Here is a 72,089-nt window from a genome sequence, read left to right as displayed (position 1 = left end):
CATATACATCTCTCCTAATTAATAACCATGATGGCATCAATAATCATGATTCAATAATTGATTGCCAAGTTGCACACCTACACTGATGTATGTACATACTTTCCTTTTTGACTTTTGCAATTTAGAAACTCCTCTAATATAAGAAAGTATATCTAAAATATGATTACGAATAAGTAATTTACTTTGCGAGTTTTCTAAAATTTCTTCATGTAACTAAAGATTAAAGAAACTTTATTAGACTTGTAATAAAGTTATGGTGAAAATAAAAAAGAAAAAAAAGTTAAAGTATTTTGATCTCTAGAACTAAAGAGGAAAGATGAAAAGTGAGAATTTGTTAAAGAATAATGATATTTTAACCCACTTTTTTGACATACTTTTAACCCACTACTCTTATCACCTTTAGATTATCTATTTTAACTTTTTGTAGTAATGTGATGTGATGATCTAAGGGTGATGAAAGTAATGGGTTAAAAGTGAGTCAAAAAAAGTGGGTTAAAATATCATTATCCTTTGTTAAAATAAGTATAAAGTTACACTTTAAATCATATTTACTGTTTTCTTTTATTTTTGTTTTCCTTTTTTCATAATTTTTTTTCATTCACCAGTTTTACATTATACTACTTTTTTTTATATAGATGCAGTTTACTCTAGAAGGGGCACTGATTATAAAACTCTAAACCTATTAATCGATAATTATGTGCTTGATAAATAGGAAAATACATCAATAACAAATCAATCGATCATCAAAACGCTTAATTGATTAAATCATAATTAAAACTTTTTTTAAAGAACATTCAACTTTTCCAGAAAATAGGCTATGCATTAAATTAAATTATATGTACTTGTGAATTATTTTCTCTAAGAATCACACACACATGTGAAGAAAGTTTTAATGATCAATAAATATCCAGGACCATTTTCATTAACATCATCATTAAAACTAGTTTCACTTGCTTTTTTAGAAAGCTTGACTTGATTCCATCCTTCAAGTCCAATACTATTTTGGTCCTTTCTTATTAGACCTAATTTGTTGTCTTTGTGTTTACATCTAATACTAGAGTGTCCCAATTCTGCACTATGGTGACAATTAGGTTTAATATATTTCTTTATCTTATTCTTATTCTTTAAGTCATATTCTAGGCCAAACTTATTTGGAGTGTATCTAGAATTAGAAGAGATAACGTTTAGAGTCTGAAAGCTCTAAAAAAGCATGTTTTTTGTCTAACCCATAGTTAGATGTTGAATTTGATTCTTCTTGTGTATGTGCAGCCTTATGACTCTTCTTCCTAAACTTGGTATTTCCCATAAGTTTAGGACATTCTATCACACATGCAAAGGCTTTTCCTTTTTACAATAGCATATTACCTCTGGTCCTTCTTCTTCTTTCTCCTTCATTCAAAATCCATCCTTCTGATTGTGAGGAAACCTTTTGTTTCCTTGCCCATTATGTTTAAGGATTTGCTTAAACTTCTTGGACATAAGGAAGATAGGTGGAAGCATCTTCGAGGAAATGGAACACCTAGAAACAAAATCAAACTTTTTCTTGCTTAAGCCATTAGTAACTCGTGAAGAAATATTTATTTAAGTTAGAAGTAACTTGTAAAGAGTATTTGTTTAAGTCAAAAGTGACCTATGAAAAGAATACTTAAATGAGATTAGTTATGAGTGGCTTGGAGTTGAATACAAACTTAGGCTGAGCTAGGAGTTGCTTGTCAAAATAATACTCAAGTTGAGTCAGGAATGACTTGTTGAAAGAATACTTAGTTAAGCCAAAAATAACTTGTCAAAAGAATAATTGATGAAGTTAGCCAGAAGTGGCTGTGAGCCAAAAGAATAATTATTTGTACTTCACAATGTTAGTCTGCTTAGTATAACGCAGAAAGAATAAATTAATTAAGAGCTAAATATAGTTTGTGTGGTCAGACAAATTAGTATAAAAATATAGTGTTTGTTTTCTCCTTCTCTTTATTTTTGTACAAACTTAGAAAGATAGTTAGTGTTAGTGTGTGTATAACCAAAGTGTTTTAAATAAGTAAATCAGTTAAGTTATACAATTGTATGTTGTTTTACATTAGACGTAACTACCATCGACTGATTACTTAGTATATAGAACTATTATATGAACATTACTCATTAACCGATATGTGCAAAAATTCGCTAAAGAATAATTAAAAATACAATTCAAATCTTCCTTCATATGTTTTCTATGTTTTCACAAATACAAATCATGTCTGACTACTCAGTATCAACCCTCTATTTAATGTGTTTCTTTTATTTTTTACATCAATGTTTGAAAATCTTTGTTAGTTCTTCTAACTAGTATAAACATATAATTTGATTGCACTTAAGATGATACTTGTCAATGATGTTTTTTTTTCAAAGGAGTTTATTAGGGAGAGATTATATATATGTCACTTTAGTCCAATCTATATAAGGAATTGCACCACTTTTAACTCAAAATCTCGAGACATTGGGTATTTTTTCTTATATGATTTTTCACTTTGTCTATTTTCACATATTCAAATCAATATGACCACTCAATATTGATGATAATTTGGGAAAAACTTTTAAAAAGATTTTGAAACACAATTCAACCCTGCATTCTTGTGTTTCTTCTATTATTTAGATCAATTTTTGAAAATCTTTGTCAATTCTTCTAACTAGTATAAACATATCATTTGACAATACATATTAAGACAATACTTGCCAATGATGGATTTTTTTTTCTAGGGAGTTTATTAGGGAGAGATTATATATATGTGACTCCAGTATAACCCACATAAAGAATTAACATTACTTTTAAAGTAAAACCTCGAGGCATTTGGTCTATATGTTTTCTTTCTTTTGTGGTGTTTCACTTTGTCATTTCTATCATATATGGAACTTAGACTCATACTTAGATTATTTTCAACAATCTCTTTCTAAAGAGTAAGTTCATTTCGTATAGTATATTTCGCCTCAAGTATATAATGGCATATACTTATATAGACGAACTAATGACTTTGATATCACTGATAGATCTTTTTTTTTTCTTTTTCTTTTTGAGTCGGCTTCATTAGGAAGATACTATATATATGTGACTTGTACTCGACCCACATAAGGAATTGATCACTACAAAAAAATCGTATTTTACCGACGTCCACATCCGTCGGTAAAAACCCATTTCTGTCGGTAATTGATAATTTTCGACGGAATCTCGACAGCAAATCATCCGTTGGTAACAGGCTTGTCTGTAATGTTTACCGACGAATAAGTCGTCCGTGGGTAATTACCGATGGATTAGTCCGTCAGTAATGACTTCTTATACCAACGGATAATTCCGTCGGTAATTCCCGACGGACGGAGGATCCGTCAGAAAGAGTTGTACGAGTTTCAGCTACAGATACATCCGTCGGTAATGCCGTCGGTAAATATTCATCAGACTGCAGAGTCTGTTCTGCATGTTTGCCAAAACCACACATAATTAACCGAACCTGCAAATCAGAAACATTCAGAAACAGACCTGCCAATTATAATATTCGATCCATTCTAAACAAATAGTAGATATCTACTTCAACTCCAATATTAAACATAAACATATATGTCTACATTATTTAAACATAAACATAGTAAAAGTATCAAATGTTTATACTCAATCAAAGTAAAAACTAGTCCTCAACGATACTACTACAAATAGTCATTCGTATCACATAAGTGAAAGCATCAAGTGTTTATTATTAATCAAACTGAAAAACTCAATCAAACTAAAAACTATAGTCCTGAGTAACTCTGACATCTGGTCCTAATAGTCTAAGTAGTCATCCGAATCAGAGTCCTCAGGATTTGTTGCGGGCTGGACTGGTGCAGGTTGGGCTGGTGTGGGCTGGACTGGTGCGGGCTGGACTAGTGCGGGCTACACTACTGTAGGCTGGACTGTGTTGGGTTGGACTGCTTCGGGCTGCTGCTGAGACGGTGTTATGTTGGATTGAGGTTGTTGAAGGGCACGATGGTTAGGAGGCAGCAATGTTAAGACCAGATTGTGTAAGTTTTGAAATTGGCCTTTTAATTCCTCATAAGCCTGATCACGGGCTTCTAGTCTTTGTCTGAGGTACGTAACGTCCTCAACACTGGAAGAGGAAGAAGATGGTTGGCGCCTGAGGCTACCGCTTGCACCTGAGTTTGCAACAAGTTGGCCTGCCCCATATACTCTTCCTTTATTCTTTCCACCAATAACCTCAACCCAACACCGAGTCCTAATTGTGCCTTATGTTGTAGGATCAACATTAGGATCTGATGGACCAAAACAAGAGCCTTGCTCAGATCTTACCTGTGAAAGTCTATTTTCAAATTCTTCCTATCAAGTAAATAAAAAGGTATTAGTGAAATAGGGTCAACAATATACTTTTATGGAAAAGTAATGAACGTGTTGCTTACATGGGTCCTCCGAGATCTTTCATCAACATACTCGCTGGATCCTTTACGGATATGGGTTTGTTGAAAAACCTCATCAATGTGCACATATCGACCAAGCTCTTATGCCTGTAAAACAAAATATGGTGTTAATTTTTAAGCATAAATTATTAAAATTCTAAGTGTGATGAATTACTTAAGAGAGAAGTTTATTACCATACGAATGACATGCTCATGAGTAGTAATGGAACCGCCTGTGTGTAGACTCCCACCCTTGGGGGAAGCTCTGTTCCTTTGGGCTGTAATACATTTATTGCGATAGGCTGGAGAATTCCAATGTGTCAGCAATTGATTCCACACATCATCCCCAAGCTAATAAGGTCGTTGTCCTGCAATTATGGCCTCTCTAAACATCTCTGAGAGCCTATGTGAAGCTCTAGAGTTAAAATTTGTGTGAATTTGAGCTTCATGCTCAGGTCTCCACTGAACCTTCCTCTGCGACAACGAATAAAGTACAAATCATCAATTGCATTTCATTATTAACATACACAGTTACTAAATATTTAAAAAGACTGATGATATGTTTACCTTAAAGCGTTGCCAAAATACATCTTTATTTGCTGGAGGTATTGCTCCCCATGTCGGTCAAGCAGTCAAATATTGTTGTTTAATAGACCTTGTGATGGCCTGGGAAGCAACTCTAGAAGAATAAAGCCTGCACATGATTTAAGAAAATTAATTCACAAAAGGGCAAGGTAAAATAAGTCATGTAAAAGAAAATAGTTTTTAAGATGGGAGAAGTTATTCTTACCCTTTCCCAAAAGGTTCAATCGTGGGTCGTTCATTGGGAGGAGGGTCAACAAAAGCAGCATCTGCATCAATGGGACCAGAAGAGGCAGAATCACTAAGTGAAGGGACTGATGATGGAGAAGGTATGGTAGCAGCAGCAGCAGATGGTGAGGAAGAAAGTTGTGATAGCACAACAGGGGGTGGCATTGACACCATCACAGGAGGCGGTGTGGGTACCACAGGAGGGCGTGGTGTAGGTACCAAAGGAGGGCGTGGTGTGGGTACCATAAGAGGAGGTGTTGTGGGTACCATAACAACAGGTGGTGTGGGTACCATTATAGGAGGTGGTGTGGGTACCATAATAGGAGGTGGTGTGGGTTCAACTACAGGAACGGATGAGGAAGGTAATGGTATGGGTGCAAGACCTATAGAGGTTGACTGTAAGGCTGCACTATGTGTGTCAGCAAGAGTGGATGGACTGGATGTGGATGGTCTTGCAGGAGAAACTTTTATCAGGTAGCGTGGCCTTTTTGGTGCCCTTTTTGGTTTTGCTACCTCTTTCTCCTTGCCAGGATTAGGTGGACCCCCGGATGACATTGTGCACTATTTTCAACAAATACTATTAGAATAAATAAACGATGAATATTAATGTCAAATTATACGTACAAATATTGAAAAAGTAAAAGGTCATGTTACAACTACACAACAACAATGGCACACAATACAAATTATAAATATTAAAAATTAATCATCATCACTGTAATCGTTCATGACTTCATAATTTTCATCATCATCATCATCGTTGTCTTCTTTTTCTTCCTCTTCTTCTTCTTCTTCATGTTCTTCTTCTTCTTCTTCTTCTACTTCATCTTCTTCCAATTCTTCACCATCCCTACCAAGGTCATGCAATGTAAAGATACCTTCAACTTCAATTATTTGATGGGCATGTGACATTTCATCAACTTGATAGGGAATATCCTCTTCCATCTCATTTGACTCAACACGACCCCTAGGCTTACTTTGTATTGCAACACACCAACCACGTTTGTTGATGTTCCGAAATGCTGGATACGGGACATAATAAACTTGTTTAACATTATTTGCTAGAATGAATGGATCAAATGGTGGGTATCTTAAATTGATTTGAAGTTCGACAGTATTATACATAGGATGTACTCTTGTACCATTTCTAGAAGGATCAAACCATTCACAATAAAAAGAACAACTTTCTTTGGATAAGTAGAGGTGTTGTACTCTAGCTCATATATTTTATGAATTATTCCATAAAAATCATCATAACCACCCTCTGTGAGGCCCTACACGTACACACCACAATTAATTGTCTTCTTCCCGTTCGACCATGCATTAGTGTGGAATTTGTATCCATTGACAAAGTATGCATGCCACTCCTTCACGCATCTCATGGGTTGGTTTGCCAAATCCCTTAACTCTTGATTTCTAACACATAATGGCTCGTTGTAAACCTAAAAATTGTGTGAAAATTAAAAGTTTAGTCAACTTTAGCAACAAAGGTTCTTGAACTAAGAAGACTGCACTTACTTGGTTTCTAAACCAGTGAGGAAAATTTGAGTATATGTTGGTAGAAGACGTTCCTTGAGGTATTTGCTCAGCTACAAGGAATGAGCTGTCAAAGGAAGATTAACAATACAGTGAATACAAATAGCTTAAAAGGAATTTACCGTTTAGGTTGTAGACAATGGGATTAGAACTTACTCAAGGTACGATTTAACTTCAGTGCAATTAATTAACACATGCACATGAGCAAAGTTGAATTCAGCATCAGTTAACCAATAAGTGCACTCCTTGCCTGCGTGACGACCGACTTGTTTAAACATCGATAATGTTGACTCAGATGTTTGACTTTGCCATTGTGTTTCATTCCTACGATTTTTCGGGCACAACGTAAAGTTTTGAAAATAGTGAGAGCAAAAGTATGTGGTCTCACGATGTAAGTAAGTTGCACAAATGGATCCTTCTACTCTGACTTTGTTTTTTACAGAATGCTTTGATTCCCCCATAAATCTTTACAAATAAGAAATGTGCACATTAGAATTGAACACGAGAATAAGAGTTCAAAGTTCAAACAATTAAGTAATCATATCACCTTTCAAATTGATACATCCACCTATATTGTACTGGTCTGCCAAGCCATGCTTCATATGGAAGATGAATAGGGAGATGCTCCATTGAATCAAAGAATCCTGGAGGAAATATTCTTTCCAATTTGCAAATAATAAGAGGAATATTTTCCTCCAGTTTTTGTAATGAATCCTCCTTCAGTGTCGTTGAGCACAAGTCTTTGAAGAACTGACTAATTTCTATTAAAGGATTTAACACATGTATCGGCAACGAGCTGAACGCAATAGGGAGTAATGTCTCTATGAATACATGACAATCATGACTCTTCATGCCATGAATACTACCCTTTTCAATATCAGCACATCTTGCCAAGTTTGAAGAATAACCATTTGGCATTCTAAGCTCCTTGATCCAACGACAAACTATTTTAGCTTCATTTTTTGTCATCGTATAATTTGCTTTTGGCTTGAGCCACTTCCCATCGCCTTGTGACTTCAACTGCAAGTCTTTGCATCGACAATATAAACCAATATCTCTTCTTGCTTTGTCATTATCTTTTGTCTTACCACTAACATTCATCACTATGTTGAAGATGATGTCAAAGAAATTCTTTTCTATATGCATGACATCAAGATTATGTCTTAGCAAGTTATCTTTCCAATATGGAAGATCCCAAAAGATACTTTTTTAAGTCTAATTATGCCACTCTCTATACCCATCAATCCTTGTGAGACCACTTTCAGTCACTTTTGAAAAATGTTTGACTCTTCTCCAAAGTTGTGATGGAGTCAACCTCGAAGGTGGCCCATCCGTTTCAACTTTCCCTTTGCGAAATGCCCTAGTGTTTCTCCTAAATGGATGGTCACTTGGCAAGAATCGACGATGACAATCAAACCAACAACTTTTCCGACCATAATTCAATGTGAACGACTTAGTATGCTCCATACAATGCGGACAAGCTAGGAATGTCAACTGGGCGGGTAGGGTACGGGTAGTAGCTCCCCTGTACCCTACCCACTAGATAAATATTCGCCCCGTACCCGTATCCATATCCGTTGGGTATCCGTTATGCGGGTACCCGTCTATTTTTTTCATATCCGCGGGTATCCACGGGTACCCGCGGGTATTTACAAAAATATTTTAAAAAATAAATATTTAACCATAATTAGTGTTTGGATCAACAAGTCCCCTTTCTCCGATTGATTATTGAAAACAAACAAATAAAAAATCACTACCAATTTATATTATAGTTTATTTTTGAATAAAATATTAAAGAAATTACTAACTTCGTCAATGTCCACCTCTTGCAATATTGTATAAAGTTTCATGTTGTCCATAACCAGTCTTAGAGACACATCAATGTCTCCATAGTATATGGAAGTAATTTACTCATTTGTGGGGTAAGAATCTGACCACCATTATTGAATGAAGACTCATAATGTTTTTTACTAATATATATATATATATATATATATATATATATATATATATATATATATATATATATATATATATATATATGTGTGTGTGTGGGGGGGGGGGTATTTTTCTGAATTAAAGTTTAGCGAGTACGGGTATCCACGGGTACGGATACTATGATACCCGTACCCGTCCCGTTAACATGCGGGTATCAAAAATACCCATACCCACGAGTAGTGGGTATCCATTTTTAATATTCATTTCCTACCCGTTGCGGGTTTTATCCGCGGATACCCGCGGGTACGATTTTTGACATCCCTAGGACAAGCTAATCTACCATGTGTGCTCCAACCGGATAACATCCCATATGCAGGGAAGTCATTAATAGTCCACATCAAAGCTGCCCTCATTAGGAAATTTTGCTTCCTTGAAACATCATACGCCCAAATACCACTCCACATCTTATTCAAATCATCAATCAAAGGCTCTAGATAAACATCTATCGATGCCTTTGGATTAGATGGACCTGGTATTATACACATCAAAAACATATAAGGCTTAGTCATACACATCTCAGGTGCAAGATTGTAAGGAGTAACAATCACAGGTCAATAAGAATAGGGTGATGACGATGCCTAGATGTACGGATTAAATCCATCTGAACAGAGACCAAGTCGAACGTTACGGGGATCACTGGCGAAGGAAGGATGCTTTCGATCAAAGTGCTTCCAAGCTTGTCTATCGGATGGATGACGTAGCATGCCTTCTATTTTGTTCTCATCATGCCATGTCATATGTTGTGTTGTTTGCATTGAAACAAACATTCTTTGTAGTCTTGGAATTATAGGCAAGTAGAATATGGACTTCAATGGAATTGTTTTTTTTTTGCCTCTGGCCTCCATGGAGTGTACGATATCGAGGGTGTCCACAAAATTTGCATTTGGAGCAAAGATGCATCATTTTTCCATTATCATTGTCATAGAAAAGCATACAGCCGTTCATACAACAATCAATCTTTTTAGACTCCAATCCCAACTTTGAAACTAATCTCTTTGCTTCATAGTAATTCTTGGGCAAAGAATTATTTGGTGGTGTTAGATCTAAAATGAGTTTTGCAATGTTGTCCAATGCTTGGTTGGGAATGTTCCAGTTGGATTTGAGGGACAAAAGTCTGATGCATACTGACAATTTAGACTTTGTAACCCCTTCAAATACAAGTTCATTGGCATCTGCTAATAAATTGTAAAATCTCTGAGTGAAGTCATTTGGAGACTCTTCTAAATGACTCTTGTCTGCTTCTTCAAATGAATCATGTTGGCCAAGAGCATTACTCAACATCTCTTGCATATACATAATTTGATTCATCTCAGAGGTATGATCCACCATGCTTGAACTAGGTAAATGTGTGTCATGTTCACCCGAATAAACAAAGGGCACTTCTTCACCGTGAAATGTCCAAATCCAGTAATTTGGCATGAACCAATAGTAGAACATCATCCTTAACCCGAAATACAACGTGACTAAGGCACTAAGTTTCTTTGTATTTAATTTTATGTCTTTTTACATGTAAAGATCATCAACTCATCACATTTATAACTCAAAAATCAGCCATGCATGCTCTGCTAAAAATTATAATGCATGAATATAGGAAATGTAAAAATTAAGGGCAAATGGAAAGAAATACCTCACAAAAATACAACCCTTTTAGCGGAATCCTTCGCAACTCTTGTCAATTTAGGTCCACAACCTCCCTGACCCTTACCCTTTCCTCCCCTATCATAATCAAGATAAAATGATAAAGTTTTCAAATTTCCATTACAACATGAATCAAAGGCAAAGGCAGAAATTGAAATGAAATACAAACAACATATACAAACTTCAATAGAACAAAAGTTCATAACTACTTAATTAGCTTGTCACTATATTAATTTCTGCATTAGGGCTTATATAAGAAGCCACTAGAATGAGTATTAGTCTTAGTGTAGGAATAGGTTGCTATTAACCAAAGCCTAAACGTGAAAGGTAGGAAGAAGAAATATAATTCAAATGCTGGAGTTAATTATAATTAGTTTTAGAAACTAAGGTACAAAAATCAAACACTGGAGTTAATTAGAATTAACATAACAATCACTCAAAGTAATAAGAGGCTAAAGCAACCGTGTTAAAGGATTTGGCAAGAGAATTAGGAATGCAATGAGGCTTAAGAAATAATAGATTGAAACTGAATTAGAACCTCACTTAAATAGATTTCACTGCACCATGATAAGGAATGCAAGTAGCATGCTCAAATGCACTCTATAAAGCTTACACAAATACAATCTTGGCCTTTAAAATTACTACAAAACTGGGAGTTATCACACCCCCAAACTTAGGCCTTTGCACTACTGGATAAATAACAAAGAAAAGGAAACAAAAACTAAGCCCAAGACTCAATAACAAATTTCACAAGCTATAAATGTTGCCATAGAAATTATTGGTTCAATGTCCCGAGTTAAATCCCAATTTGCCTTAAGAACCACTCTTGAACAAACCAAGCCCATTTTATAAACTAGAATCGTGCAATTGGAATTGTGCAAATTCCCATTCAGACCCAAACAAAGGAAAGCACAATAGCATTTAATCACATCATTGGCCAAATCGCAACTAAACAAATGAAAGCACAACACTAATTCATGACAACATCAAATAATCACAGGTGTTATATATAATTGCAAATGCTCAAGGACAAATTGACAGAAAAGCAGATGCATCATAACAACACAGGATAAACTAAACATATAGTTGCCAACACTTCCTCCACAGTTAACATTATCAGTTCCACTAACCTCCGTCGATGGTGCAATCATCAATTTAGCAGCCTTTATCGCGCCCAGAGCTATCCCAAAAACTGTGGCACTATGAAACAACGATCATCCCTCGCAGCCTCAATGTTCATCACACAAGCAAAAACACGAAATTAATAATAGAGGGATGAGATGACGAAAAGAAGAGAATCAAACCTTACTCACCAGAATTTTCTCTGCCAATGTCGCGACAACAGAACAATGGCAGCGGCGACACCGTGACGGTCTCGTCGAACGGGACACCCTCAATAGCGGTTGCACGGGGACACCGTCCTTCCTCTCAAATCTCTGGTAGCAAACCCTCGTCGCGGTGCCAGACCGTCGTCGTAGTGCCTGACCGTCGTCGCGATGGCAATTGATGACAGTGAAAGGTGTTCGATGGATGAGGGTTCAGAGTGAGTGATGCGGGTAAAATGAAGTGGGGAAAATGAAATCTGGAATGTTTAAGTCATTTTGTCGAGGCCCTTACCGAAGGATTTATCGACGGCACAATTCGTCGATAAGGGTTTAACACTTTTACCGACAGAATAGTTTTCTCATACCATTTATTAACGGATCACCGACGGATATGTCCGTCCGTAAATTCGACGACGATATTCGTCGATAAATCCGTCGATAATAACTATTTGCAGGGGAAATGGATCCTTCGGTAATATTTCGCCGGAAATAAGTAGAATTCTTGTAGTGGATATTACTTTTAACTTAAAATCCTAAAACATTGAATTTATGAGTTTTTCTTATATAATGTTTAATTTTGTCTTTTTTATTTAATATGATGTAACATCCTATTTAATAGTATAAAATACTAAACTAAACATTCAATATTTGAGAAAAAAAATAGATAGTGGAAGACGAATATAAAATCACTACTAAAAAAACTCATATTTCTTGCCAATTTTGTTTTGAAATTTTTTTGTAAGAAATACTTATAATTTTTGTTATGAAAAAAGATTGTAGGAAATTGCTACCAATTTTTTTTGCAAAATATTTTGTGTAAAACACTTTTCACAACAAATTTTGTAGAAAATACTTACGAATTTTATAATTTTGTAGGAAATAATTAGCCATGAAGGAATTACCTACCAATTAAGATTCTTAGAAAAAATAGCAGGAAAAAGTCTTTTACTGCAAATTTTTTTAACAAATTTGCAAGAAAATTTCCATTTAATATGAGAATTTTTAGTAGTGAATATTAATATAGTTTTCCATTAATAACCATAATAATATAAACGTATACAAAGCTAAGCAAATGATTCTAAGGGTTTTCAAAACTAAGTAGACATGACTGTCTCACAACTAACAGACCCTACTTTGTTGTGTCACTGCTATCCATCAGAGATGTATCCTCACTTGCATCCTCCTCTGCTCACACAATTAAGTGATTATTGCAAAAGAGATAACCAAACACAAGCACTCAAACACACAATGGGATAAGTTAATGTTAATAAGGAGCATTCATATAAATCAAAATCAGGTTACAATCCTTGGGCCACAAGATAACACACAAGTACATCTATACACACATAAACAATTGACACTAAAATCAATTATTCAGATACATGAACTTGACATCAAACTCATTAGTGGTGTGCATTTGTGGTGGTTCTCAAACTTTACAAAGTTTGACTTCGAAAAATTATCATTCAATCACTCACAAGATAAGTCTCATTTGTGTCTAGGACTTGATCAAGTCTGGTGTGTAGGACCTTCTTCTTTTTTTCACCATATAACCTATTATACTTTACTCTAGTGGTGATAAACTTTATAGAGAAAGAAAAATAATTCATAAAAAAATGTTTTTAGAAAGATAATTTTTTTCTAAACAACGACATCCATTTATGAAAATTTTAAAACATATTCGTTGATACTCATGTTACTGATTTGTATGTGTAGTGAGTTGGATCTTGGTTCATCTTAATTTGGTCACACTAAGTCACTGGACAGTTACAAAGTACTATGTTTCCTTGAATTTCTGTGTAAGAATTCATAAAAGGAAATATTAACCTTTCAACAGAATAAAGTTAATTTATATAAATTAATTTTAAAAAGCTATTTGAAGATTTTTTTACATTAATCTATATAAAAATAAATTTTTATTTTTATTAGATTAATTTTAATTTTTTATAAGAACTACTTTTAATTTTTATAAAAATTAATTGGAATTTTCCTTTACATTTTGATTTTCTAGAAATGTTGATTCCAAAATGTCCTTACATATGTCACGTCTTCGTTAATTGTTGATGGGATGTGTGTGATCAGAAATTTCCGTAGCCTTTATATATTAGGAAAATGATATTTTAACTCACTTTTTTTGACTCACTTTTAACCCATTGCTTTAATCACCATTAGATCATCTTTTTTATTCTTTTTAGTGATGTGATGTGATGATCTAATGATGATTGAAGTGGTGGGTTAAAAGTGGGTCAAAAAAAGTAAGTTAAAGTATCATTGTCCTATATATTATATCGTAACCGGTAAAAAGCACATACTTCCAAAGCAGTTTAGAGACTTTCCGTTTTGGCACACAACGTCCAGTAATTTTACTAAATTTTTGATAAAATAGTAATAATGACCATGTTTTCAATAAAAATGATTCCACAAATTTAAACAAAATAATTACTGCTGAATAAAATAATTTACTCATACAGTAGATTTTGAAATCTTTCAGAAATTTGAATTGCAAACGCTAGCTTCCATGAACATAAATCGGTTTAATATTATTTTGAGCCGCAGTGTTCACTGCAATTATTTAATGTATTATTTAATTTTATTTATTTATTGAAATTCTTATATTTATTAAAAGCGTCAATTTAATTCATTTAGTTAAATTGGTACCATTGTATTTTATATAATTTTATACATATTATTAATTATATATATGTATTGCACATATTGAATTTCTGTTGAATTAGATTATTCGATTAATGATTTTTATGGATGAACTTAAATATTTAATAACTTGTCGAAAGGTTCTTAATTGATATTTCATTAATCAGTTCTTAAAAAAAAAATTAGATACATGTTTTTCTATGTTTTTTTCTTTTTAACTCTCAATATTTTGGCATATCTTATAGAAAGAGAATAATATTCTCGCAGACAATATTACTATTCCATTTACTATATACATTATTTCTAGTTATTCATCATTATCGGTAATTGTTCTAAATATATCATATCGATGATAATTTATTATATATTAGGGGTTTTATAGGGTTTAATGCTCTTAAAAATTGTTTGTTCGACCATAATTTAACAGGTACTTGGTACCAATGATAAGTGTTGTAGGGGACCATTGCTCCCCAAATTTTTTTATTTTTTTAAAATATAATATATTGTTATATTTTAAGTAGATAAATTTTTATTTTCTTTATAAAACATATTTAATATAAATAAATAATAAAATATAAAATTAAATATAATAAAAAATATAAAATTTATTGAGATATTTTCTTTGTTCTCTATTATTATTTTTTAGATTTTTCACTGCATCTTTCACTTCCACGTTTGTATATTTTTTTTTGTTTTTGAAAAAAATACTAATAGAAAGTTAGTTACAAATTCATTTTTTCTACTCTCATTTCTCATCAGTTATCTTCTATTTTTTTAAAAAAAAATTAATACTTTTTTATCTCTTGATAATGAAATATTAGTTTAATATTTAGTACTTTTTTTATCTCATGAGTTTTTTTGTTTATTTTTTTTATAAATATAGAAAAAACAATTATGTACTATATGTTTTCCATAACTATTTTTTCTACTCTCATTTCTCATCAGTTGTCTTCTATTTTTTAAGAAAAAAAAATTAACACTCGTTTATCTCTTGATAGTGAAATATTAGTTTAAAATTTAGTATTTTTTTCATTTAATGATTTTTTTGGTATGTTTTTTATGAATATAAAAGAAAAAACTATGTACTATATGTTTTTTCATAACTATTTTTTAATTGTGATTACTTGATTATCGTAAACCTTTCTTTTAGTAATTACTTTCTCAATTCTCGGTTAGATTTTGATAAATTATTTTGATTTACATCTCCAAATATTTTCACAATATCCAATTGTTGAATTAGAGGAATCCTTTCTTAAGATTAGAAGAATTACAAATAAAAAGTTTCATATTAATTCTTTGGAACTTATTTCAAGAAAACATTTTCAAATATGTGAATATCTAATAAGTGAAAGATTTGAAATTAGAAAAATTTACTTAAAATGGATTTCATATTAAATACAATTTCAAAACTATTATTATTCTAATAATATAAGGATAAATATAAAGAAAATTTCATTTCTAAATTATATCTATTAGTGATAATGATTAAATATATAAATATTAAATATATTATTTTGACTCATTCAACAAATTTGATCAAAAGATCCACAGCTAAACATCGTAACCAGAATAACAAAATCGTAATATAAGTTATATGTGATAGTACAAAACTTGGTTAATTATTCAACAAGACACCAATTTCTCATTGTTCAGTATTATCATATTATCATATTATTTATAAAATAACAACATGTCATTGTCCCACATAACTAAATTATATAACATGACAATTAAAAAATCACATTAAATAATTTCAACAAAATATTACAACTATAAGTACTATGAAACCAAATAATGTATTTATTTTATTTTATTTTTAAAATATATTTTGGTTACCATGACCACAGTTTGGTATATAGTACACAAAAACTGTCGAGCAGTACATGGGCCTCCCACAAACCGAAGGAATGTATCAAAACTTTCCTCCATTGAACAAAAAATTCCCACATGAATCAGACCTGTTCAAATAATGTATCAATATTTCTACAATAGTAACATTAACAATGGAAGGAGAAGGTGACACTTGTGTGACAAAAAAGTGCTTGTTTTTTTCTTTTTTCTTAAATGTTAAACACTTTGTTAAGAGCACTAATGAAGAATTAAAAAAAAAAAAAGTTTTGATTGAGCATACGAAATTATAGGATGTTCTTACACGAGCCCTTACGAAAAAAAAAATGAATATATATACTGATTTAGATTGAATTAAGAAAAAAAGAAGCTAGAAATACGGCACGGTGCTGTGGAAGCGAGTGTCATGAGCCTATGAAAGAGGTCTGAAAATTAAGTGCATGACTCCAAAAACGAAGGCATACCCTACACAACAGAGGGTGGGTCCCCATGACCCACGTAAAAACAGAACCTAAAATTTCAACCATGTTACCAATTCTGTACTGTGACGTGGCAGGGAAAATTAAAGAGGTGTGTCTGCAATTTTGTTACCAGCTCAGAAAGAGAGACACACTTTCAATAAATGCATTCGAGATGACTTGGATCGAGAGGGAGAGAGACGCTTAAACGGAGGCATGACGTCATTAAATATTTATTAATTATTATAGAATTTAATATGTATCGAAATTAAAAATTATTATTTAAATTTTGATATATTTTAATTTTTTAAATTGATTGGATAAATAAAGTTACTTTAGTTTATGTGTTAATATTTGAGTTAAAATGTATCTGTTTTAATATTTTTAATGTCAATTTAGAAGATAATTTGTTATACAGATAGAATTTAATATGCGATGTAAAAATTATATCTATTTAATTGTAAAATTATTTATAAATTTAAAAATTAAAACTAAAATTTTAAAATATTTTATTTTTTAAAATTTAAATATATTAAAAATTTCATATCGACTAGAGATAAAGTCAATTATATATATATATATATATATATATATATATATATAAAAGTTGGTGCAATCCTTACTTTACCTATTATCAGACTGCTAGCAGATCATTAACTAATTTCTAGTCCCACGTACGAGATGAATATAAATGTGAGGGGTATATTAGGCTTAAAGCCCACTTGAGTTAAAACATGTTAAGTGTAACATCCTGGTAAGATATTACGTAAATAAATAATAAAACAACAATTTACAAAAAAAGTACCTCATTTATTGTCCAACCATTTCCCTAAAACGCCAAAAATTAAAAAAAAAACTTTAAACATTAATAGTCCAATTATTCTAAAATTTGCCTTTACAATATTAAAAATCCAAAGCCATGAAAACTATAATTAAATTACAGAATTTAAAAATAAACTCTTTATAAGTAAATCCTCTGTACTCTACTCCCACACTCCGCCTCTAAGCATCTCCTGTCTCACCTGCAACATCATCTGCTCCCGGATAATAAATTATCCGATCATCGCCACACACAAACATATAGGGTGAGCTATGCACATAAACATAATTAAATATGAAATAAATCCCAACCGGTAAATAATTATTTATTTATTTCCAAAAACACCCAATTTCCCACACTCATAAACAATATGAGTTCATGCATGTACTATAAATCTGGGATTTCATGTGCTTCCACGACCCTCCTTGCTCGTGGTCCAACCTATAAGTCTATCCCGCTTGTTTTCCTGCTTCACGGACTCTCACGTCCGTTCATCCGAACTCCTCGCTCGGACCTGGACACGCATACCCACCTTTCCTACTATGAACTCCCTCACTTATAGCATTCTCAAGTTGAGCATAAGATGAACTTCCTCGCTCACTTATCCCAACGAGAGTACCTCCGGTGAACTAATTTGTTCACATTCCGCATGCGGTCCACCCATCACGAACTCCTCGCTCGCGACTCAAACCAAGAACATCCCAAATCCCTTGGACTTAGTCCTTCAAGTCCAAACACCACAAACACATGCATATAACTTCCTATAGTCTAGAAAATACCAAGCAACCATTCCAAACAGTGCGTACAACTTGGCTTCTCGCCATTCTCGCTTAAGCCATGTGCCTTCGCCCAAGCGAGCGCCTTAGTCTCGCCTAAGTTGAATCACCTCGCCTGAGCGAGCGTGAAACAGTGGCTTCCCCACATCATCTCACTTAGGCGAGCTCAACTCGCCTGAGCGAGACTTCGTTCGCTCAAATACACACAACTCCTCGCCTGGACGAGGATTCGAGCTCAACACACACAGGTCTCATCGCGACCTCGCTTAGGCGAGCCACTCTCGCCTGAGCGAGTGAACGTGTCGCTTAACCCCAATCTTGGTCGCCTGAGCGAAAAGCTCGAACCAAACTCCTAAAGGAACTCCTGCAACTCTCGCCTAGGCGAGAGGGACTCGCTTGGGTGAAACTTGCAAAGTTTCGCCATTGCTTATGCACACAATTCACCAAAACCCATGCCAATTTACAATGTAATCATTCTCATTCAATCAGTTTCTTCAATCAAACCATAAGAACATACTTTAAACATGTTTGAATCTCCAAAACGAAAGGTTGGTCATAAACAACAATAGTACCAAAACCCTCATCCAATTCATATAGAACACCCAAGATCTTTATACATAACATCCAATCCACCAATTCTCAATCATAATGCGCATAATGCGAAATTCATACAACACATAATTCAATTGAGAATACAATGACACAGAACCATACACAAATCATGTAATTTACGCACACAAGGGACAGCTCCCCTAACCTGGACTTCTTGCAAAAATTGTAATGCTATAGTTCTTCTTCTTGCCCCAAACGAATTTCCCCTCAGTGCTCCCACAATTTGCTTTGCACAAACTCTTAATTCTCTTAATCTCTTTAAATTTCGCTCTCCTCTCTATAGGTAAGATAACCAGACTGCAAAAACCCTATTTTCACCTAAATTTTGCCTTTTATAAGTGTCTTAATAGGGGGTTTAAGTGCCAAAACGAAAATACCCTTAATGAGGTGTTAATTGCTATTTAAGAGCCATCACATTCAAGCCACAACTAATCATTAGCAAAAAGAAAGTTAGATTTGGGTTTACTAAGGTTCAAACCCATACCATGCTTATCATCAAATCAATGCACAACCACTCAAGCAAATTCGTGTTTCATTATAATTCACATCAGTATAGGGTTACATTACCACTCTCATGCTCATGCATATTATTGAAAATTAATAATAAAACAATAACACATAGGACTTGAACCCAAGTCCTCTCATACAACCAAGTACTCTTAACTACTTGAACTAGTACTTTTCCACACCATTTCAAACAATATTTACTGTCATAAAGGCTCCTACCACAAATATTTATTAATTAATTATTTAATTAATTAATTAATTTTCACGGATTTTATGGTACTAACAATTGTTGGTTTAAGAAATAGTTTATCATGAAAAAAAATAACATGAGTTAAGAAAATTATATTTATTTATTTTTAAAATTTTAAAATCAAAATTTTGAGACATGAACTACTTTTAATTTCAATTTTAATTTTGTATAGTTTAAGAAAATAAAACATATTTAATATATTATTTTAATATAATAAATATTCACATATTCCATTTATTTTAATATATTGAAAAGTTATAATCTTACAAAAAAATAATTTTATTTGAATGTTATCAATAATTAAAATAATTTGACAAATATTTGTCTTTTTAATAATTATCGTATGTGTTTATTAAATAAAAGTTAACAATAATAAATGATTATTTTTAGAATTAAAAAAATCAATAAAATTTCAATAAATTAATAAATTAAGTTTTTATGTTAAAGTTAAGTAAAATATTATTATACCAATTTTTTCATGTATTGATTTCTTAAGATTTATTTTGGAGGAATTTATATTAAGGATTTTAAAATAATATATTTCTCACTTTTATTACTTTATGTAATTTGTATAATGAAGTTAGCAAACTTACCATGAGTACTTAAAAAAATTTGAGTTGGTGCTTTTGGAAATTTTTTTGTCTTTTACTTCATTTTCTTTATAGTGACATAGAAACCCTTAATCATTTTTTTTAATATTTTCTATAGTTTTATAGAGAGATAGGAATTATATGATAATAATTATTTTGTTTAAACTTAATATTTTTTGGACAAATGATTTTTAATTAATGATTTATTTTTAGAAGAAAATAAAATTTGTTTTGGTAAAATAAAAAGAAAATTGTTTATATTTCAAATAAGCAGAATAGACAAAGATATGAAAAAATAATATTTATTTATTTTATCTAATAAGCACTTATTTAAAGAAAAATTACAAACAAACTAGTCCAATAATATGATTACCGGAGAATTCGTAATATCTATTATTTCTAATGACTTCCCTTTTAAATAACTTTTTTTTAGTGTCAAACTACTCTTGATAGTGAGAAAGACAATTTTATTTTAAAATAATAAAAATAATCTCCCATAGTTACAGTATAAACATAATTCCTTTGAAGTATTTTTATAACTACACGACACATTATTATGTTAAATAATCTGACTATTTTTTGGAAATTATTATGAAATAGAAATAAAAATAAAACAAGTATAGATAGTACAAAATTTAACTATATTTAATATTGTATTACAAATGTGATTAAGATAATAACTATGGTAATAATGATAGTTGTTAAAAGAGTTGCATTTATATAATTAATTATGTTTTATATTTAAGCACCCTAATGTCATCTTTATATAAATACATATATAATTCATTATTAAAAAAATGGTAATAATGATAATACCTACAATCACAAAAACAATTAATGTTGTGCTTTATTATGAACTAGGCTTTGGGATTAACAAATTTGAATGTAAAAAAATTAAATTTTGAATTTGTCAATTTCAAGACTGAAAAGAAAATCAAATTGTTTAATTTAATCCAAATACTGAAAAATATTAGTTTTTCTTTTTTGATTATGTAATATGAAGAAATATTTTTTTTTTTTATATTTCTCACATAAATATGCATAAAAAGATAATGATAGTGCACGTAAAAATTGTCCATTTTGGATACTTTTTTGGTAAGGGAACTTTATTTTTTGATATATGGGCTATAAAGCCTAATTAAAGGAGAGAAAAACATACGACGCAAGCTAAAAAAGTCCATTTTCTCTTCCTGTACTCCCTTTATTATAAACTGCACCTCTGTATTAAGAGTAAAAAAATATTATATATGTTACAGAAAGCATCATTTAGAATGCATTTCATAGGTTCTGAAAAATTTGTTCGGAAAGATATGCAGAACATATAATCTGGAAGTCACTTTTACAAATATTAAAATGATTATTTTTAAAACTATGGGTGTGCAGTTAGAAATTTTAGGGATTCATAATTATTTTTATTAGGTTCAACATATAAAAGGGCCACGAGTTAAGAAAAGAAAAGGTCTTTCTTCCTACACCTCCAAACATTTCTTTTGCACTTCCAAAATTTCTTTAAATTCCCAAAACACTCTTTGACTATTTAAGGAAACCTACAGAAATACATCTCCAGAATTATTTCCGGAAGTCAAAATATATGACTTCCGGAAGCCAAAATATATCACTGGAAGTCGATTTCCGAAAGTCAAAATATATCACCGAAAGTTAATTTCTAAAAGTCAATATATATATCACCGAAAGTTAACTTTCGAAAATCACATGTTACTAAGATTGTCGTAGCGTTTATGTCCCTAGTGAAGTGGTTCAGAATTCAAATTTTAATAATATTACTTTGGATATAAAATAAATTATATTGAAAAAGATATCGATGTTGTGCATATTTAAGATTCCTATTATATTAGTTATTACTTTCGAGATGGTTAATTTATATAAATACTGTAAGAAAAATAAATAAATAAATAAATAAATAAATGCAAATTTGAGAAAATGGACAGTCATTAAAAAAAACGTCAAGATCAATGAAGAGTATATCTTCCTTGTTTGCTAAAAGTTGAAAAAAAGACAAAAGTAGGGAGGCACATCTCAATCATAGCTCATTCGAATAATTTCCGCTTCAAGAATAAAAGCACTTCTGAACATTGTTAAGCTTATTTGCATTATACATTTAAAATTCAAATGCAAAAGAAAAAAAAAAGGTTAAATTCAAAACTCACATAAACTAAATTATGGTAATCAATTAAATTCATGTATGGAGTGAGTGATAAGGTGATCTAGTAGCTAGAAGAAAAGAAAGAATGAGAAAAGTCATAGATCGATCCCTCTTATTAATAATTTAGAAAAATAAGGTCGATTTATGTTAATAAAAACGTTAAATCCACGACGTATCTTTCACACCTTTTTAACTTTTATTACTAATTTAAACTTGATTAATCAATCGGATGAAATGAAATCAGAAAAGAAATGGGGCATATTAGGGTTGGGTTACTGTGGCAAATCAGAAGTTTTGAGTCCATAATCTTATTGATGGCGATGGATCGAATTGTGGTGGTAGTGTAGTGATTTAGTGTGGTAGTAGTGGAAGAAAAATCACAATGGTTGGTATTAATTTTGGAGGATTACGGACAATTCACAAATGTGGACATCTAAAGTTGTAGCATCAAGGATTTGTCATATTTGTTTTGGAAGTTTTTGAACAATCATCACAATGAAAGAGATTTTATTCATCACGTATCTATTCCTAATATAATTTTCATATATTATAAATTAAACTATTTAGATATTTATATCCTATATAACCTAAATTTTTGTATTTAACTAGGTGATAGACATGGAAGACGCCCAAAACTTTAGGAGATCTAAAATAAATTTGAGAATGAGATATTTTTATTTATTAATAAAATAATATATGTTAAAATGTAATATAATCTTATTTAAAATTTATTTTTTAAGTTTTTGTGTTGCAAAATTATCTATTAAATTGTCATAATTAATTTTATTTAACATTTGTTTTTATAAAAAGATTAATTCATTTAATTTTTGTTGAGACATTGTTAATCTTAAATAAATTTTTATTATTTTTAGTTTTGAAAAACTCTTTATGACATAAATAATTGATATTGAGATTGTTAATATTGTTAATATGCATTTGAATAAGAATTTACTCTTTTTATATAGTTAAAGATGTCAATTGGTTTATAATTTTCAAAACTTATAATTTCCTCCAACATATTTAATTCTGAAAATAAATTCAATTCATCAAGATCCAACAAATTATCATCTTTTAAAGATTTTTCAAGATTTAAGCTTTTTCTTTAAAAAATATACAATCACTTTAATTTTTTAACACTAAATAAAAAATAAAAAATATCTTCAAATATTTTATATTGTTCAAATCTACTTTAAAACAAGAGTTAGTCATGTCACAAAGTACTAACTTTAAACTATAACAACCACACGAAATATAAAATGATCTAAGGTTTAGGTCAAGAACTTTTTTTTGCACACCTTGATGTTTTCCTTTCATATTAGATTCATTATCATATCCTTATCCTCTAAGGTCACTAATATCAAGTCCAACATTTTTTAATTCTTTTACATCAAAAAGACATTGTCCACTTGTACCATCTACTTGTAAAAAATCTAAAAAAATACTTATTAACTTGTATTGGAGTTGATGAAATATCCACACATCGTAGTATAAAAGACACATGCTCTTGATGACTTATATCTGCAGTACAATCAAGTATGATTTTGCATCCCTAATTTTTTTATAATTTTTGTTTTGATTTTCCCAATAAGCTCATGCTAGGGATCAGTACCACAAATGAAAAATTTATTAAAGAAAAGGAAAGAAAACCATGGAGGGACCACACCAAACCCATGATAAAATTACAGCGTACACATAATAGGAAAAAACCTATTATGAAAAAAAACCATGATTTCCTTCATGAAAATCATTTCATACTTTGAACTCCAAATACTAGAAAAAAAAGACAAAATTCTCAATATATTAAAACATTTATCATTAGTCAATCCTCTCACATTCCAAAAAAGACATTAACTTCAAGAAGTTTTTGCATGGGAGGATTTAGTATTAACTTTCTTTAACCTATCCCTACCAGGTTTTATTGTAATTTGAATCGGTCCATCATACTCTTTAATATTATAATTTTCCCTCTCATCAAGCATATTAGTCCATTTAGAAGTTATTTTCAATTTCTCAACAAAATGAGCCTTTTTAAACGTCAAAGGAGTATGAATTGTCACTAAGCTATTATGAGTTGAATCTAATTGTTGTAAATCCTGCAAACTATTGACAACAGGAGTAATATCCTCCAAAGAAAGCATATTAGCCAAAGAATCAAATTCCACTGGCACACTACCATCAATATTCTTAATAAAAGAAGATTCATTGACAACACAAATATTATAATGATTAACCACCACTGGCTCCACAACAAATTCAACCACAACCACTTGAGCTAAAGAGTCCCTATCAACTCATTTTGTATATTATGCCCAAGGTAATAGTTCTAAATTTCATTCTCTTTGATTCAAAGAATATGTTCTTGCTTAATTGGATCAAATTCTGCAATCGTTTCAATTAGACTTAGAAAAATTGCATTAACTTCTTGATGGCTCTTTTCATTGTTGCTAAGGAAGGCTAAGTTATTTTTACCAAGAGTTTTAACAACTGCAATAATTTTTAACAACACATTTCTCCATTATTCTCTATCTCTATTTATTTATTCTTGAACATATTTGTCTATTGTTTTTCTTTTTTGCCAATCTCATATACTTATCTATATATTTTTATATGAAATAAAAGAATTATAATATTAAAATACTACTAAAGATAAGTATATAAAAAAGAATGAGTTAAAACAGTAAAACCTAATTCTAACTGTCAAGAAAATAACTCGCCTGTAGACTCATAGTATATTGAAGTCTCAAGTCACTTTCTCTACTTTAGTAAGTGATTAAATTTAATTTCCAAATTTAATTTTTTTCATAAACTTGCACAATTTATTTTTAGATTAATCATTAATAAAATAATTAAAAAAATTATTTTGAAGATCAATCACGTAGTTGATAAGCATTTGGGGTAGAAGCTTAATAATATATAAAACTTATTTATACAATAAAAAAATCACAATATTAGATTTAAGATTACTAAAATAACACTTTTTTAATAGAAAACACAATTATAATGTGATAAAGAACATTTAATCAGGGTCGACTTAAGGCTCAAACAAGTAAATTAAGTGAATAACCGTGCAACAAGTTTTAGTTTTTGACTTTTAACCTTTAATATGATATGAAATAGTGTCATGCTAAAAGGAGAGAAATGTCAACCAATTCCTTTTGCCGCTTGAAATAAAGACATTGAGACACATGCACAAGACACATAAGAGATGAAAATAAATTAATGAATATTTATTAATGTGTCACAAACTGAACTACTAAAATAATATTAATATAGGAAACAAGGAGGAAAAACTATAATAAAATGAGAGAAAAGAAAAAAATAAAAATAAAAATTATTAGTAAGAAAATAGAACTATAGCCGAGAAATCTCTTTTTCCTAAACAAAAATATAATTTATTGAAAAAAAGATGTTAGTTCATTAATATTTTAATAGTCACTCATTATTTTTTAATTAAATTTTATTATCAAAATAACGTGACAATTAATTTAATAAAGATATATTAATATTATTCTTTTAGCATTTTTATAAAAATATAAAGCAATGACTTTACTTGCTTAAACCGCTCTAATATCCATAATATCATTTATAAATAGATTATTATTAATTAGTTGCAATCTTTAAAAGTTAAGACTTAACAATTTAATTATACTTTTATGATACTATAAGTTATAAGTATAAGACTTAATAAGATTGTTTTATCTAAAGAGATAAGATTACCAAAATCTATAAAATAATGACTTATCATAAGAAGACTTTCTTCAATTTATGCGTTTTCACATTATTTAAATTACACTCATTTTATTACTTATTGGCTTGAATGTTGAAGCACCATCAACAAATCACAACAAGAAAATATGAAATTATACATTTATTGAAAATATGAATTATCATTAATAAATAAAAAGTAGAGATACAATTTTATATTATCATCGAGTATGGTTATCGGTAATATGTTTATATAGTAAACAATACATTAATCATTGATTCCATCGGTAGATGTAATATTAACATTTTAAAAATAATTATTTTTAGCTGGAATTATATTTGGCGTTTCTGGGGTTTTAACCCCACTAATGGTTTTACCAGGGATTTGAAATTCTCTTGGAAAAGCAAACGTGACAAATGGATTACCGAAAGTTTTTAGCAATCCTTGGAAATAGTGCAACTTACCGGGGTTCCGAAAATCCTGGGTATTAATGGGGGTTCTGATAACCTCTGTTAATACATGGGATTCTGAAAACTCCTGTTAATGTATGAGGTTTTGGAAAACCCCCATTAATGCCTGGGGTTTTGAAAACCCCCGTTAATGCCAGGGGTTCCAAAAACCCCTCGTTACTGCATGGAGTTTTGAAAACCCCCGTTAATGTATGAGTTTCCAAAGACACCCATTAATTCCTCAAAAATCCCTATTAATACAAAAAAGTTAGTGCTTATATTGTTATGGCATTGCTATAATGCTAAAGTTGTACTTTCCCGATAATTGATTTGTTTAGTTAATTCTTTGAGTACGAAAAGAACTTTATTCTATGGAATTTTCTATTTATTGCTTAACATTTTGATTTTCATTATTATTTTAAAGGATGATTACATTTGACAATACAACCAAAACAAAAAACAATCATTTTCATAACACATCTCATTAACTAAAAAGCAAAAACTCCAAGGCCACTTCAAATTGAGCAATCAATACAAATATTCATTCAAACGGTACCAATGCAAATATTCATTCAAATGGTACTAGTAGTGGACTAGCAGTCATAATGCTCTTAATATAATAAGTGTTGGAGATGTAGCATTTGAAAGTATCTACCTATAATAAACCAAATATTAAAGGAAATTAGAGTTGTTCCCCATTAGCAAAATTAACCAAAAGTTTCCTAGAAGCATATTTGTTGACAAATTCCAAAAGTAAACAAAAAATATCGTCTAATGCGGTGTTGGATGTTGATAATTTGTTTCTTCGTTAGGAACACTTCCTTGATCAGATACCTAACATATAAAAAATAATGATAATTAATAACTTTCAAATAATAATATCAAACATATATTAATTTAATCAAGATTTAAATATTACCGTTGGTGCATGATGCATAGTAAAATCACGAGGCAACTCTCCTTGATAATTTTGTATCAAAAAATTAACCATTGCCTTCATTTCATTGAGTTGGGCTGTTAATGTAGAAACCTATTTTAAAACACAAAATTAATTAAAATAATCAAAATAGAGAAAGTAACTCTTATTTTCTACTTTTGAAGAAAAAAATGGAGCTCTTTTGACAATCTTGGTTTACATAACATATTACTTTAAACATATTCAAACGTCAAATTTGATAAAAGTAATGCATCATGATCAAAACTAAAAAATTAACCTGATTTTGTAACTGAGCATTAGAAGGATAACTTGAAGATGTTCCATTATATGAATGACCCTTGGAGCCAAACACTTTAGATGGGAAAGGACCCAAACCCAAACCCCTAACACGTCCACAATGTAAGCTTCCGAAAGCAAAAGCTAAGGAATCAGTACTTGATATTTCTTTTGATACAAATGATGATGATGTTGATTCATATACTTGAATTTTTTTCCTACAAAGAACATAATAAGAAACTAATTAAAATAACACAAAGTATGGTTGACAATTATAGACTTTATTAGAATTGAACTTACATTGATTTCCCTCGCTTCATCACTCACAAAGGCTTCATTAGCATGTTTATGTGTTGTATCCATACCTCTCCTCTACTAATCTTGTGGCCACACTCTTTTTCCTATAAAATTCAATCTTTGGAATAGTTTCCATTGTTGAAATGTGAAAAATACCTGTAACCATCCAATAAGATCACTACATATTTCTTCAAACTCACCTTAACTTTGTTCACTCACTCTCTCATACCCACTCGGTTCTTTCTTCCTTCTTTCTTCTTCCTTCGCCAACCCATTTTCTTTTTCTTTTCTTTTCTTTTTCATCCAAATATGTCCTCCACTCACGCAAACCCAGCAACATCATCCACTCTCATCTTCCTTTCAATCTTACTCCTTTCTTTTGCAACGATAACAAAATCTGACAACCCATTGTGCCTGTATCTTGTGTCTTTACACAAATATTTACATTCTTTTTTTTTGTTTCTTCATTCACATATGGTAAGGCCACATTTTAAGGTCCCCAAAACGGTTGAAGAATGTCAAAACTGAAACAAACATCCTTAGATTCCCTCCTTTTGCAATCCTATATTAGTTACCTTTTTTTTCCTCATACTCGCAAATTTTCAATGTTTGAATTACGTGTGACTTTTATCTTGCTTATTCCTTCCTCAATATAATTTTCCTATACAATTGGTTGTGCAAGAGAATTAAGAAGAAACAGGGGAAAAAAAAGAGCAGGAAGTACCCAACCAAAGAGCAAAATTTGATATGAAGCACTTGAACAGAAGTAGCAATCACAATTACGATGATTGTCATGGTTGTGGTGGATGTTGCATCACACTGCAGTGGCTATGGCACTATGGCAAAATAAGCAGTGAGTTAGGGAAACAAAATCGCAATTAATGACGAAGGGAAACAAAATCGAAACGAAAACGAAATTGACGAAATATGGAGATGAAATCGAAATCGAAATAAGGAGATTGGTAAAATGTCGGGAGACGAAATAGGGAGACGATATTGGAAGGAGGGAGATCGATCTTCGTTACCTTAAACTTCAAACATTAAGACAAGAAGTACGGTGGAGAAGAGATTGGTGGAGACGAACGATGGAGAAGAGAATGGTGGAGACGAACAATGGAGAAGAGAACGGTGGAGAAGAGAACGGCGGAGACAAATGTATGATTCTGTTTTGATTTCTTCTAGGTTAACATGGTAGCCACATGAAAGAAAGAAAGAAAGAAAGAGGTTTGTCTATTAAACATTAAATTAGGATTTAAACTTTATGGGAGTTTCTTGAAAAACCCCAGATACTTAACAGAGATTTTTTTAAAAAACTCTAGTACTTACCGAGGGTTTTTAAAACCTCAAGTATACCGTTTTTTACTTGAGGTTATTATACCCCCAAGTAAAAAAACCCAACTAAAATTATGTTTTTTTGTAGTGTAGAAAGAGAAAACATGAATTTGTAATGTTTACTTAATTATTATATGATTAATAGAATTACATGTATTTTATTGATAAAATTTATCGATGAATAAAATATTTCGTAGACAAAATTTTATATTACTAATAAATGCAGTCATCAATAATTCATTTTTGCACATCGATAAATGTGAAACAATTAAAGGGAACATAAAATTTGTAATGTTTATTGTATATTTGATGGGTTTATCCATGAGTAAAGTTGACATCAAGGAGAGAGTATTTATGACAATCTTTTATTGATGGATAGTGTGGTAGGTAAGTTATTTCTATAGTAAGTGTATTATTTTTATTGGTAAGTTAAATAGGAAATTAACAACATTAAACTTAGATAAACATTTACGTCATTTTCATATTATTTTGGACTAAATATTATTATAGACAATATCATGTACTTTTTCCTCATGAACAATCTAAAAGATAAGTTGTAAATAAATAATATAATTGGCAAACAACTACAGTTGGTACTTCAATTACCAAACATATTCATTCTATCTATAGCTAAATTAAGCAGAAGATTCCTACATTCTTGACCAAACGGAGGAAATTCATGATCGATATTTATCCATTGCGTTGAATCAATTAGATGATGAAAAAGCCTGTAACATCTTCTCTCATCTGCATGTTATCTAAGGTTTTTAACATCTTTTGGGTTTACAAGCAAACACTTAAGTATGGTATGATTAAAAGATACCAAACAACTTTCATAAGGGTCCATCCTTTTCTATCTCTTGACTATTATCTTCACTATTGTTTTTCTGTTTATAGTATGATAACCCACACTTTGGACATGTTTTCAACCTTCAAATTCTTTCTTGTATAATATGCGAGCATTAGGACATTCATGTATCATCTTATACTTTATTCCCATCAGACAAAAATTTTTCTTGGCCTCATAATTACGAGTAGGTAGTGTATTTCCATATGGAAGCATTTCCTTCAACAAAATGAGCAATTATTTGAAACTTTTATTGGTCGACCCATTACCTTCAAATTCATCAGCCTTAACATCGTTGACACCCGTGTGAACTTAGTTGAATTGACATACAATGGAGTCTCCACATTAGTAGATATTGTCTTGTACACATGCATTTGAACAAAAGCTTCTACACCAACATCGTGACTCATATCCTCTAACCAGTCTTCCTCCAATCGCTTTTCCATGGTGGAATCGACAACATCTTTTGTTTAGGAGACATGGGAAGTTTATTAATTCGCTATGTCATGTCCAAGCTGTGTAGCTTTAAAGGAAACCATCACAAAGAAGGTATTCCTTAGTTTTGGTTGCATACAACCTTCCCCTATTCAAACTGTTGACATAAGGACATCTAAACTTGACTTCATCGCCGCTTCTACCTTAATTATGTTGTGCAAATATTATAAATTGTTCTACTCCTCTCTTATACTCATTAGTGATGCATGATGAATTAATTCAATCTCGGACCATACATATATGTATTGAAATTGTATAAATAATTTCACCATTCTTTAAATGAATGAGCATCCCACTTTTGTATTGAAGGTGTGACCCTATCTCATTCAAGAAGATTCACTTTTTTAATTCATTCATACATATCAATTTTAAATAACATTACTTAATTTTCACAAAATTTTTTTCCAACATTTATGATTGGTCTTCTAGTTACACAAAATGAAAGAGGTTATCAACCACATTCAAATATGCATTTGAAGATCAATACAAAATACAGTTAGCAAAAATTCACAAAATTTAAGATACACATATTAGAAAAATATATATATATATATATATATATATATATATATATATATATATATATATATATATATATACTAATAAATTATTAAAAAATGATTAATTTTCTTAAATTATCTAATCCAAACAATTCTAGATTCAATACCTATAAATTATTAGTACGTCTCCTCTTACATTAATTTAAAGAAATATACATTTAAAGAAATATGCAATTTGTTTTTCAAAAAATAGAATGTAATATATAATTTTCGTATTGAATCTCAAATAAGAAACTAAAACTCACTCGATGAAACAATTTCAAACAATCTAAATTTGAGCATACGATAAATCATGTTTAAATGAAAATATATTCAATAATATACTACAAATGTAAATAATAATTTCAAACAAACTAAATTTAAGCGTATACAACAAATCAATTTTAAATAAAAATATATAAATAACATATTAAAAAATAAATTATGCAAATAATAAAAACATATTATCATTCATACAAATTTTAAAGTCATAGGTGACAAGGGAGAATCTAGGAACATAATTCGAAAACAAGAGTTGGACAATGGGAAGAGCAAGGCTCGCATTGAGAATTGTGGGTTGGATAGTGAGAGAAGACGAGGAGCAAGGCACATGTGCGATGGTCACTAACAATGAAAGAGAAGATGAACCTCTAATGGCGAGCAACGAAGCTGCAAACGCACGCGAGATACTCAGACGAGATAGGTATATTTAGACAAGAAAGAAAACAGGAGAGATGAACCTGAATGCAACTTTTTGTGGCTGATTCTAAAGTCATAACAAGAACAAAAACCTTATATTTCGCACCATAGAAGTAAATGAAGGTGTTCACAGCAATGGAAGACAACAACTATGTTATCTGGACAAGTAAAAAAATGTTAAAATTAATCCATTTTAGGATATATAGACTACGGTTCATGGTAAAACTGCTGAGTGTCTGAATATAGACCGGAGTTTTATCTAAACCTTAATAATTTAAAAAATGTCATCACATTTTTATATAGATTACAATTTTGTTTTGACCGTGTAACCTATATTGCGTAATTAATTTTTATATTTGCACCAGAGGTTTAACCTCGATCGATTGAAATCTTAAGTTCGATGGGTGGCTCCGCAAAAGATGCTTATGTATATATAAATTCTCTTATTTGAAATTTTGTAATTAAAGTCCACAAAAAGTCAAATTTTATAAGAAACAATACTCATGAGTTTCTCACCAATTTATTTTATGCTTTATTCAAAATAATGATTTATTCTTTATAATTTCTCTTTCTCTTCATCTGTTTTCAGAATACACTTATCTTTCTTGCACTTCCTCGTTCCTTTTAATCTTTTTCAAGTTGAAGTCTTTATTTATTTATTTATGATTTATTGTTTTAATTTTCAGTTTTATAATATGTATTCCAACAGTCCTTTAGCAAATTTATTTAAAAGTGCTTTAAAATTTGAGTTATTTTCAAATTGTAGATTATTATTTTATTTTATCTTAATTTTTTTTCACTTACACTTTTTTAATATAATGGATAAATTTGACGCTAGTATGCATTTAAAGAATCACACATATAATATAGAAATAATCATATCAATGTCGTCTAATAGATCAATCTGTACTAATTTAACGTACGTAAATTATAAATCATAAAAGGAATCTTAAAATAATTTTCTTTCTTTTATTTAAACTATTATACATCGAATTACAAAAATTTTCATTAAAAGTTGATTCTTAGAATAAAATAAAATATTTTTCCAATTAAATTAATTTTTAAAATTATAAAAAAATTAAGTGCAAATTAAAAATTAATAAAATATGGATTCTTATAAAAATTTCATCTTAAGAATATTTTTAAGAAAACATATTGTATTTTCTTAAAATTGATATGGTAAAGTAAATAATACTTTTTACAAGTAGATTGTTTAACTAGAATAAAAAAAAAAGAAAAAAAATATAAGAAATAGTGTGGTGGATGGGGTTGAAGGAGGCAGGGCCCAGTGGAGAAGGACATGAAAGATGAGAAGACAAAATGAGAGAGCTGGCGACATGTGGCATCGGCGGCGCGACAAAAAGTGACGTGGGTTGTGTTGGAGAGTGAATGACGCTAAAAGCATAAGCGCGTGGGTCCTTTCATTCGTAGGTGTCAACTCTTAAATCTCGCCTAACTTTTCCTTACTCTCATCTCTTTCTGTCACTGTGGGACACTCATCCCTCTCTACCGTTACAACCTGACCATTGTGGGACCCGGAAACAACTCACAATTTTCTTACAATTACCTTAGTACCCTTTGCTTTTATATACATATATATATATATATATATATATATATATATATATATATATATATATATATAAATATGATTTTTGTCTCAGTAAAAATTGAAATTATTTTTACTATTAAAATTTTTAAAATTTACATTTGTTATAAAATTTGATGAGAAAAGATTTTTTTTACTACTTTTATTATGATCAATTTTAATTGGTAGTTAATATTTTTGTAGTTAATTATTTTTTATAAAATTATAAAATTTGTAAGTATTTCTTACAGAATTTAAAAAAAAAATTTTGTTAAGTTTATTTGATGTTTCAAACGCATTTCAGAATAGTATTTGAGTTGTTTACATTGTTTGATACATTTTCGCTTTAATGTTAACTCAAATATTCTCATGAAACGTGTTTGAGACGTCAAATAAATTTAACAAAATTTGATTAAAATAATTAAGTCCACGCATATCTACAATTAGAAGACTAAATTAAATTAAAATTTTGAACATAGAGTAATTTCAATTTTCACTAAAATTAAGAAAAAATAAATGTATTTGACTATATATATATAAAGTTATAGTATTTAATGAAATTTAAAATTCACTTTAAATTTTATCATTAAATTCTATAACTTTTTATCATTGTATATAGGTATCACTTTTTTTATATAGAAATATGGAAAAGGTAGTGCCTTCTTTGGAACAGTGGAGAGAGGAAAATGGAAGGGAATAAAATAGTAGGTTTAATGTACTTCTATTGTCAATTTTTATTAAAAAAAATTGTTTTGCTGAATATCTATATTTTTTATACTTTTTAGTTGATATTTTGTTATTTGATTTATAATAATGTGAATGTCTTAATTGTTATTTTATGTTGTCATTGCTTATAAATTTCAGTATAAAAAATAAAAAGTGAATTAATTAAATTTTAAGTTTTTTTATTGTGAAAGTATGTCAAATATGTTAGAAAAGAATGTGATGTTAAGTTAAATTAAGAGACGATAAATTAGTTTTGAAAGCTTTTTGAAAAGATTTAGTTTTTTTGAAAATGTTTCAATATTATTAATAAAAAAAGTGGTAAACAACAAGATAACAAGGACAAAGAAAAAAAAATACACAGAAAATTTATATCGATTTATATTACAAACGATCTTTCATCTAGTCTTGGTTATTCAAGCTTAGAAAAGTTAGAATCTACTATTTTTTTATCTTTGTACAACCAAAACATATATATAATAAAATAAGTTAATACAAGATCAACTTTTACATAATCAAGAGGGTATTGTTTCCTTGGAACTATGCAAGAAAATACTAACCCAATCAACTATTGAACACACAAAAGGACATCAAATGGAAACACTCTAGCAACTTAGTAAAAGAAATAATGTAACAAAAGTTTATCACAACAAAATCAATTGACAAGAGAGTTCCAACTCAAATGATCTTAGATTTATCTTTTTAAATAGTATTGGATGCATAAAAGAGTGAATTGAAGGTTTTGTTTAGAGTTATGGAAACACTAATTAGAAACTGATTCAAACATAACTAATCTATTATCCTAAGTTGGTAATTGATTATTTTGAGTAAAGTTTGAAAATTAGTTAAAACATTTTCTATATTTAATTGATTATTACATGAAATAATATATTATTTTTACTTTTCATGTATTTCAGAAAACGAATTTAATTGATTACTCAAGAATTTAATTGCTTCATTTCTGATACTAGTTAAAAAGACATTAATCTACTCTTTGTTTTAATCGTTTAATTAAATAAATAATCAATGATCATGTTCTAAAACATGTAAAAAATGATTAACCTTAATATATAAGCACAACCATAATATCTTTTTCACATGTTTTTTACTTTTTAAAACAATTTTTTATTGATTAATTTTAAAAAAGTAGTGTGCTAGATTGAAAACTTGTAAATACTTTGGGTGAAAGACTCCCAAACATGTGCAATGAAAGCTATAACATTCGATACATTTTCAATATCACCTCTTCATATATCAACATCAAAACAATTAATATTTGATACATCTTCAATATCACCTCTTCATATATCAACATCAAAACAATTTCTCTTTCTCTTTTGGCTTGAGTCTACTCTTCAAGTCCACAAAGACACACATGAAAAGAGGGTTTAATTGTGTAGTTAATATATATATATATATATATATATATAAAATTCTTGAAAGATATTTTTTAATGATATAAAATTAATAATTATTAATCCTAGGTCAGTTAACTCTTTACTTGAACTGAAGTGAAAGTAGAAATTGTACATGATAAAGAGTTGACATAAGCTAGTCTCTTAAGATAGCTATTGATGCAAAGTAACTTTAACTCGCATCCTAAGAGATCTTTATGTTGAGATGTTCTTTAGTAGATCCTCTTAATAATCTGAGGACGAAAACATTCCTTATAACACCAAATAAACTTGAAGAATATTTTTGTTAAGTATACCATTAAACTTAGAATTGTGTGTTTATTGTTTGATAAAGACTTTGCTTATCACACAAAACGAAGACTACAAAATGATGCATCTTTTTTTAAAGAAAATGATTGAGTTTTACATGATATGTTGTTTATAAAGCATATCATCTTTCAAACAAAGTATTTCATGTTCCATACTTTATTTTGAAAAGCACTTAACCAAAAACTAAGGTTGTTGCACTTTACTTTAACACTCATAAATTCAAGTATTTTCAATTGAATTCTTATTAAAAATTGTTATTATATTAGGTCCTTGATCAATTGGACTATCGTAACTATTTGATTTTGTAGTGTCAAACAAAACATTTAGGCAAAAAAAACTAAATACTAAAACCCTAATTATCTATATATAAAATAACATTATATCCTTTTATAAATTAAATACCGAAAAAATGAACAATATAAAAATGAAATGCTAGAACCCTAATTATCTTTATACTAGTGAAAATATGTTTGCCATGTGTATGTGTGTATTTTTTTATGATAATAAAAAATATTTTTTATAATTTTATTATAAATATAAATACTTTTTTATAATTTTATTGTAAATAGTTTTATTTATTTTATAGAAAATTGTATAATTAAAAAATAGTTAAATTTAAAAAACGGCCAAATGAAAAAAAAACGGTTAAATTTTTTGGTGGTTTGTATGAAATTTTAGTTTTAAATTTCATTGATACCGTAAATTAAAAAGCATAATACGCGCAAACTTTTTAATATAGAAAAGGCTTGACCTAAATTAACTTGACCTAGTATAAATTTTGTAATATCCTAAAGAGGATTTGTACTAGTACATAACGTAAATAATAACATAGTAATAATAAAATTTATATAACAAAATATTTATGATACATAGATGTTGTTAAATCAACTACACAATAATAAACAAAAAACTAATTCATATAATTATACATATAAGTTTACAAAAAGAAAAACAATACAAAGATCTTTACAAAAAGATAACAAAGTAACTTATAAATTGTATGAGACTAAAAAGTTTGTTTCATATTGCATATTGTATAATTTACTTCTCAATCAATCCATCTAGAATACTAGAATATGTGAAACTACATAACATTAACTTTGAAACTATATAACATTAACTCAGTAAGTAGTAAAATAACATAAAAAATAAGTTTATCATTAAACATTCTATATGTTGGTGTATGGAGTCGAATTGTCATAGAAGATCTTGATCACTCCGGCTAATATGTTCGAGGTGTCCTCTACTTGTATATATGAAGTGTCTTTAGCATGTCTCTTGAAAGAGTAGGGGGATGAGATACCTATAAGTACTCTGACACTCAAGTTAATGAAAGTATATGGTAATTTTGGTGATAATGTCAAAGTTAAGATACCTTTTACTTGTGTTTTAGTCACCTTTACATACATGGTTCTCATTTATGGCTTTCACGAGCATTTATAATTCCTTCATAATGTTCATGAATGCTTTTGGTTTGTTCTAGTACACCCAATGCTTTTATAATTATTATTTATAGTAAGTATTATTTTGTATATATTAACCTATGTAATGATTAAATATTTATTTTCACAATAAACAAGGTACGAGTATCATTCAAGAAAATTTAAATGTAATTTCTCCATTACATGCTTCGTCATGTTCATACATTTTTGAAGAATATACTCTTTTCTCGGTTTGTATAATAGGTCCCCAAGTCTTATATTGAAGAAAATCCCTCAAATTTCAGAGAATTTGTCACTAGTTCAGTGGGAATAGTTATTTACAGAAAGTTGTCAAAGATTCTTAAGTGCTTAATACCCTCGTTGGTTTTGCACAACTTTTGGAATTATTGGTTGAAAGTTGTGATCTTGTGTACTATAATTGGTTAGAGCACAATACTTTCTAAACTGTGTCTTTCAATTTCTTTATGGAGAAAAAGAAAGGACATATGATGGCTACCAGCACTCACTCACTAATCTAGATGATAATTTATAATTTATAGTCATAATCTTTCACAAATAATCATTATTATATTTATTTTTTATATTTTATTATGCAACTATAGAGTTGCAAAGGAAAGAGTTTTTCGAGATTGTCAAAAAATAATAAGCGAAAGACTTTTACAAGTTTTATTAAGAATTGTGTAGAGTAATTTTTCAATTAAATATGGATTTTTTATGTTGATATAAGGATTATACTTGGATCCTTTCGTGACTTAGAATAAACTCTCCTTTAAAGTTTATATGTTCTCTCTCATCTATCATTGAGATAATCAAAGAGTGATGTGTTGAGGAGTTCTATCATTCGTTCAGGTTCTTCTTAATATTGTATTGTAACTTTCTTCTTTTGAAATGATGTGAAATACAAATGGTTGTGAATATTTTATCTATTTGATGTGTTGTAAAAGAGTTATTAATATCTTGACAATTTTTTCTATATACACTTTGAGGAGAGAGAAATAAAAGAAAAAAATAAATATGTATACACTTGTACATAAATTCATTATTTTTTAATTTTAGATTATATTATTGATGGATTAAATTGAAAATTATTCTTATTAGTAGTCAACAATTCACTTGATAAGATGAGATGCTCATTTATCAATTGCTCAAATTTTGAATAAAAAAAATGAAATAATTTACAAATGTAACATTAAACCAAAGTGATTAAATCAAGAAGAATAAAGTTTTTAATCTCACATAGAGGAGTAACAAAATGTCTATTATCCTTGAAATATGTGGAAACGAACTATTTATAATACATTTGATGAATTTTTCTATAAACACTTTGAAGTGAAAAAAATAATAAGAAAATTTGAAATTAATTTATGTATAAACTAATTTATATATAAGTTCTCCCACATAGTTTTTCTAAATCTTTATATACAGACTGTATATAAGCTATTCTATTTTATGGAGAAACACATTTCATTTAATTCTTTTTTCTTTCCTATTTTAGATGATGCGTGATGGCAAGATGACAATGATTCTTATGAATGTCAAAATTCCACTCGAAAAGATGAGTGACAATATCAATTGATCCAAATTTGAATCAAATGTTTAATTATTTCGGTATTGTTTCTATGGAGAAACTCATTTCATTTATTTTTTTTTCTTTCATATGTTAGATGATATCAACTGATCAAAGTTTGATTAAATTGTTTAATCATTTGGGTAAAAGAAAAAAAAAACAAATATAAGATAAAACCAAAGTAATAAAATAAAAAAGAATAACATCTTTAATATCATGATGAGAAAAATAACAAAAAGCTTATTGCACCGATACTTCTTTCAAAATCAGCATCAAGAAAATATATTAACGTATATGTAAATAAGTTTGATTTGGAGTTACTTTCAAATTTATTATATTATGGATGTAAATGTTGATTCATGTAAAGGATTAATACTTTATTCAATCAATATAAACTTCCACCGAAATGAGTAAAAGTTAAGTACAGTGTTTGAAATATTCCAAAAGCATAGATGCCAAAAATGAAAACTGTAACCCAACCATTTGAATGGGAAGAAAAATATGAAGAATGCGATATAAAAGCTTAATGAAATTCATGAAATGAGACTTATCAACAACTTCTTACCGAAACACGAACTGTTCATGATGTAATGAAATAGACCACACCACTAAGTTAATAACCACAAAATTTACCATAACTTCGTTGTTATATATTCCCCCTTCAACCCCCATACGTAATGATCTTTACAATTTATGTTTGAAATATAAAGAATTTCATTGGGTTTTGTATTTAGATTATTTCAAGTTAAACTATGATTCTTAAGAAACAACAAAAAGAACATAGTAGTTCTTTGCCATGAAAATGGTGAAAATGAGTTGAGCAACACTTTGTGAAAGGCATGTTGGGAGTGATTTCACAGAGTTAAACGATGAAGCCGTGTAGGACTCAATTTGATTTACTTTTTTAGATGGGGGATTTATCATGTGCCATAAATAAAAGCACCAGATGGTACAAAAAGGAGACACGTATATTATATTTTTGGACAAAATAAGAAAAAAAGAGGGCATTGATGTTCTCATGTCATGGCATTGCAGCTTCAAAACGCAATTCAAGCATCATGGAACGGGAAATGAATGATTGAACTTTTTCGAATGAATGAATTAACTAAACGTTGAATCGATAATCGCACATACAGACAAATCCTCTCAGTATATATATGTCTTCATTTAGTAACACCAACGAAAACAAAATTTTTTATTTTTGGAATATTGTTTAATTCTCTCTCTCACACACCTATGTATAATCAGAACAAATTTAGAATTTAGTTCAACCGGATGAAATTGTATATAACAGAACCCAAAAATATCAAGAGTAACAGAACTATAGGAAATAACTCCCAGAACATTTTCTGTCGCAGATGACTTAGAAGTGGTCGTACACTGATAAATATGTTAGGACTCATAATAGCTGGTTTATAGTAGAATAAGTGTAGTATCGTTCGAAACTACAAGAAACAACGTTTTCAAATATATAATTGACTTTATCAGAGAATGTCCTGAAATTGATTGGGTAAAAATGAATGTTTGACTGAGTTAAACATTCTGGTTTATCATCCACATGAACAGAAAGAGAAAGAGGAGAGAGAAAAAAAAAAAAAAAAACTTTCAGGGTCCTGATTTCCACAAGGAGCTTCACCTGCAGAAGGTAAATGCAGATAAGTTTGTTAATATTAATTTGTCCATGTCAAAGGAAGCGCGTGCACGTGTTTCCAAGAAAGGGAATCCAGAGATTTTCATTTTTTAATGATTACTGTTCTTGATTCAGTCCCCACAACGAAGAATTAAATATGCAATTCAAATATTACAAGAATAAAGGTCATTCTCTAAAGATTTGGCCGTAGAATCCAGATATATAAAAAATGAGACCAAGCCATGTCTCATTCTAGTATTAATTTTAATAAAAGCTGATACACAGTAATCATGTTCATATCATACAAACCATAACAACAACAACAACAAGACTGGAGTATCAAAGCACCAAAACAGAGTTCAGAAGATTTCTTACATATGTTTCGCTATTGTACAGTAGAGTGCATCTTTTAGTTAAAATCTATCGTAAAAACAAGGACAACATCACAAAGAATAAATAGTAAATGCGGATATTCTTTTTCTGCTGAAAAAGTTGGCTTTGTTTTCTGCATTTGATATCAGTAGTTCCATAAGGTAGCAAGGTCCACTGGTGCAGCTGGACCAATGGGGTTGTTTTGATTCTCAAAGAGCCTTTTACCCACCTCAAGATTTGACACAACTGAAGAGGTTTCGGCGTTGACATCAGTAGAAACACCTGTTTCCTGTGAGACACTGACCATTCCGTGTCTGGTTCAAAGCCATTCCTCAAGAGTGATCCTTTGTGAAAGAAGGATCTGAGGTAATGGTTTGAAGAACCGGGTGATGGCAAATTTGGTGGAGCCTGAAGTTGATGAAACCCTTGAGTGGAGTAAAACGAATGGTTTGAAGAAACGCCATAAAGGGCGTTGTTGTTGTTGTTGTTGTTGATGATGTTGATGTCGATGTTGTTCAAGGAATCGAAGATCCCTCTTGGAACTTCAATTGGATTGGAGAAGCAGGGCACGTAAACCTGTTCAGTCGCACTCAGTGCTTTGGTGTTGCCAATGGAAGGCGAGGAATCAGTGAGAGGTGGCAAAGCAGAAGAACCCAATTCGTTTCCGTATGAGTCCAACATCATTATCCCAGAAATATGAGTCTTCTTCCCACCCGAACTCTTCTGAAACACCCTGCAAATCACCCACTCGTTCTGCAACACGCCACTGAATTAAACTCGGCAACAGAAAATTCTCATGACTGAAACAACATGGTGAAGACAAAATTATTGTAAATTAGTTACCTTTGCAGTTTTGGGGAGGTTGGGGACAGAGAATTTACCCTCGAGTCTATATTCATGCATGACCCAATCAGTTTTCTCTCCTTTGGGTGCCCTTCCTTTGTAGAAAACCAAAGTTTTCTTCATTCCCACAGGAGATTTCCCTCTGAAGATCTCTTTGTCTTTCCCTGTGGCCTTCCAGTATCCTGCTTCAGTGGCCCTGTTGGTCCTCAAACCGGTTGGGTACTTTCTGTCTCTCACACAGAAAAAGTACCATTCTTTCTCTCCCATTTTGGCCTTCCCTATAACAAAAAAGCATGCACATAAACTTAAAAAACTTAGGAGCCAAAGCCAAAACCAAAGTAAGACTGAACTTATTGGTTTTTGCTTTGAACTTACATGGCAAATCCCAAGGTTCAGACCTGTTCAAGTCCACCTCTCCAATGGCTCTAGCTGAGAAGCTTATCTCAGTTACCTTTCTGTAAAGGTAATGAGTAATAAGCTCTTCATCAGTTGGGTGAAACCTAAACCCTGGAGGCAAATCCATCGGAACCTCTTCCTTACACAGAACTGAAACGTTTTCCATTCCCACTTTGCTTCCTTAACCAAGAATTTTGATCAATAACAGATAGACACCAAAGTTTTAATTTTCATTGGAGAAACAACATGGCAGGAGAGAGAATGAAATGGAATGCCCTTTTCTTCTTCTTTATATGGTTTTGTTTTGAAATAGCTGAATTCAGAAGAATATTAAGCTAGAGAGAAAAGGGAACGATGGTGGTGAAAATCATGGAACTGAAATGTGGTGGTAATGGTAAGTGAGGGTGGAAGAGGTGTTGTTAATAGGTGGATAAAGAAGCAGAGAGAAAAAAGAAACCCCTAAATACTGGTGTGCTGAAGAGAAAGAAACGTGGAATGTAAGGCAACCTTTCTTTAGTTATTTATAGCTCACACCTCTTAATAATCATAATTTCATCACCCTAATTTTGTTTTCAGTTTTGACTCAACACACACAGTGCCCAAATACCATGCATGTAATTATGATATTCTCAAGTGCTTACTTTGCAAATTCACTGTTTGTGGAAAACATTAATTTATGTACAAATAACCTAACTTGGGAACTTTCAAGTTTTTAACACCAACTATCAGACAAGACATTGTTGTTCATTGGTTCTTTTCTTCTCAACTCGGCTCACATATTCATAATATTTTTATTATTATTATTTTGGCAATGGGAAGGAAAGAGAGAATTAGTGTCACTGTGTCAGGTGGTGCAAAAAATTAATGTTCATCATACAAAAGGCATCATCTTGCTTTGGAGAATCAGTTATTTTCTCTTTATTTGAATTTAAATTACTAATTTGGCCTTCAGGGTTGGTTGTGGAGGCAAAACGCCAAAAAAAAGATACGAGAATAATAAGTGGCTTTTATGTTAAAGTTTCCGAAACTGACATGGCAAGTGTATTTTCAAGCCATTAAAAGTTGAAAACTGGAAATGGATACTTGCAAAGCCAGGCAAATTAAAATTTCCTTTTTCTTTTTTGTGCACTTAGTGCTGAAATTGTGAATTTGTTGTGACACACTAACTTGAAGTAAAGAAGCGAAGATAAATGAAGCACGTACGTAGCTCTCGAAAGACACACTTGGAGAATATCTGCGATTAAGTCTTGGAGGCTGGCAAATGGCAAATCCAGCTTCGACACATTATTTCAATGTTAACACGTAATTTAATCCCGTAATTCAACACTTCAAAAATAATTTATGTATATAAATATTTTACTTTTGATTTTGAGAGGCCAACAACTTTAATTTTAATTTATTTTCTACCTTCCTAAGGGGTGAAATATGATCATACACCTCTACCATGTTTTTAGAAATGGCATTTTAAGAAGTTACTTTTTAAAAAAAAAAACTTTAAAACGTTTTATGAAAAAATATATTATATGGATTTTTGTTTTGAAAGAAATTGAAATTATAGAATTTTATTAAAGTAATTGGATTATGTAAAATTATAGAATTTAAAATAACACTTAAAAAGTAAAAATTTGAAATTCTTCTCATTTTCAAATTTATATTCCAAGTTGTTTTAGTTTTACATAAGTCCGAATAAACTTGACTTTAGCTTGACATGAGATTGACCAAACTTAGTCTGACATGGTTGTAACTGATGTCTTAATTTAACTCGACTTGGTTAAACCTAATTCAATTTCTCTTGGTCCCATCTAGGCCCAACTCGACCGAGCTTGACTTGACATAGACCTAACTCAACTTGATTGAATGTGATCTCGTCTAACCCAACTTGACTTAGACTCCAATCTACTCGGCTCGATCGACTCGAGGCGACTCAGTTTAACCGAGTCCGGACCCACTCAACTCGACCTGAGTTGTGGCATAATTAACTTAAGTTAGGTCAAGGCAGACTCAACTTGACCTACACTTGACTTAACCTCGTCTTGATTGGACTAGGCCTGACCTGGTCTTGATTGGACTAGGACCCACCTAAGTCTAGCTCAACCCGATTAAACATTGGTCGACCCCAACTCAAATGAATGTTAACCCACTTTAACTCGACTTGACCTAAGCATGGGTTGACTCAGCTCGACCTAGACCTAGGCCAACTTGGCTCAACTAAGCTTGCTTAGGTCAACTCAACTCGAATGAGCTCTAACCAACTCAACTCAACCTACACCCAAGCAAACTTGGCTCGACCTAACTTGACTTGGTTCTGATTAGGCTAGGACCAACTTTAGGGATGACAATGTAGGCTTGGTACGACGAATCGGCTTGCAAATCCACTAAAAAAGTGCAGTGTAGGCCTATAGATTTTGAGCTAGTTAGTTCGCAAAAGTTTGACATGCATAACCCGCAATTTGTGCGGCCCAAAGGGAGGGTAGACTAGCTTACAGACTCGCATAATGAGATGTGGTTTTTTCTTTTTACTGAAGAACGTGAGTGGTTATGAAAACTACTTTGGTTTCTTTCTTTTTTCTTTTTTTTTCTTTTTATTAAAGCATATTTTCGACTTGGGAATTTTAAAAATAATGGAATAAAATTTAGACGAACTCAATGATAATGGAACAAATTAGTATATTAAACTTAAAAAATGAAGAAGAGTATTTTTAATATATAGTTTTCTCTTGCACAACTCTTTGACAATAGAGATAAAGGTGAACTATAATAATATACAAGATACTAAATAAGTTTTGACATCCTCCCACTATCTCTGAAAAGTCAGTCAACTTCCCCTCTTATTTATAAACAATACCTTAGGACGTTCCAATATAAGAATAACCACAAACTTAAGTTTAAGATTTGGTCCTTATAGAAAAATCTCACTACGACATGTCCATGTGATATAGAGAGGATCTTAAATTTAAAACTCTAGATCTTAGACAAGGCCATGGGTCTTAGAACTTAAAAAAAAAAACGATTTTAATAAATATAAAGAAATTAGGTTCTAAAAGATTGAAGTATAAATGAAAAAAGTTATAGAAGAGTGACTCTAATGAAACTCTTGTATCAGAATAAATTTTACAAGAATGTCTTGAAAAAGAAATACCATGGTAGGATTTGTTTAAAGTAAAAATAAAGTTTTATTATAAAAGTCTTACATTATACATAAGTTACGACGGACTAATAGATAAGTGTAATTAACCGGTGACGGATGAAATTATCCTTAATGTAATTGTTATAAGTTGATGGAGCTGAAAGTAAAGTCTAGTGATAAATTAGGAAAACGTATTTACACCTTTGATGGGTGCAGGAAGCAATTGTCTTTTGGAAAGAGCTTTTCGAAACGAGTTTTTTCACATTTTCTCTCTTCTTCCTTTGCAATGTTCTCCTCTCTTCCTCTTCTAGTGGTGGAGGGTGTTTGAATCTATTCTTATTATTATGGGGTGCAATTAATAATTATGGGGTGCAGGGGGCAATAGCCTAATAGCTGAATGTGAGGCCATCATACACATAATGAAAAGTGACCCACCATAATATTGGATCTACTAAAATTGAAATTACATTCTAGATTTTATAATCCAGAATTCATTAGAAAAACCATCATAGTGTATAATGAAAAGGAGAGCGAAGACCATGAACATGCAAAATAAGAAGGAAGAGGTGCAGGAGTAACTTTTACTTTTTTAGAATAATTTTAGTGAGGGTGGTTTGGAATTTATGGATTTTATGGGGTGTAGGAAGAAAAAAAGAGAAATACAGAAAAAAAAAACCCTCTTTAAGAAACAAGTTCCATGCTGGTCCTACATTTTTCAACTTCTAAACAACATTCCAGATTTTAAACCTTTTTAGAAATGTCATTTTTTAATAATACATGGAGCGTTGTAGAATAAAAATATTTTAAAATAATTAAAAACTAATGTCGAATTATGTATTTCGGAAAAATCTTCTATTTTTTTTTTAGAATGTGCAATTTTGAAAGTTTTTTATTACATTCCAGGTATTATTTTCTGAAAATGTAAGAATTTTAAATGATTATTTGTATTACTTCCCTATAATAGAGGGATAGCAAGGTGTAGGAAGCAATTCTAAGGTGTAAAAGGAAATTGCCTCGAAAAAAAAAAATCTACTTAGGCTTCAATTAATTTATAAAAGGGGTGATAGCCATTGGTCACGCTTATCTATCTATTATGTGACCAACGAGGTCACAATACGTACAAACACAATTTTTCTATCCTAGTTTTGGGGCATTGGACTTAGCTTCAAAGACAATCTTTGAATTCTAGAAACGATAAACTTTGGAACCAATTGTTGTTGGTTTATCCTTCCGATTGATTAAAGGGAAAAAACACAGTTAAGCAAAGGAATATAATAGATTGATAGTATTTCACCCTTCAATTGCGCTAACTAACCATGAAATCTCACGAATGGTTCACGGTTTAAATTGACTTCATATACTGAAAAAAAAAATGTAAGTTCAGAGAAAAGTAAACTGAGTTTGAAACTTAAATTCTAGACCATTTTCTTGAAATTTATATTGAAATCACATTTTATTCTAAGGGTGTGTGTTTTTTATTGGAACGATTTGAAAGAGAAGAAGATGATTGATTTGAGAATGAAGTTTATGTTGTATTTTTTAAGGGATTTGGATATGATAGTAGAATGAATTTGAGAGTAAATTTTGTGAAAGTTTGTGTACGATCTAATTGATCTAACTAATAAAAAATAAAATAAAATTTATGAAAAAATTAGATTACAAAATTGTTCCTGGTGTTAAATGTGGTATAAAAATGATAATTAAACAAATTGTAATTAATTTTGAATTTTTTTCTTCATAAAAAAAATATTAATGATATTTATTATTTGAAAAAATGCTGGAATCAAATACATCCTTAATGGATTTGAATAAAAAACAAACCACATTAGAATCGGATACATAGCAAATGAAATCGGATAAATAACGAATGAAACCGGGTAAATCAAGAAAAAGTTAGGAAGTTGAAATCGAATACAAGTACAACCATTACTTCTTCATAATCACACATGTGAGTGCTATCTCCATGAAGGAGCAACAATGGTGGAATGATGCAAAGTTTGGACATTCGGTGAACATGAAACATACTAACACAGGAGGGAAGGGAAGTAGAGTGCATCAAACATCAAATGGAAGCGAAGTACAAGGTTATAGTAGTAAAATGTCAAAGTTCTCTCTCAAATCTACTAAAAACAGAGGGATCCAAAATACATCACAATCTCTCAAATCGTCGTTTTTTATTCATTTTCTTTCATCGAAAACAAACACCCCTAACATTCGTAGATCATCGCTCTCCATCCCTTCACTACAGTAATCTTGTAGAAAAGAACACACCCTTAGGCTAATTAATTGTAGATGACACACCGGTGACCTCAAAACCAATGTAATATTTTTTTTACTAAAATTAAATAATAAAAAGATCATATTTATGTAGCACAAGTGAAAATGAGATGAGTATATTATTGATGACAACTTTGTAACAATAACCGAAGAATAATGTATTCACAAGAAGAAAAATGTTCAAAAACTCTAAGCAACGCTTCTTCTAACACCGGACAGATAATTGACACAATGCTTTCATCATAAACTTTTTTTTTTTTGAGTGTGTAGGTATGATATAACCAATTTCCTTTTGTTTCTATGAGGTGGTCGATAACTCCAAAGTTGTAAACTAAGTGTTCAATCTACGAATGCTTCTTTTGTTTCTTATCTTGCCATTGTTTGATATCAGAATCTATCCTTGTCTTCACCCTGGTCTTGAATCCTGGATATGGTTCATATCCAATACTAGATTGGAGAACCTGCGAAACACAATAACATCAAATCCACCTTGTTTCAGTTGTCAAAAAGACTCAAGTACAAATATGCATAACAAACAATTACCTCAAGCACCACGAAAAAAGGAGCCATCAGAAAAGCTTGGGTAAGGTTGTCCAAGAGAGCTGGTGCACGTTTCTAAAAGAGACAAACAATGGTCAAAACATAATTGGAATGTAAAACCTCTGCATCATGGATATAAGTGATGGAATAAATCCCTTACCTCAAACACACCATGACCAATAAACTGTCCAGTCCAACAAAATACCTGAGCAGCCAAAACAACCTGTGTATTGCCATCATAAACAAGTTACAGATTTGAAAACGTACGAGTACGGCATTGTGTTCTTGTCTTTCACGAAATAGAAGATGCACTCACACGATGAACAAATAAACGATGCTTAAACATAGCAAAATAGGAACATGTATTTAATCTAGAGCATGGTTAGACTAAATTTCACAAACTCAAGTTTGAAAGAACTTCATTTTACAAACTGAGATGTCTTCTTTTCCTTTCATTTCAAAGCGAGTGGCAAGGTAAGATTAAGACAATACTCAATTTCCAATTTCCAAAGCCGACCCAATTGAAAACCAAACAAGCAATTCATTAGGGTCTCCCAATTAAACCAAAGAAACCATCATCGTCGGTTGGTAGCAAACTAGCAATTCAACTCTTATTCTATCTATTCTACTACATAAAGACAACATTTTTTCATATAGTTAGGGATTAGCTGATGAGAAAATGAAAAAGAAAAGAACTGAGAAAAAAAGTCAACCAAAACCGAGCTTTTTTCACTCTTATACAGGAATAATGTATGTTTGCTTCAGAACACAATTTCCTCACTGGCAGACCTCCAAGTTGTAAGAGTTGGGAAAATGTAAGAACAGGCATATCAGAAACACAACATCTAAGTAAATCTACCAACAAAAACTATCATAATAATAACTGACATTTGTCAGAAAAACCTAGGTATGTATCTGTTTGTCAGTCTAATTCTTCCTTCTCACAGTCAAACCACATCCGACATGCATTGATGATCAGCAAAGTACAACGAGAATTCAAACACAACCTGAGACTCCAAACACCGAAACAAACGAAAAACAATTCGCCAACGGCCCACATATTTTTTATTATTCTTTTTATTTTCCACAATCATCTTCTTTTCAAAACTCGGTCAAACATTAAAAGCGGACATATCTACCAGCACAAAATCAAACAACAATCATCCATGTGCTAAAAGATTAGTCCCTTTCACTCTATTCTTCTCTGTGACGAATATAAATCTCGGAATTATCGAGGCTCCTTGGGAAGGAAACAGCATTTAATTCAACAACGAAATTCCGTACAGAGAAGAGACATAAACATAATCAAACCAGTTGAAAAGAGAGACACAAATACACAACACAACAAGTGAGGCCCAAATAGAAAAGGCCTTACTTTGAAGGGTATTCGTGAATTAGTATTTAGTACCTTCCAGGCGAGCGAATAGCCGAGGGTATTGGCGACAAAACTAGAAGCGACCCAGCAGAAGAAAGTGAGAAAAGCAGTGAAAGAACCAGCCTTTATATCCAAGGCCATGTAGAAGAGGGCGTAGAAAACGGTGGCGAAGAAGCCCCAATTGAGAACCAGCACTGGGGGAAGGAACCCTAGGGAGAGAAGGGTGGGGGTGAAGTAGAGGATGATTTGGGCGGTGAAAAGGATGGGCCAAACAAAGAGGATGTGGATGGCCACGTTGATGGGGTTGCTGTGGTAGGCGCCGTAGAAGGCGAAGTGCTTCTCTAGATCCAACAAACCCATTTTTGTTTCTGAATTTTTGATGAATGGTTCGTGAGAATTGGAGGATGAAATGTTTGTTATAATAAGTTTTTTGGGGTCAATGGGTTGAGAGAAGAGAGTTGTTGTTGAAGTGTGAAAACATGTGCTGGAGTAGGTTGTATTTGAAGGTTGTTTCAGCATTCTGGATGAGAACGCTGTTTTTCTTCTTTCCACGGCATGGGGCATGAACATGCCCGTGCTGACCTGGTGCCACACGCAATTGTTTGTGCCCAAGAACATACTTTTTCCACCACCACAACTTCAATTCAATCCTTACGCACAAATACTTTTCAAGGAAGGAAAAACGACAAACCAACAAATCTATGCCTCAGATCCCCTAACATTGTTTCATACAGACCATATTTTCCTTCAAATATATTTTTGTAAAATTTCTGATTTTCTAATTTTAATTTTTGTTTTAAAATTTTAATTATCTGTTATTTTAGTCCTCAAATCTCTTTTTACCGTTAAGAGTCACACGTGTACATATTACATATTTTTACGTTTTTTAAATATAAGTAATAATATAATTGCAGATAATAATAATAATGTAATATTATTAAATTAATATATAAAATAAATTTATATTTATTAAAAATAAAATAAAATAAATAAAAATATTAATTGTTGATAAATAAAAAAATAAATAAACAATTTTATAAAAGGTAAATAAAAATAATTTTTAATTTTAAAAATTTTAATAAATAATTATATTATAAAAAGTAAAATCAAATAATAATAATAATAATAATAATAATAATAAAAAAAAAAAAACGTGATACAGAACAGAAAATCTTTCTATATAACAATTGTTATAGATTTGGTTACACTATAACGGGATTATTAAGAAATCGTTTTCTGATGTCAATTTTCATGCATTTATCAAAGTGAAAGAGCAATCCACGCAGAGCATTAATTCAAACTTTCTTTGATTTCGACCTTTTTTTTATTTTATTTTTCTTTTTATTTAAGTATTTTTTATGATAATTTTTTTTTATTTTTAATAAAAGATTAAAAATTATATTAATTAACTTTATTATTACAATAAATTAAATTTCATACCAAATTACAAGAAACAATACTAAATTTATAAGATTTTAAACAAACATTTCCAACTTAAACACACGTTGTCAACTTAAAAATACACAATACCAACCAACTAATACGTGAAATCTTAGATTCAAATATTCATTCTACACATAATTATTGGTTTGATTTGGTTCTTCTTCAAAATTAGAAAACCCCATCTGTCAAAAAATTATATCAAAAAATATAAGATTAAACTTGATAACAAGGCAGCATAAATTTTAATGGATACTTTATATTGATTAGGAAAAAAAATATTACACATTAATTATTTATTTATAAACTATTACATACTAACTTTATTAAATGTAAAAAAATATTATTTGTGTTATTAATGTTATTTAATTTTTTGTTCTCCATTAGGAACTTATACATAAAGAGAAAAAAATATTTATATATTTGTATAGTAAATATTATTCACTTGCTTTTTTCCCTATTTTTTCAAACAATGTATAATACTTAATTCAAATTCACCTAAATTTAATTAAGATGGGTTAATTCCTATTTAATGCTAAAATAAAAAAATAAAAGAACTCATTGAAATATCACGAATGTATGATCTTCTTTTCTACATAATTCAAGAGAACTTTTTAACTTTTTTCTATTGTAATATCTTTACACAAGATTGGTATTAAAGTAAATAAGAAAAAGGGTTAAAAATGAAAAAAAAAATTATATAAATTTAAATTAATACTCTTTAAATATGAATTGCTCTACCTTATAATAAATGGGCAAACATTGTCATTCAAAAATAAATTTTGCTAATTTACAAAATGTGGCTTAGGCTACTACAGAAAAAAAAAATAGATTTTTAATAATTTATAACTTTCTTTAACTTTTAGTTTAGTGATGCGTATTTTGTTATTATTTTAATGATAATATAATACATTGTACTTGTCAAATTTCTTAGGCAGTTGGAAACGGTAGTAATTGAGATTTGATTTTTTTGTATTGATTAAAAAGACCATGATACTTTGAACAAAAAAAATTGTTAAATTTTGACAATTTTTTTCATTTTAATACATCAAATCTTTCTTTTCTATTCTCAAGTTACATCCGGTCACGTCACCATTATTAAGTTTGTAAAAAAAAATTGTTAAGAAATAATTTTTCTAATTGAAAATGTTTAATTAAGAGATTAAACTTATATAAAACTAATTAGAGTCTAAATTATGAATAATTAAAATTAAAAGACTAAAAGCGTTCAAAAAAATAGACTAATATTGACAATTTTACAAATATACAATCAAAATATAAATTAAGCCAAAATAAAGATAATTTGAAAATTAGAAAAGTTGGAGATGGAATTGTGAGAAATGAAATGGAAGTAGTAAAACCATAACGTTTGCACTCTATCATAGAATAGGCAAGTGAACACAAATACAAAACTTACTAAATAGTTTAAATAAAAGAAAGGAAAAACGTAAAATTGTATATTAATTATTTCATTATATTTAACCCCACAACTTAATTATATTTCTTACACAAAATACCAAAAGATGTATACATATAATTTTAATTTTGAAAATCATAAAATTGATTCTTAACATTAATACCTAAATGTATATTAATTAAATATATATTAATTATTACTTATTCGTGTTAAATAAAGCAATTAATAAGAATGCTTGGATATGCTAAAAATTCAATAAATTTCTTTAAGTTCGCATGTAATATTATTTGGTGTGATTCATGGAAGATAACATCTATCATGAGTTTCCTTTACATATAAGATATTTTACTCTTATTTCATCTTTAAAAATAGTGGAGTATAATAACTACATATTTAACCATACTTGTTTTAAAGCCAAATTGAGGTTATGATTAAGATAGTAGGGGTTTATAAAATTTTAAATCATAAATTTGCAATATAGTAGACTTTACTTGTTATAACAAAAATGATAAATCATCACAATAAAATAAATTAATACTTCATCAAATTTAAATTTACAAAATTGATGAACTTCTTATCATCCTAATCATAATAGATTTTAAGGATGTATCAGAGAATAATGTTTTATTTTAATTGATTGAAATTCACTTAAGATTTTTAATTAGATTTGAATTTTTTTTTCAATTTTTTTTTCAATTATTTTTTATTAATTAACTTTAATTGTATTTTATTTTAAGTGAAATTCATTAAAAAAAAGATGAATATTGATGACTTTTAATTGTATTCATTTTTAATTGTATTAAATTTTAATTTGGTTTAAATTTTATTTCAACATAATATAATAATTTAAAAAAGTGATTTCAGTGAAGAAAAAAACAATAATTTACACGATTTTTATAATTTTGTTTGATTGATCATATCAATCTTATTATGTTACGAATGGAATTTAAATGGTAAATAATATGAAAAATCATAAAATTTTACGATTTTTATATTTAAATATCAATTTTCACTATAAAAAACTTATATTTATTTTTATATATATAAATTTTGTATATTATTATTTCATTTCAATTAGATAACAGGTATGACATTAATTCACTTATACATGTCCTAGTATTATATGAAATATTTAAAAATATACAAGTGTAGGATGTAGGATGGTAACCAAACACTTGGTCCAAATTACTTCAAATAAATTGTTACACCTAACACATTAAGTACAAATGCAGGTATATCCACATACAAAAGTTTAAGCTTTAACTATAATATTAATTTTATGCTTGAAAATTGACATTAATAATGAACTAAACTTCTGTCACAAAGTCATATTAATTATTTATTTTGATAACAAAAAACAGTAAATTTAGTTGGGTTATACATAGAAATGATAAAAATACACGTTCACGGGTATTTGCCGATAAAATTCGCGATGAATAGCTGGTGTCCACAGGTATTGATTATTCACAAGTAGTAAGTATTTTAATATTCGTTTATAAATGAGTCGAATATGGGTATCATACTATTCGTATCCATAAAAACTTAAAATTAAAATTTAGTATTAGTTTTATAAGGTTAAATTTCATTAGAATTAAAATTATATTTTATTAGATTAAGTTTAATTAAAATTAAAATTTAATTTATATTTTATTTTATATATTTTTGTTATTTTATTTATATTGTAATTTAAAATTAATTTTTTTTTTCAATATTTGTGGGTGTCCACATATAACCGTGGGTTTTAAAATATTTGTAATAATTTTTAAACGAATATCCGATAAATAAACCAACAGGTAATGAATAAACTTTTTTGTTGCTGGTAGACGCTATTTGCACTCAATCTGTTTCTATCCCTAAGGGTGTGTTCGTTTGGGAGTGTGGATATGGGAAAGAATATGAAGATGAATTTTTGTTGATTTGGATGGATGAATTTGTGCGTTTTTTTGAGTGGATTTAGAGGGTAAAGTGAGTGAATTTGGAGATAAGCTATGATACACCGATACTTCAAATTGGATCACGTATCTGTATCTGACATGTATTATGTCCGATACTTTAGGATACTTTAACGATGTTTATCAATGAAATATCTAATTTATAAAATAGTAGTACACTACAATAAAACCTTTGAATAATGACAAATTTTAGTGACAAAAAATAATTAGTCACTATAAAGTAACCAAATTAACAACTAAAATAGTTCCAAAAAATTATAATCAGTCTCTAAATTGATAATTAAAATAGTTTGATGAATTGACTTTAAATTGGTCACTAACATTAGCTACAAGATTTTGACTACCAAAATAAGTAATCTCTAATTAGAAAATTTGGATTCACACATTAACAATCATATATTTATTATGTTTGTAAGAATTATTGTACACTTTTCATTATTCATATATCACGTATTTATCACGTATCGTATCCTATTATTTTAGAAATAAACGTATCGACGTATCGGATACATGTCGTATCCGATACACATATTGTATCTATGCATCATAGGAGATAAGTTTTATGAAAATTAGTGAAAGATTTGATTGATGTGATAGATAAAATAAATTGTAAAAATAGATAGAATTACGAAGTTACCAAAATATCCTTTATGAAAAAAGAGAATGATTTTGTAATTTGATGTTATAAAAATAATTATAATTAATTAATACAAATTAAAAAATATTAAAATTATATGAAATTTTAAAATAAAAAAAATAAATCTTTATGAATGTAAAAAAAAAAATTATACAATTAAATTTTAAACAAAAGTTTTACAAATAAAGTTAAAAAAAGTTAAAAAAAGTTAAAAAAAATACACACACACACAACACTACACGACACTGGCGTCGTAACCAGTGTCAAACTCCTTTATGCCAAGACACCAGTTACATAACCGATGTCATACACACACTTGCGTCGCACCGGTTAGTTAACTGGTGCACATATCTTATGCATTGCACTATAGGACTTCATCCCCATAACACGCCACCACCTCCTTCACCTAAGTCCACCACCACAGCCCACCACCTTCATCCTCTACCTCCCCCACCACACCCGAACACCTCATGTTCTTCCCTACTACAATATGACAGAAACTTTGCACGGGAAACAGGAAAAGAGAAGGGTATTTTTGTATTTGTCGTATATAATACAAGTATCACCCCACTTTTGCAGGGATGAATTGAACCATCTATCTCTCAAATCCATTTTCTTATTTCGCTTTGAATCAAAAAAATCTGTGTTCCCAAATTCCTTCGCACAGTACACCCCATAAAAAAACACTGCGTAAGTGATTGTGCTGAGCAAAATTTATTGTATTTTCAAACAAACAATCAATTATGAAAAGTTGAAAACTTATCACAATAATTTCTTTTATCTATTTTTTTCTCCGATCAATTATTTTGATTTATTTTTTCATAATTTAATTCTATTGTATTTGTGGTATATAAATATAATAACAATTATACATTAAAAATGTTATAGCAAGACTTTTTATTAGACAGTTTTTCACTGAATAAAATTATTCCGAAAGAATTACCAATTTTGCGCTATCAAAATAACAAAAACTGATTGAGAGAAACATTAATTATTTTAGTTTAGATTATATATTAATTTAAAATCAAATCAAATCAAATCATACATGTTTTGATGACTTCTTAATAAAAAAATAAACCATGAGTGAGGAAGCTAATCTAATGTTAATATTTTAATTATCGTTGAAAGCGTACAGCTCTTTGGTTGTTTGGTTTACGTCATCTCATACCTCTTATCGTATGTTGACATTTCGTATCGTATGTCATCAACACTCGATCCTAACTCGTGTATATTATTAATATTAAGAATCAGATTAAGAAGAGCTTTAATTAAGTTTCAAATATTTTATAAATTTAAATATTTTTAATTGAATTTTATTAAATTATTCTAATTTATTAAGTATCTTAAAATTTTTAATTTTTTAATTAAGACCGTGTTGCTTAATCTTTCATGCGTGACAAATAGTTATTTTTCTTCTATTATTTTGTTTATTTATTTCCAAGTTAAGATATATGAAATTTTATGACTAATATCTATACTTTTGACATATGAAAAAGATACATTTATTTGATAATATTATTTTATTTTCTGTAATTAAATTTGGTTTAAAATTTTTATTAAAATTGTTTTATATTTTATTTACAATATTTTTATCACTCACATATTTTTTTATAATTTAGTTAATTTTTACTAATTTAAAACTTTTAACCTACATTTTCTATTTTATTTGCTCATAATTTTGTAACTCAAAAAATTTGATTTCTTTTCTAATACTTTCATTATTTTTAAACGTTTATAATATATAATTTTATTGTTTATGAATCAAATTAACAAAATTATAATGAGAGAATATTTAAAAATGTATACATACATGCGATAACACTCTATTATTTATACTAGTAAATAATAATGTTACGAAAACTAAATTTTATTATTTTTGTTAAAAATATATTGAATATTAAAATCTTCATACTTTTTGATAACTTATATATCATCATCATCTCTAGAAAGACTAAAGGACTATTCGTTATCACCACCACTATTAATATATGTGATAATAATAGTTTTTTATTATATAAAACATTTTATAATAAAAATTATTTAAGATTAACAACAATATTATTTTATATTTAACAAACAATCTCATTTTTTTATCTTTAAATAAGTAAAGATAACTAAACAAAATGATATTGACAAAGATTTAATAAAAAAATAAAAAAATATTAAGTATTTAATAAAAAAATTAATGAACACTCAATTAAAATCATTTAAATTTATAAATAATTTAAAATTTAATTAAGCTAAACAAGAATGTTTAAAATTTTGGATTATATTCTTTAAATACCGAAAATAAAAATTGAGATACCGTTAAAAGTTGGCAATGAAATGTTAAATTAGAGCTAGAGATTGCAAATAAACTCTTCCATATGTGTATGGTTTGAATTTGTTTTTGTTTTAACAAAAAATCCCCACATTAATTGATTGGGTATAGGTACGAGGAATTCCAAATTTTTTAATTAGGTATGGGTATTGTGACATCCCATTTAAATAGAATACTTCTACTAAATAAAATGTCGCATAATTATAATATGGGTTAAATATGTATTTGGTCCTTCAAGTTTTAGTGAATTTTGGAATTAGTCCCTCTTCGAAATTTTATACCAATTTAGTCCTTCATCTTTAGAAATGCGTGGTTAAAATAATTAAATTCACGCATTTTTAAAGATGAATGACTAAATTGGTATAAAGTTTCGATGAGGGACTAATTCCAAATTTCACTGAAACTTGAGGGACCAAAAACATATTTAACCCTTATAATATTTTAGAGCACATGGCAACAGTATATAAGAATCCATTGAATACAGTCATCCATAATTATACTGGAAGGAAAAAGTTAAGGCACAAAACAATGCCAATAACATAATATAAAAAGGGCAACAATTTAGTAAAGATTTGCTCATATAGCAATTAAAACAATAAGGCAAAAGTGCCCACAAAAAGATGCTCCCAAGAGTGAAAACCAACCCATGCTAGACTAAGCTACAACATTTCCATCATCACTACGATCACTAGGAGTTACCATATCTAATTATATATACTACAACACCACCATGAGATCTCACCAAGAGACTCATGGAATTACGTTCATTCCATTCCATATCCATGTTCTCACACCCATTCCACATGATAACTCAAAACATTTCGTTCTCATGCCAAATACCAACCAGCCAACCAATCCATTTATCGTTTCACACCAAATATAGTAAACGTCCCATAAAAGCATACCAAACATGCATGATCACATACTTAGAGCTTGAAAGGTAAATAAACAATCATGGAACAATTTCAGGCAGTACGTGTTTTCTGCACGAATCTCGTCCAAGCTAGAGGTCTTCGCTCAAACGAAAGAGATTCACTCGGTCAAGCGAGCCCTTCTCGCTTAAGCGAGATTACTCATCGCTCAAAATGAAAACTCGTCGCTTGAGCAACAATTCAAGTTGAAACCAGGGGTGAGTTCCTGCTACTCTCGCTTAGGCGAGGGCCACTCGCTTAGGCAAGATTAGTAGGTTTCTCACCTGCTCGCACATGCAACACCATACATCCAACCAGAAGCACAAACAATATATTTGCACACGATCAACAACATTATTCAAGGACCAAGAACATAAAACAGACCATAAACAGGCAAAATAACTTAAAACATGAAACCCTAACTTCCCTTACCTGGACAAATACTAGAAAACGAAACAGGCACCTAATAGATGAGCACCACAACTCCAAGACGAACTAAAGAGCTGTAAAGCACGAACATAAAGACGAGGGTAAATTTCTAGAGACAAGCCCAAGACAAAACCAAGGCAACAAAGCTGGAAAGGAGTAAAGGAAAGGTTGAGGTTCAACTTACATGAAAGAAAGTGAGCACAACTAGCTAGGAGAAGGATGTGGCTCAAGCCCTAACAGAGCTTCTGTTTTCAGAAAGGGTGAAAGGTAAATGAATGTTGCTAAGTGAGGAGACAAAACACGTAGTGGAAAAACTATAGAGTTTTTCTGAAATAGCTAAAGGCTAATAGGCCGACTTGGGCCCCTTACCTACTAAAGTTAGGCCCATCAGTTTAAGACAGAAAAAGGGGGCTACAGGTATGGGGATGTACATATATGCCTCGTCCCCATCCACACACTCGCGATAATACATGTCCCCGTCATATCTCATCCCCGTTTAAATTATTAAAATATTCATAATCAATTAATTAACCTTTAATTGTTTGGTTTGTCATAAATTTCAGATGCATCTCCAAAATATTTTTCATCTCATCATAACCTTTATGCAATTATATTTAAATCATGTATATTAATTAAATATTTTTTATGTCTCACATTTGAATATTTTTACTTTTTTTAATATTTTAATTTATTGTATATTTTCCTTTCACATGAAAATTTTTAAGTGTTCAATAGCATAACCCTTTCATTTACAAGGTAATATAACAAATTTATCTTTTTTACTCTATTATTATTAATTTTTGTTTTATTTAAAAAATCTTTTTATTTTGGTAAAACAATTTTCATTGTCTCTTAATCATTGAGTATGTTGATATTTGAAAAGTTTTCTTAAATTTCTAAGGTATTTTTCATCTTATCGTATCTTAATTATACATTTATTTTTCTTTGTGCGGTTTCATTCAGTAGTCCTCAAATTGTTTCTAAGACACACATTTGATAATTTTTTAATATTTTTATTTATTTATTTTATCATATAGAATACTATTTTGATATATTTTATATAATTATTTTTTATTCTCTAACTCATTATCATACTGTAATTTTGTCATTATAATTGTATAAATAAATTTTATTTACTATAATATAAAAATTTAATGTAATTGTCTTGAATTTTTTTTATCACCATTCAATATACATTCAAGTTCAAAAGAGACAAAATCTATGTGAAAATTATATTATTATTAGTCTAATCTTTATTTTTTCTGTGATTTTAGTCAAATGATGTAGTATAACATTTATTAGTGTATAAAAAATAGATTCATTAAAATTTAAAAAATTGAAGTAAACAAACATTTAAAATATGTTTTTATTTGAATATTTGTTTTCCTTTTATATTTTTTTAAAAATATTTTTAAATTTTATCAACTAGATTTCATTAATGTTTATAAATTTAATAAATGTTTTGATTCTCATGAGATTTTATTTGGTATTTTAATTTGAAATGTATACAATTATAAATTTTTTCTAAATAGTTGATATTGAAGAAATAACTCTCCTCTTAATATTGAATATTTGATAATGTTATGTTTCCTTTACCTTCATCATAATTTTTTATTATTTTATAAAATTTAATTAATTAATATTGAAACAACAAGAAAGTAAGTACGAGTATGGATACAAATCTATACCTGTTACTAATTGAGGAGGTAGATGAAACAAAAATTTAATATCATATTAGATTTAATATATGGGGATGAAATAAATTTTTTCTATTAAAATATGTGTGAGATAATAAAACCCGTCCTTATCCACCCCGCTCTATCCTGTTGTCATCTTTGATTAGAGCTTAATTCAAAGTAGTTAAATTGTTTTTTTTTTTAATTAAGGAAGCTAAAGTGGACGTGAGATTTACGCTAACTGACTTTGGAAGTTAAATGTTTGAAAGTTGAACATAGATAAATCCAATGTTAAGGTTAAATGTTATGTTTGGAATGTAAAGCTGAATGAAAAGGATATTCATGAATGAGGACAATAGGGTCATTTTAATGAATTGTTGAGTAGAATTGCACTCAGACCCATTTGTTGGAATTATGTGCTTGAAACTGAAGGGTGGTTCTTCTTTGTGCTCTTATCCACTCTATCCCAATATGAAAGGACATAGTAGCAACCACTTTTTCTGCACTTTTTGCTCAAAGCAATGGCTGAAGCTGTTATGGGTTTCACCCTTTTCAAATCACATAATCTTGGCTCATCTCTACAAACAAGGAGGTTTCAAATGAACCACTCTTCAAGATTGGTAAAATGCTCCTTCAATATCCATTTTCATCACATGTTATGAACCAAAAAATGAAGGTGTTTCTCTCTTTTGCAGCATTCAAACTCTACCCTTTCCAACAGACCGTGGCAGGTACGTATACTTCATGTTGAAAGTTCAAACCAAGTTTACTATATTTAACCTTAGAGCATATGGATTGAACTTGAGTGCACAAAATTTATGTATTTGAAACCAAAATTTTTATAGCATGTTGCATGTTATGTGTTTGTAAGAAGGTGTCAGAGGGAAAGAGCAAAAGGGCATCTCTGTGTAAAGTGAATGGCTTACCCGATTGGCCACTTATGGCAATTATAGTTGAACACATGGAAGGACAGAGAGATTTGATCACTAGTAAATCAGTTTCCCATCTCAGTGATCAAGCAATAAAGAATGTTTGTAAGTCTCAACCACCAAACTCTGTTCTTTAATTTCTACTTATTTTTTCTTCTCTCCTAGGAATTTCAATTTGGTTTCTTAATTGGTATTTTTTGTTTCTGTTGTAGACACTTGGTACATAATGTTCACCGTTTGGGGAGGCTTATTCTTTGGTTCAATGAAGGTAATAAATCAAGGAACTTCTATGGATGTTTTATTTATTTATTTATTTTATGTAATATATGTTTGTTTGATACGATTTTAGGATCCATATTATGACTCTGAAGCATATAGGGGAGATGGAGGAGATGGTACCGGCAACTGGATCTATGAAAAGGTAATCCTTTTAATGATCAATTATGATTATTAGGGATCTAATTTTTTGTAGGTATATATCTTGTTGCCATTATGTTACATATTTTTAATGGGAGAAACTGTTTTTCCTGCATAAATTATATGCAGTACTGAAGATGACATTTTTGGTTATAAATATTTAATGGGTGTTGTTATATATATGCAGCAAGAAACGATGGAAGCAGAAGCCAGGGAAGCTTTATGGAGGGAGGAGTTGATTGAGGAGATAGAAGAAAAGGTTGAAGGGTTGAGAGAACTTGAAGAAGGTGTCAAGAAAGAGAAACTAGTCAAGTGATTCATTCTTGCATGCATACTTTTTGCTTCCACCCATTCTCCGTTATTGTGTATATAAATTAAGATTATTTTCTTATGCTTCAAATGCAATGCTAAATCACCATATAAATTAATGTGTGGATTTTAATTGTTTTCTCATCGGTTGGTACGAGAATTTCGATTCTTGACGTTGGTGATTTTTTTTTTTTACTTTCTATTTTTCTTTAAACATTTTTAAACTTAAGGTAAAAACCAGTGGTAAAGTTATTTCTCAACTCGATACATATATACAAATTTATTAATAATTTTTGTTTCACAAATGAAAATTAAATTAAAAATAATCTCAACTGGTATTTCATGAGATTCCGGTTAAGGCTCACAAGAATGCTAAGACCCATATAGAATTACAAGTTATAATCGAACCAAACAATTCCAAAATTAACCAATAAACCACCAAATCCTTCACCTAGCCTCACCTACAGTTTGACCGTTACCCAAAAAAACCTTCAAGAAATGTTATACAATTCAAACCAAGGCTTCTATGACCTAGCCTTACATATTTTAAACCAAACCCAGCACACATAACACCAAAACACCAACTAATAATTATGTTCTTGTAATCCAATTCCGCTAGCCCTCTTTTAGAGAACCTACAATATACTTTTCAAAAATCACCCAAAAACCTCAAAGACTCTGTTCAAAACTCACCCAAAACCTCCAAGAATAAGCCCCAAGTACTGATGAACTAAAATTTAGTCACCTTGTAGCATCCCAATTTTTATTACTTAAAAACTAGTTAAATAAGATGTCTCATTTTAGTGTTCAAAACAAATAAATCAGTGTATAAAATATATTATTACAGTCTTATAAAAGATAAGACTATAAAAATATAACATTTATATAAACCAACTAAAAATCAATTCTAGTTTCTATACATAAACTAACCACTTACACAAGTTTCCACTGAAACCTTCCACCAATCTAATAGATGACTCCTAATCCTCTAGAGGTGCTTTTGAAACTGCAACCATACTTGCTCCCACTGAATAGGTGATCATCATCGCAAAAGAAAAACAAACAACAGAAGAAGGATAAACTAATGTGCAAAAGAGTCTTCATATAATAGAAATGAAATTTATTTCACATACTTGATCAACCATACAAGCATTGGTAAAGACAAGCATACCACATACAATGACTCAAACAAGACTCAATTATTCGAATACATGCATTGATATCGGATCTTAACAAATTGTGCACTTGTGGTGGCTTATACTACTCTGTAGAGTCATTGCCAATGGGTTTCACCCTACCACTCACAAGGTTAGTCCGTTAAACGTCTTTGGCCAAGATAAAACCCATAGACTAGGACCTCCTACTCCTCTCACCATATGCCAAATCTGTCACTACTTGAGAATTTGATGGTCATTAGAGCGTTAGGATACCTTCCAACTAGATCCATATACAAATGCATACACTATTATAAATCATTACAAATCCTCCTTGAATTAACATAAACAAATCTCAACTTAACCTCTGTAGAGTCATAATCCTCTGAAAACTCTAGCACATTGAGAGAGATAGAGGAAAAATCTGTTCACGTTTTTCACTGAGCTGCCACCGTAAAATTGACACTGCGGATTCATTCACCGTTGGATCGTGCTAAATATTTTACAACAGGTTCGGAACACATTGTTCTTCATTCTGACCGGTCGGATTCGCACTGCAGCAGTGATTTTATAGGTTTTTATTCTCTTTGTTCTTCTCTATTTAAAAAGTTTGTTCCTTTGTTATATGGTTGGGTGCTAACACTAATTTGTACAGTTGATTGAGACTCATTTGTACTTTTGTTGATCATAGTGAAGTCATTTCTTTGTTTTGGACGACTCATGATTTTTACTCTTGATTTGAGGGGTTTTCCACATTAAAAATCTTGGTGTCTTTATTTGTGATTATGGTGATTTATTATTGTTGTTCTTTGGTAGTTGTTCCTCCTCATAGATTCTTGCAAGTTAGGAGAAATTATATCTGCAATATTCTCTGTTATATTGTTTGTGTTGTTGTTTTCCCCATCAACCTCATATAATCAAATCTCAATTCAATCTCGCATACTAATCATTTCCTAAGCAATATACCTTTGCCACAACACATCAAAATTTAGCATAGAAAATGACTACTCGACTCTGATGTATTCGTTCAGCGAAATCATCCATTCACTCAAGGAATAGTGCCTAAAGCCCCCACTTGCTTAGTGACTAGAAAAATTGATGCAATTTGTTCATTTTTATTAAATTTATTGAAGCGGATCAAGGATTTATCATTAAAATTGACACTCAGATTATGTTAATTACAATAACAAAACATTTCCTTGTTAACAACTTTAATTTTGATAAAAAATTATGCAATTTGGTCATTTTCATTAAATTTATTGAAGCAAATCAAGGATTTATCATTAAAATTGATACTGAGATTATGTTAATTACACTATCAAAGCTTTTCCTTATTAATAGCTTTAGAGGACCAATTTTACATTTTTTGACAAAAACAGTAACCAAAAGAATAATTATACTAAATATTTATTAAGATACTTTTTATTTTCTTTCTCATTCTTTTATAGTTTTTCATAAACTATACTCATTTCTTAGTCTTATACGATTTTTTTTATTATTTTTGTAGAAAGAAGGAAATTAGATCAAACTCTTTACTTTTACTTTCATTTTTTTCATCTATTCTCTTACTTTCTTTCATTTTTCATCTATTCTCTTGTTTTTTTAAGAAAAAAAAAATTCTCTCTTATCTCACTTTATAATCAAATATTAATTTAATAATTAATATTATTTTTTATTTCACAAATCTTTTATATATTATTTTTTTATATTACTTTAACCCCTAGAAAACTTTTAATCAAAATCCACAACTACATCTATATTTTTGGATTTATCAATTATCGCAATCAAATGAGTCTCGTCGGTTGTCACCTACTGTAGCTTTGCTGCACTGTAGACATCTTTAGTACAAGTCCTAGCATGATATTTCTTTTTACTTGGGTACCATGTTGTGTTCTGCAACGCAGAAAATCTTGTACTACAATTAATTGCATTAATCTCATCAATTGTCAGCTCTTTTATTCAGCATAACAACTACAAACTATCAACACCACCAGAGCTTATGTGTTGAAGCAGTAGTAGGTGCATTTGCAGAGAAACATGTATATTATATATAACCTCCTTTGCCCTACAGTGATTTATTCAAACAACTGCCAAAATCACTCATGATTTATAAACACACTTATGTTCACCTTAGACTCTATCTATTCCTTAACCATGATTTATTATCATTATCTCTGTTTTCAACTATGTCTCATAATTATCCCTTACTGATTTTAGACAGATTATTTAATTGAAACATCAATCTAAATGGAAAAATAGTTGTTTTTACTCTTAATACGTTATCCAAATCCAAAGATCTGAAAAAATTCTCTTTGATCATCAAATTAAGGATACATTTTTTTTTTTAATTTAATCAATCACCTGAAAAAGGACAATATCTTTGCAGAGAATAATGCAGCCCATAGACGGATAATTTCTTTTAAAATAGTTAATATATTTATTTTAAAGTATTAGAAATGTATGGTGATAAAGTTAAAGTATGAAGGTTAGAGAGAATCCATATCTGTGTGGTGTCCATTTCCATTGATCGGCAACAGTTATCCTTTGTTCGATGAGGAACAGAAGCATTCTGAGATTTTTGCAAACCGAACCAAAGGTGTTATCCAAGAAAGGATTACACAGAATATGGTGAAAACATTGAAGAGGCAATTCAAGCTCTGACACCCATTTTTGTCGAACCACTCACCTCTTACAAATGATGTCACAAAATCACTTGCACCTCCCTCTCTTCCTGCCAAGTACCTAAATGTGTCATGCTCCTTCTAATTCTGCTTCTTGCACTTTTTTGTCATCCATGGGGATAAGTAGGTTCCTCACATTCTAGTGTTTTCTACTTTTAAACCAATAATCCTTTTAGTTATCAGAATTTTATGATTTATTTAATTAGTCTTAAAAAATTATTTTCATTGCCATTTTTTCTAATACCATTCTACAAATAGATACACCACTTTTTAATAAATAAAAAGTAACTTGTTTATTTAATTAAATAAATAATAGAATAATTTTTCTTTATTTTTTAAATAACTACATCATTTATTTAAAAAAATCATTACATAGTTTTTTAATATTATTTTTATAAAATTATATACATATGTATACATGTATATAAATGTATTGCTTTTAAACCTTTTAATTAATTACACATAAAAATAATAAAATTGTAAAATTAGATATATATTTTAAATTATATTTTTTATATTATTATATAAAGAAATATTATTGTGTGCATATGTTTTCAATTATATTTTTGAATAAATATATTTTTAAATTGAAATGAGTGTTTTACTAATTTCCTTTTTATGTTTTACTAATTTTAATTTTAATGTGTCATCTCTTTAGATTTAATTGTTTTTGTTAATTTAAATATTCTTTAAATTTAACTTTTTTAAATAAAATAATTATTTATGATAAAAATAAATAAATAAATATTATCTACAACAAATTATAAAAAAATTATATTCATTTTTAAAATTATAATTGTAATATTTTTTAAATGAACAGATGTGTTTTTACTAATTTTAATATAATAAAAATATAAATACATGTGTGAAGCATATATGCTTTTACTAATAATGTTTTTCACATTTTCCCTTTTCTGGTCTGATGTCAAGTAACTTATTTAATTTAAATGGTTTAAAATGGTCACAAAGTTAAAATCGAGGAATTAAAACTGTTAAAAAAAATTATGGTTAAATGGGTAAAAATTTAAAACCAATGATAATTAAGTTATGTATGACTGTCCAATGAAATTTTTGTCAGGGGAATTTCTTCCCATTTTTTTTTTCTTTCTCTCTTTCTTGTGTTTCTCCTTTCTTTGTCTTCTTTTTTTAACAAACATTTGTAAAGTTAATATTCATTATAACTTATAGAAAATATTCTAAATACTTCACAAAGGTCACAGGTTATGAGCAAATATATCACCATCCACCCATAATATAACTACAATTGAATTTCAATATATCCCACAATATCTCCCATATGTATTTAATTGGATATTATCTTTAATTACTGTGTAGGTTACAAATATCTTTCTCTAGGACAATTTAATTACAACTAAAAATATTTTTTTATAAAAAGAACCCTATAAATATATGAATGATTTTATTTTTATTTTATTAAAAAGTTAAAATTAAATAAATGGATTCTTTAAAAAAAACAAAAATTAGAACACTTTGGAAAAAAAAAAAATCTCTTATCCATTCTTTTTCGTGAGTTCTTCGTCTTTTTTTCTCTTTCCTTTTCTGTTTTTTATATAATTTAACACGTAAATCCTACAACATGTTCTTAGTAATTTATATATAAATGAGTGTAATCTGTTCTTTTTATAAGAACTATTCTGACCTTCAATACATGTAAATTTTCTGAGTTTGTATGTGATTTTTTCTGTGTTCTAAATGAATCCTCATTCTTTAGTGGTCATGAAATCACAACCTAATTTTTTCATTGGGATTTTGTTGTATATAGAATAAGCTTGAGTAGTGTAGGGATGTCCAAGGAGAGCATTGGTAAGCACTTCCTTTAAGGTAAGAGGAGTTAATCATTTATAAGTTTTTCTTAATATTAATTTGAATGAATTGTTAATTTCTTCTTGAAATGTTGAGTCTTTGTTTTGAAAATAAATTGAGGTTTCTCTGGTTTCTCTGTTTTGAAGTGTGTTTTAATGTCAGTATGGAAGGATCGATCGATAGGATTGGAAATATGGTAAAATGTGAGGTGATTGAAGAAAAAGTTTATGTGAAAGTTATGAAATTATGATGTCTTTATGTTGTTATGCAGAATTGAGAAAGAGCTTGTGATGATGAGAATGAATGTGTCATGTTCAAATGTGGGTTGTGGTGTTTCTAATGGTTGAAGTAATTTTGGTGAAACTTTAGACTGAAAAGGAGTATTTTATAGGAGTGAGTTATGTGCATGTAACGTTTACATATATTTGAGTGAATGTGATATCTTGTAACAACAAGTGATATCTTATAACAACAATCGATAGCCTTAAGATCTTAAATTTAAAACTGAGTGAACACCATTGGGCACATTGCCCTTGCCACTTAATGTTATTGAATAAATTTTGGGAAGAACAATCTCTGGCTTGCTACCGTTGGGCGGTTTGGTGTGTCTTTGGGCGCCATACTTGAAGAGGTAAGGGCGTTGGACGACAACAACTTAGCATTGAGCGACACTCTGGTAGAAAGCTCTAGTGGAACGTGGTTGGTGCACTGGGTGACAGGGTAAGTGCGTTGGACGACTTTTCAAACCTAAACTTTTATTAAATGATGAAGTTAGAGTTTTTGCTTGAATTAATTATGTGTGGTTGAGCATGCTTCGCATCATTTTCCATCATCCACATCATTTACAATGACAAACTTGGGCATGCTTCTGCATCATTTTCCATCATGAATTATATTATAAGTTCATTACAATCTAATATATGATTGTGCTATGCATTTGGAATCTCTATGGTAAAAGTTAGGCATAATTATTATTTCATAGAAATTTGTTGCAGATCATACTTAGGGACCTAGTGTTATTAACTCTCTCATGGCTTAGTTGGATGACATTGGTCTTGAGCTTTGGAACAACATTATATAATTGGGAGTAAGTGTGATAGGTGTAGACTTTCACGAGTCCATTCAATACATCATTCTTGAGCTTCATTTAACTAATTCGATGATAAATAAGAAGAATCTTTCAATGCACTCATATTGACATCAAGGTTGATAACACTTTCACATGATTTGAAGATAACATCGGGTTATTCAACTTCAACTTTGTCCAGACTAGTTTCAAATTCACTCATTGGATTCAATAGTAGACTTCTATAAGGCGACCTCATACATGGTTTGTTTGATCTCTTTTAGGATTTATTACATGACTCATTGTTCAGTACTTAATATCTTTTTATTTAAATTAGTTTTAGGAAATATTTCTAGTTTTAAAAATATCTTTCAATTTTAGAAATTAGTTATTATTTTAGAATTAGAAAATCAAGATTGAAATATTGTAAATATTTTATTTTTTATATTCTATTACAATATGTTATATATATATATATATATATATATATATATATATATATATATATATATATATAAAGAGAGAGTGTATATTGAATAAAATAAAGTTCTTTCATATAAGATATGATGAAGGATTGACCCCAACCAAGGATGGACGCACATGCTTAAGAAGACTAAGCATGTTTAGAAAGAAAGTTCACTAATCCTTCATCCCTTTCATTTGTGTTTGTTATTTTTGATTCCCTAAGTTGACTTAGTTGAATCAACTTTAGTTGACTTGTTGACCTTTGACTAGGTTTGACTTGTTGACTATAGTTGACTTGACTTAAGCCAACATGCTAATCTATGTTTATTTGCTTTGTAGGTTAATTAGGAGTAAGAAAGCAATGCTAGGTGGCGCATGATGATTGGGGAGCATAAATGATGTGGAGGAGAGAGTAAAGCAAAGGCATAAAGCATAAAGTAAAAGGCATGAAGCAAGTGTACCTATGTACCTTTGGTCTCCTTTGTTTTTAGCACACTTTGACCACTTTTTGGAGACATATGAGACACATTCTTTGTCTCCTTTTGTGCTAGAACGAAATTAGTCTTGCACACACCATACTTGGCTCTTTTGTCTCTCATTTTTGTAACCTTATTTGACCTAGTTTCTAGAAGCTAGGGTTAGGTTTTTGTAGAGACATCCTTAGGTATCTTTTATTTGCTTAGAGGCCCCTAAACTCTTCTATATAAGGGGTGCTCCTAGACATGTAAAAGGGTTGAACATTTTGAAGTAAAAACACTCTTGTGTCTCAACCATTTGTGAGAGTTTCCTCCCTTGGGAGTGAATACTTTTAAGCCTTATCTTGCATAGCAAGTGGCGGCACACATCCACTCATCTTCAAGGTTGCCATGGCTTCTAGTCTAGCCTTGTAGTGGCGTGTTTCTCACATTTTTACCATTTCTTTCCTATCCATTTTATGTTTTCTTCTTCCTTTAATTGTTCTTGGTTTTCTATGGTTTATGTGCTTTCCATTTTCTTTTTGTTTTGAATCAATCCATCATCTTCTTCTCTTGAGCTTTGTGAAAGGAACCTTCACATCTAGATAGCTTGCTATCTTAATGTCCAGTGGGGATTTCACTTAGCTTTCTTAATCAACTCACACCATATTCTATAATCTTAAAAAGGAACAAGATAAGCCTTCATCATTTGGTATCTAGAGCTTTGGTTGTCCTTGAATATGGTGTTTTCATGTTCTAACCTTGTCTTGTGTAGCTATCTTTGAATGGTCCACATAAAAACAATGCTGGCAGAAACTGTTCACGATTTTAAAAGATTAAACTGCACCTACTCAGTGGTCCAAAAATTACGTTCTTGATGTCTAAAGAAAGCTCTGTTAGTCTAGTTTTTAACAAAAAAAGAACCAATGCATTTGGACTTTTGTGGAGAGAGTTATGATTGAAATAGTGAGCAAAGGTCAGAGCTGCCGAGATCACCGCGAATCAACGTTTTTCAGGTTATGTTGGGCAGTTTTGGCTACTGTTTTTGTTACTCTTCTTACTCCTAAATGTTGTTGGATAACATGCCTTTGTGTGCTTAATCACTGACCTTCATTTCCAAAAGTTTAAATGCATGATAGCTACATGTTTGAGTCTTTAAATGTGCCTAACTTTTGCTTGAGTCATATGTCATATGTTAGCTTGAAGTTTTCTTCTTCTTGTTTTTCCAAGTATTTGAATCTTGCTTTCACTTTATGTCTTGCTTGATGTATGCCCCATGAAATTGATTTTGGCCTAAAACTTGAGGAACTAAGTGTCCAAGCCACCTAAAACTCTTTCTCACCATTTTATGAAACTAGTTGTGAAAGAAGAAAAATTTGCACCAATTTTTGCCTAAAAACCGAGAACAACCTTGCTCCTTGGTGTACTAAAAGTGTGTTTTTCACTAGGTGTTATGCTACTAGTTTTCATACTTGAGAATTGGGTGATATTGGCTAATTAGTTCCATGCTTTAACTTGGTTATGATCTTTCTTGGTGCATGCATGATTTAAGACTTGAAGATGCTTGTCAAGTACTTTCCATAGAGTCTTAAAAATTTGCTTTTCTTGTGTTAGTGTTGTTCAAAGTTTTGTCACCAATATTTTTCTTTCCTTAGAGTTTAGTTTTCCTTGTTTTTGTGCTTTTCTTGCTTGTCACTAGGTGTTTTTTGTTTTGTCTTAGTAGTTTTCTTTTCTTGAAACTCTTGGGGTATTGTGGCTGAATCACTTGTCTTGCATTTGAAGGTTTTGAACAAGTTTTTAAAAGTGTTTGCTTCACTCCTTTGGTGGATTTTGAGTGCTAGCCTTGCCTTGTTACTTTGGGAGTGTGATCTAAACACTTGGGTTGCATTTTGGGTTGGATTTGGTCTCGATTTTGATGTTGTCTAACCCCTAATCCATTTATTTTGTCTCGGATTTGAGTGTTTTTGTTGTAGGAATCATGGCAAGTTCATCAAATGCACCTACACCAAACAAAAATAATACATTGATGAGATTGTTTCGGGATTTGGAGTTGTCTAGAAAGGAGGCCTTTGAACAATTGAGAAAGGACAAGGAGCAAAGTGACCTAAGAATCCAAGAGCACATTCAAAGGCTTGAAGCTAGGGATAAAGAAAGAGATCCTAGGAAAAGAGGGCATTCTAGGCGCAACCCATCACAAGAGAAGCAAACTCCAAAGATTCCTAAGTTCTATGGTGGAAGTGATCCCACAATCTTCCTTGATTGGGAAGCTAAAGTTGATCAAATTTTCATTGAAAATCATGTAAAGGATCAATCACAAGTTGATCTAGTAGTTTTAGGATTTTTGGAGTATGCCAATACTTGGTGGCATAAAGTTTGTAAGAATTATGACCAAGGGCCATCCGCGGCTTCTTGGATGGACATTAAAACTCTTA

At 30.0% G+C, this 72,089-nt stretch overlaps 2 protein-coding genes, 1 long non-coding RNA gene and 1 pseudogene across 3 annotated transcripts; 1 reads left to right on the top strand and 3 right to left on the bottom strand.

Annotated features, from left to right (window-relative positions):
• Positions 1–27,340: 27,340 nt before the first annotated feature.
• Positions 27,341–27,852, bottom strand: LOC114162184. The gene is made up of 3 exons (XR_003599152.1): positions 27,764–27,852; positions 27,469–27,579; positions 27,341–27,383 (listed from the first exon to the last, which is right to left on the bottom strand). It is a non-coding gene; the product is annotated as an uncharacterized LOC114162184 (long non-coding RNA).
• Positions 27,853–40,925: 13,073 nt separating this feature from the next.
• On the bottom strand, positions 40,926–42,745 carry LOC114195986 (annotated as a pseudogene).
• Positions 42,746–47,751: 5,006 nt separating this feature from the next.
• On the bottom strand, positions 47,752–50,218 carry LOC114164132 (uncharacterized endoplasmic reticulum membrane protein YGL010W). The gene is made up of 4 exons (XM_028048668.1): positions 49,609–50,218; positions 48,361–48,423; positions 48,204–48,275; positions 47,752–48,121 (listed from the first exon to the last, which is right to left on the bottom strand). Exons 1-4 carry the CDS (start codon positions 50,191–50,193, stop codon positions 48,005–48,007), a joined length of 837 nt encoding a protein of 278 aa, XP_027904469.1. The 5' UTR covers positions 50,194–50,218; the 3' UTR covers positions 47,752–48,004.
• Positions 50,219–60,784: 10,566 nt separating this feature from the next.
• LOC114164346 (photosynthetic NDH subunit of subcomplex B 4, chloroplastic) lies at positions 60,785–62,145 on the top strand. Its single transcript, XM_028048982.1, has 6 exons — positions 60,785–60,977; positions 61,053–61,088; positions 61,232–61,391; positions 61,499–61,554; positions 61,636–61,707; positions 61,891–62,145. The coding sequence occupies exons 1-6, from the start codon at positions 60,879–60,881 to the stop codon at positions 62,017–62,019; spliced, it is 552 nt and encodes a 183-aa protein (XP_027904783.1). The 5' UTR covers positions 60,785–60,878; the 3' UTR covers positions 62,020–62,145.
• The last annotated feature ends 9,944 nt before the right edge of the window (positions 62,146–72,089 follow it).

This window comes from Vigna unguiculata, chromosome 9 (genome assembly GCF_004118075.2).
Source record: "Vigna unguiculata cultivar IT97K-499-35 chromosome 9, ASM411807v1, whole genome shotgun sequence".
In the NCBI taxonomy this organism is placed as follows: domain Eukaryota; kingdom Viridiplantae; phylum Streptophyta; class Magnoliopsida; order Fabales; family Fabaceae; genus Vigna; species Vigna unguiculata.
This window is presented reverse-complemented; position numbering and strand designations above follow the sequence as displayed.

Bases quoted from the DNA above. Each gene is read 5' to 3' on its own strand.
- LOC114164346 (XM_028048982.1), top strand. From the start codon at position 60,879: ATGGCTGAAGCTGTTATGGGTTTCACCCTTTTCAAATCACATAATCTT. The intron at 61,089-61,231 runs GTACGTATACTT...GTTTGTAAGAAG, and splicing joins TTTCCAACAGACCGTGGCAG to GTGTCAGAGGGAAAGAGCAA. The intron at 61,708-61,890 runs GTAATCCTTTTA...ATATATATGCAG, and splicing joins GCAACTGGATCTATGAAAAG to CAAGAAACGATGGAAGCAGA.
- LOC114164132 (XM_028048668.1), bottom strand. From the start codon at position 50,193: ATGTTCTTGGGCACAAACAATTGCGTGTGGCACCAGGTCAGCACGGGC. The intron at 48,424-49,608 runs GTACTAAATACT...GGCAATACACAG, and splicing joins GCTATTCGCTCGCCTGGAAG to GTTGTTTTGGCTGCTCAGGT. The intron at 48,276-48,360 runs GTAAGGGATTTA...TGTCTCTTTTAG, and splicing joins TTGGTCATGGTGTGTTTGAG to AAACGTGCACCAGCTCTCTT.